The sequence below is a fragment of the Ovis aries genome, chromosome 8 (assembly GCF_016772045.2).
Source record: "Ovis aries strain OAR_USU_Benz2616 breed Rambouillet chromosome 8, ARS-UI_Ramb_v3.0, whole genome shotgun sequence".
NCBI lineage: Eukaryota > Metazoa > Chordata > Mammalia > Artiodactyla > Bovidae > Ovis > Ovis aries.
The window spans coordinates 80,467,767-80,539,855 of record NC_056061.1 but is presented as its reverse complement, the minus strand read 5'-3'; the positions used below and the strand labels follow the sequence as shown (position 1 = coordinate 80,539,855).

Here is a 72,089-nt window from a genome sequence, read left to right as displayed (position 1 = left end):
AGCTTTAGTAAACAAAATTGTCAGCTTATCATTCACTTTCCTAAAATGACTGCTGCTAAATTAATTTGCAGGCTTATCAAATTGCATTATGATTTTAAAATGTATAGTGATCCACATTGATTATGAATTTCCCTTTATATGGGATTTCTGACATGTGTACATTTAAGATAGTATGTCTAATTAAAGTTCAAGGCTTCCCTAATAGCTCAGTTGGTAGGAGTCCACCTGCAATGCAGGAGACCCTGGTTTGATTACTGGGGATAGGCTACCCACTCCAGTATTCTTGGGCTTCCCTTGTGGCTCAGCTGATAAAGAATCCGCCTGCAAGCAAGAGACTTGGGTTTGATCCCTAGGTTGGGAAGATCCCTTGGAGAAGGGAAAGGCTACCCACTCCAGTATTCTGGTCTGGAGAATTCCATGGACTGTATAGACCATGGGGTCACAAAGGGTCAGACCTGACTAAACAACTTTCACTTATGGTTTAAAAAATATATATCCTCAGGGATAGATGTTTTAAATCATGTCTACTTTATGTCAGTTATTTATTGTGATTGAATCCAAGAGTAGTCTGCTGAGGACTGACTGGCAAAATGGGATTTTATTTAAGCATTATACTTTATTTCAAATTAATTATGTTTTTCAAATTCTGCTATTTTTTACTGCAAGCATGGAGTTAGCCCCAAACTCAGAGTCAGTCTGGATACTCAATCTTACATTTATTTAATGCCAGTCTCCTTGTTGGCTTCTACCCACAGACTCAGAGTTGCCTTAGGTTTAGGAGACCTGGCCACTGCCAAATTAGACAAGAACATCAACCTCCATGTACTGAACTCAATATATAGTAGGTCTTGTTTCTGGTTCTCTTCTGATCCCAGAACCACACCACAGAACCAAGCAATCACACTTCCTTCTTATATATATATATATATATATATTCCTGTGTGTGCATATATATATATATATACACACACACACATTTATGTGTGTGTGTTTGTATATATTTAAATTTCCATCTTTTTCACGTTCTAGGCTTGTTTTGCAGTTCTAAAGTGGGTGGATAGTTCAATGTTTGTAATAGAAAAGGAAAAAGAATGCTAGTAAAACTAACTTTAACTCCAAAAGGAAGAATCATTTACTCTTAGACCAGATACCTTTTTGTCTAAGTGAAATATCTTGGTTGAACACATGCTGCCACATTCGAATGCTCAAGCGACTGAACTGGGAAGAAACAGTGACCCTGAGAGATAGCAGAGCTCCTTTGCCTGAAAAATGAACTTGACTTTGTGCAGGTGGGTGAGGCAGAAAAGAGGAGATGGGAAGGAGAAAGGGGGAGAGTGGGAGGGGCCGTCCGGAAATCTGAGGGGATGCTTGGTGAGAAATTTCTCTTAATGGTGGTGACCAGAGAAATGAAAAGGACAAGGAAGGCCTAACATTGAATTTGAACTTATTACTTCAGCGTGTTCCTGTTTCCATCTCTCTGTGTCTTTGGGGAACCCAGAGAAAGAGCCCGTGTTCCCTATCGGGTCTGACATGAGCACAGTGAGTGGAGACTAGGCAGGAAAGATATTCTACTTCTTGAGAAATAATGACCTTGCTTTTATGGACCCATCATCCCCTCCCTTGAACTCTCTTTATTACAGAGTTTTTGCATTAGCTAAGAAGGCCTCTATTTGAGTCAACACTCTTCGCAGATAGTTTTGTCTGGTCCCAGATGTTTCACCTGAGTGTAGCAAGGCTTGACCTCAGCTTGTCCAGCACACGAGCCAGGTCCAGGAGGCTGTAGGACCCCGAGCATCACGCAGCTGACATTCAGGTCTACACTGATTGCAGTCTGCCACACTGGGCTGTGGAATCCTCCAGGGCCTGTGATTCCAGTATCTGCCTGCTTACTCCTGAGCTGTTCCTGGCCACATGGAACCTGCTGGTCATCAAGCTCCCGGCTTAGACAGACTGGTCCTTGGACTCTGTTTTCTCACTTCTCTGTTATTTCTACTATATGCTTTGTCTGGTTTAAACTCTATTTAAAAAAAAAAAATCTACCTCCATATTTGTAAAATAACAGATGCCCACTCATGTTCCTTGGTGAATCGCTTGCCTTTGCCCACAGTTGAAGGATATCACCTGAATTTTCAGTCTTGGCCTTCCATGAAGGACTTTTAGAGGCATCTCCCTAATTATTACACAAAGTGGGACTCAAACCAGATAGGGACTCAAGCCTGTGTCTAGGGACTTCCCTAGACACAGCCCTCCTGACTAAGCTACAACTCAGCACTGGTCCAACTGGCTTCATCACCTCACTTTCCCCTAGTGCCTTGCAAATAAAATGCACTCAAAGTACATTTCTGAATAAATGGATGAATGTTTTATTCTGATGGGAAAACAAAGGGAAGAAGAGAAATGGCAAAGGCATTATAGTTGAAAAGGAATGCTATTAAGGCTAAATGTATTCATTTGTCTTTTTACCTAATAGGCAATAAAAGATTGCCCCGTTCGAAGAGAAACTCAAGGCTGGATGAGATGCCAAAGGGACTTTTGTACAAAGTTTCCTGATATCTGTAAGCTTGTCATAGTTTCCCCTGGAGCATCTTTTTTAAAGTTCAAAGGCATCAGTTATAGATTCAGGAGGAAAAACACAAAAAAGGGAAACAAAAACATAGAGTTATATTCAGCAGAAATTAAGTATGAATAGAAATTCATTAGTGAGCTACCTGCCTTTACAACAGGTTTGTATTTTTATAGATCACACTCTAAATTATCCATTAGGTATTTGAGAGAGAGGACTGAGATGTGGAAACAAGCAAACAAAGAACCATGATTTAGGCTTTGGCCAATTATCTATAAATTATTTGATCTTAAACACTCACCAGCCCCTTGAAGTTTTCAGTTGCCGCATCTGAGTATTGGAAATAAAAATCATTGCTCTACTTGCTTCCAGAAATAATTTTCATTATCAAGATGAAGGTAATAGTAACAGGTTCAGTTCAGTGGCTCAGTCATGTCCAACTCTTTGTGACCCCATGGACTGTAGCATGCCAGGCCTCCATGTCCATCACCAACTCCTGGAGCTTACTCAAACTCATGTCCATTGAGTTGGTTATGCTATCCAACCATCTCATCCTCTGTTGTTCCCTTTTCCTCCTGCTTTCAATCTTTCCCAGCATCAGGGTCTTTTCCAATAATTCAGTTCTTCACATAAGGTAGCCAAACTATGGGAGCTTCAGCTTCAGCATCAGTCCTTCCAATGAATATTCAGGACTGATCTCCTTTAGGATTGACTAGTTTGATCTCCTTGCAGTCCAAGAGACTCTCAAGAGTCTTCTCCAACACAATTCAAAAGCATCAATTCTTTGGCACTCAGCTTTCTTTATGGTCCAACTCTCACATCTATACGTGACTAATGGAAAAACCATAGATTTGACTAGAGGGACCTATGCAAGCAAAGTAATCTCTGCTTTTTAATATGCTGCTATGTTGGTCATAGCTTTTCTTTCAAGGAGCAAGCATCTTTTAATTTCATGACTACAGTCAGTCACCACCTGCAGTGATTTTGGAGCACAAGAAAATAAAGTATGTCACTGTTTCCATTGTTTCCCCATTTATTTGCCATGAAGTGATGGGGCCAGATGCCATGACCTTAGATTTTAGAATGTTGAGTTTTAAGCTAGCTTTTCACTCTCCTCTTTCACTTTCATCAAGAGGCTCTTCAGTTCTTCTTTGCTTTCTGCCATAAAGGTGGTATCATTTGCATATCTGAAATTATCGATATTTCTTCAAGCAATCTTGATTCCAGCTTATGCTTCATTCACTTTTCACTTCCATGCATTGGAGAAGGAAATGGCAACCCACTCCAGTGTTCTTGCCTGGAGAATCCCAGGGATGGGGGAGCCTGGTGGGCTGCTGCCTGTGGGGTCACACAGAGTTGGACACGACTGAAGTGACTTAGCAGCAGCAGTCTGGCATTTCATATGATATACTCTGCATAGAAGTTAAATAAGCAAGGTGACAATATATAGCCTTTATCTCAATTTGGAACCAGTCCGTTGTTCCATGCTGCTGCTGCTGCTAAGTTAATTCAGTCGTGTCCGACTCTGTGTGACCTCATAGATGGCAGCCCACCAGGCTCCCCCATCCCTGGGATTCTCCAGGCAAGAACCCTGGAGTGGGTTGCCATTTCCTTTCTCCATTGTTTCATGTCTGGTTCTAACTGTTGCTTCTTGACCTGCATACAGATTTCTCAGGAGGCAGGTCAGGTGGTCTGGTGTTCCCATCTCTTGAAGAATTTTCCACAGTTTGTTGTGATCCAAACACTCAAAAGGTTTGGTGTCGTCAATAAAGCAAAAATAAGTGTTTTTTTTGGAACTCTCTTGCTTTTTTGATGATCTATCAGATATTGGCAATTTGATCTCTGGTTCCTCTGCTGTTTCTAAATCCAGCTTGAACATCTGGAAGTTCATGGTTCACATACTGTTGAACCTTGGTTTGGAGAATTTTGAGCATTACTTTACTAGTGTGTGAGATGAGTACAATTGTGTGGTAGTTTGAGCATTCTTTGACATTGCCTTTCTTTGGGATTGGAATGACAGCTGACCTTTTCCAGTCCTGTGGCCACTGCTGAGTTTTCCAAATTTACTGGAATATTGAATGAAGCACTTTACTAGCATCGTCTTTTAGGATTTGAAATAGTTCAACTGGAATTCCATCACCTCCACTAGCTTTGTTTGTAGTGATACTTCCTAAGACCCAATTGACTTTGTATTCCAGGATGTCTGGCTCTAGGTGAGTGATCACACCATCATGGTTATCTGGATCAAGATCTTTTTTGTGTAGTTCTTCTATATTTTCTTGCCACTTCTTCTTAATATCTTCTGCTTCTGTTAGGTCCATACCATTTCTGTCCTTTATTGAGCCCATCTTTGCGTGAAATGTTCCTTTGGTATCTCTAACTTTCTTGAAGAGATCTCTAGTCTTTCCCATTCTATTGTTTCCCTCTATTTCTTTGCATTGATCATGGAGGAAGGCTTTCTTATACCTCCTTGCTATTCTTTGGAATCTGCCTTCAGATGGGTTTATTGTTACTTTTCTGCTTTGCCTTTTGTGTCTCTCCTTTTCTCAGCTGTTTGTAAGGCCTCCTCAGACAACCATTTTGCCTTTTTGCATTTCTTTTTCTTGGGGATGGTCTTGATCACTGCCTCCTGTACAATGTCATGAACCTCTGTCCATAGTTCTTCAGACACTCTATCAAATCTAATCCCTTGAATCTATTTGTCACTTCCACTATATAATTATATGGGTTTTTATTTAGGTCAAATGGCAGAAAGTGAAGAGGAACTAAAAAGCCTCTTGATGAAAGTGAAAGAGGAGAGTGAAAAAAGTTGGCTTAAAGCTCAACATTCAGAAAGCTAAAATCATGGCATCTGATCCCATCACTTCACAGGAAATAGATGGAGAAACAGTGGAATCAGTGTCAGACTTTATTTTTCTAGGCTCCAAAATCACTGCAGATGGTGATTGCAGCCATGAAATTAAAAGACACTTACTCCTTGGAAGGAAAGTTATGACCAACCTAGATAGCATATTCAAAAGCAGAGACATTACTTTGCCAACAAAGGTCCGTCTAAGTCAAGGCTATGGTTTTCCAGTAGTCATGTATGGATGTGAGAGTTGGACTGTGAAGAAAGCTGAGCACTGAAGAATTGATGCTTTTGAACTGTGGTGTTGGAGAAGACTCTTGAGAATCCCTTGGACTACAAGAAGATCCAATGAGTCCATTCTAAAGGAGATCAGTCCTGGGTGTTCTTTGGAAGGAATGATGCTAAAGGTGAAACTCCAGTACTTTGGCCACCTCATGTGAAGAGTTGACTCATTGGAAAAGACCCTGATGCTGGGAGGGATTGGGGGCAGGAGGAGAAGGGGACAGAGGATGAGATGCCTGGATGGAATTACCGACTTTATGGACGTGAGTCTGAGTGAACTCCGGGAGTTGGTGATGGACAGGGAGGCCTGGCGTGCTGCAATTCATGGGGTCCCAAAGAGTTGGACACGACTGAGCGACTGAATTGAACTGAACAGAATGGTCTAGTGGTTTTCCCTACATTCTTCAATTTCAGTCTGAATTTGGCAATAAGGAGTTCATGATCTGAGCCACAGTCATCTCCTGGTCTTGTTTTTGCTGACTGTATAGAGCTTCTCCATTTTGGCTGCAAAGAATATAATCAATCTGGTTTTGTTACTAACCATCTGGTGATGTTCATGTGTAGAGCAGTCTCTTGTTTTGTTGGAAGAAGGTGTTTGCTATGATCAGTAAGTTCTCTTGGCAAAACTCTGTTAGCCTTTGCCTTGCTTCATTTTGTACTCCAAGGCCAAATCAGCCTGTTACTCCAGGTATCTCTTGACTTTCTACTTTTGAACTACAGTACCCTCTGATGAAAAGGACATCTTTTATTTGGTGTTAATTCTAAGAGGTCTTGGAGGTCTTCATAGAACTGTTCAACTTCAGCTTCTTTGGCATTAGTGGTTGGGGCATAGACTTGGATTACTGTGATATTGAATGCTTTGCCTTGGAAATGAACAGAGATCATTCTGTCATTTTTGAGGTTGCACCGAAGTACTACATTTCAGACTCTTGTTGACTATGATGGCTACTCCTTTTCTCTAAGGGATTCCTGCCCACATTAGTAGATATAGTGGTCTTCTGAATTAAATTTTCCCATTCCTGTCCACTTTTGTTCACTGATTCCTAAAATGTCAATGTTCACTTTTGCCATCTCCTGTTTGACCACTTCCAATTTACCTTGATTCCTCGATCTAACATTCCAGATTCCTATGCAATATTGTTCTCACAGCATCGCACTTCACCTCCATAACCAGTCACACATCCACATCCACTACTATTAATAACAGATTAGTAATAGTAAATCAGTTCAGTTCAGGTCAGTCACTCAGTCATGTCCAACTCTTTGTGACCCCATGAATTGCAGCACGCCAGGCCTCCCTGTCCATCACCAACTCCTGGAGTTCACTCAGACTCACGTCCATTGAGTCCGTGATGCCATCCAGCCATCTCATCCTGGGTTGTCCCCTTCTCCTCCTGCCCCCAATCTCTCCCAGCATCAAAGTCCTTTCCAATGAGTCAACTCTTTGCATGAGGTGGCCAAAGTACTGGAGTTTCAGCTTTAGAATCATTCCTTCCAAAGAAATCCCAGGGTTGATCTCTATTAATAGTAATATGTTATTAATAATTATGCTCCTTTAATATAGTTGTTTTGGGTTAAAATTGAGTGAAGTGTGGTCCCTCCACAAACTTGGGTTAGGGATTTGAGATTTCTACTAGGAAGAGAAGTTGTAGGATTAGAATGTAAGGTCTTGGGCAGAAAATAGGATTTAAAAACCATAGTCTCATGTTTATGAAAATCTTTGTTGTTTCTACTTGATTAAGACAATAAAGACAGCACTTGGGCTTCCCTGATGGCTCAGTGGTAAAATAAATCTGCCTGCCAATAAAAGAGACAGGGGTTTGATCCCTGATCCAGGAAGATCCCACATGCTGCATAGCTATTAAGCCCATGCTCTAGAGCCCAGGAGCCACAACTTCTGAGACCTTGCAGTGCAGCCACGGAAGCCTGAGGGCCCTAGCACCCAGGCTCTGGAACAAGAGGAGCCATCACAATGAGAAGCCCGCACACCACAACTGGGGAGTGGCCCCCACTCCCCACCACTAGGGAAAAGCCTATGCAGCAGCAAAGACCCAGCACAACCAAAAAAAAATAAATAAAATTGTATAAAAAAGACAACCCACTAAGCAAAGACAATCTAAACGTCATTTTACATATATAGGCGATGGATGACTCTGGGTCCTAAACTTTCTAAACCTCAGTGTCCTCATAAATATAAAATGACAAAAATAGTGACTCATACATTTGTACCTTTCCTTTTTGCCATTTCTTTTCTGCTAGACGCTTTCCAGGATTTTTCAAGGGGATTATTTTAACTTTGTTTTGCTTTATGTTTTCTTTCAAAGATGTATATATTAAGATGTGCTTGTTTTTTTCTATCCAATCTTTTTACAAGAGACTCAGTGTCTTGGGATATTCTTGGGATATTTTCCCAGTCCTGCCTCCTGGCTCCCCCAACCTCTAAAACTCCCCACCCCCCCAGAATGCAAGGTAACTGAATGCTTTAGCTCGGAAAGTCTTTAGTTATGTACCCATCTTAAGTTGTTTTTTTTTTTTTTCTCCTCATGGATATCACTAGAGTGTGCTTCTAAGCATGAGTTGACTTTTCCTATTCTTCTTTTCTGCCACATCCATTTCCCCACCTCCTCGCAGCTCAGCCACTCCACAACTGAAGGCTGAGATGCAATCTTTTTCAGTTGGAACGAAATGTTGAAATGTTGAAGATGCCTCAGAGCCATGTTGAAATAAATTGGATTACACTAGAACTCCGTGTAAGAGAATCTCTCATTTTTTAGAAGGTTTGCTATATTGGCTTAACTGCAGGTGCTTCCTTTCTTGGGGTAAGGAAACTTGGTCCAGACTGGGAGTCTAGTGGCCTGAGGGGCAAACTACAAGTCTGGTCATCGGGAGAAAGTCATAGCATCTGAGGACTGCCAGCTACACCAAACTCAACACCCCATGGGAAAAAGAAGCTGCCTCCTCTCCTCCTCCTAGCCCTCCATATTCCTGTTCTTCTCCTCTCTTCTAAACCTATGTGAAAAGAAACCAGATCCACTTTCTTAAAGGAATTATCTCTCTTCCGAGTTCACTTTAAACCTATATATATAATCTTTCAGACTATTTTCACCATGACAATTTGATATGGACTTGGCAAAATTAGTGACAAAGATTATTTCACACTTTAGATTCCAAGGTAGTAGTCAACGTTCAGTGTCAAGACAGTTTCACCGTATTTTGAAGGTTAGGAGTAAACACTCACTCAAGTGGAATGTCTCTGCAGCACTGTGATTTCTTTCTTTCGTTCTTTCTTTTTTTTAATACTCAACTACTCTTAAAGTTCACACCTGAAGGCCAGGTGAGGGTAAGTAGGGTTTCTGATTTCAGTTCTATCGAATGTTGAGCAGTAATCAGATGATCAGATCTCTAGATTTATAGCACAAATGCACATGTATGTATAAATAATTACCAAAAACATTTTTGTTTTCAAAGTGATCAAATTTTAAGTTAAAAAAAGAAATCAACATCTAACAAGTAATTAAATTATTAAATCAGAGTTGATTATTCACATTAAAAAAAATTTTTTTTTTTTGGCTTTAGAGAAGTGCTCAAATCAGGAAGCTTTCAAGCTTCTACCATGCAGTAGAAGTTAGTCATGTATAATACAATGATCTAATATTAGACAGCAATGGATCTTATATAAGAACTGAAACAAAGTAAGAATTGAAATGATTTCATGTGAATGTGAGGGGGTTGGAAATATTTTTAAAAGAATGTTTCTCATTGTTGCATGGATAGTGAGAATAACTGCCAAAATATGGGCAAAATGAGAGAATTATACAATGGGAGGGAAGAAATCAAAACGTGTAACATAATTTTGAATCTATTGTTATCAGACATTTTAAAAAAATTAATAATAAAATTGAGCAGGTGGAATGAGTCAGTTGATGACTCCGGAAGGCCCATAGGAAACTTCAAACCGTTTAGCAAAACACTCTTCCTTAGCATAAATTTCAGTTTCTTTAAATGGCCTTCCAACAGAAAACCTTATCTGTAAGGAGATCTGTCCACTGGGGTTAGCATCAAGCCACCTGTGCCCTGAAATGGTTTTCTAACTTGTCTCATGCTCGATTCTCTCTCCTGTATTCCCACCACCCTGCAACAAGAATTTTCTTTCTAGACTGTGATGGTGATCATGATGAAAACTACCAGTAGCCAGTCCATGGTCCCCCCCAGGCTCTGGCGACACGGAGCTCTTTCCAGCTGCTTTCAGGCTCTGTCCAACCTCGTGCTCTGGGGACACACTGTTGCCCCATCAGAGATACCTTCGCTTCATGTGTCATTTCTTCTTCGTCCTTTCAAGCGTTGCCTGCAGGTCTTCTCTGATCTCGTAACTGACGTGCTGTCCATTGCGCCTTTCTCTCCGTTATCACAGTGTTTTCTATTTACCTTGTTTAGCACTTTATGAGGTTCTACAATCTTTCACATGGTTCCTCCCCTTCTGGATTGTGCGTTCCTGGCCCCTATGGACCAATCTTTCTGTTTTGGTGATCTTAACATTCCCTGGGCCTCTGCTAGGTTTCAGATGAAGCCATGAGAAGGGTTTAATGTAGATTCTGCTGGCTGAAGAAGGACCTCAGCTTTCCTGATGGAGTCTCTTCTTGACGTTCTTGGCCTCTGGAAATGCCTCCTGTGGGTGGATGTCACCCACCATGCCTTGCACTTTTGTGGAATCTGTGCAGCTGTGTAGGAGCCCTAGCCGGGTTCCCACTCCTCAAGGCCTCACATGTCTGCTCATGCCACCCCCACAGGCCCCAGAAGATCCCGTGCTCTGTGTAGCAATGCGGGCAATGTTTTCTTCATCTCAGGGGTCAACCTTGGTCCGTGGAGCCAGGGCCAGGCTCAGAACCACACACTTGATTCTCTTTATTGTTTTTTTCTGTGAATCAAAACTCCTGTGCAGTCGCTCAGGAGGAGCCATTTACCAACTGGTTTATCAAATTCACCCAAGATGTGCATCCAATTTCCATCTCAGTGGGGACACCCCAGTGCATCTATATTTCCCTCATCACCTTGACAATGGCTGGTATTTAGGGGCTTTCCTAGGCATTTCTGGGACTCTCTTAAGGAGGCTTTTATGTTCCTCAAAACCTCCCTATTGACACTTACCAGTTGGCCTGGGATTCAGTACCCAATGCTGCCATTTTTCTTTGTGTGGATCATAATCCACACCCTTGGAGCTGAATTCTCAGACTAAGCTTTACTTCCAGGTCCCTTAGCTAAAGGCTGGGAGTAACCTATAGACAATAATACAAAGCAAGAAATAAAACTCTTAAAATCAGATGCTAGTAATAGCTGCCTTTGTGAGGGCCTCTCAGACAGGCTTTGATGAACTCTCTGAGATCCTCAGAAAATAAAATACTTATTCTAAATAAAAACCACATACATCAACTGTGCCTTTTTTGACATTATTAAAATTTAGATCTTCATTGACATCTCAGCTTCTTATTCTAGGAAAAGATATTTACTTCGTTTTGACGTAATTGAAGGGGATCCCTAAAATAATCGCACAGGAACACAGGGATAATTTGCTTCCATATCCCAATCTCCTTGCAGAAGATATGCTTTCAGTCTTCAAGTTGTTAAAACCTCCTGGGGGACCCCTCCTCACAGTACAGGTGGCACAGTCCATGACTAATCAGTCAGGGTGCCCCTCTGTTATGAAAAGGATGTGTCTAGGATGGAATGCTACATTTTAGAAATGCTGGTCTGGAAAAGTGTTAGAGACCTCACATATATTCAGTTCAGTTCAGTTCAGTTCAGTCACTCAGTCATGTCCAACTCTTTGTGACCCCATGAACCGCAACACGCCAGGCCTCCCTGTCCAACACCAACTCTTGGAGTTTACCCAAACTCATGTCCATTTAGTCAGTGATGCCATCCAACCATCTCATCCTCTGTTGTCGCATCTCCTCCTGCCCTCAATCTTTCCCAGCATCAGGGTCTTTTCAAATGAGTCAGCTCTTTGCATCAGGTGGCCATAGGATTGGAATTTCATCTTCAACATCAGTCCTTCCAATGAAGACCTAAGACTGATCTCCTTTAGGATATACTGTATTACCACCATCATACTTTGAAGGTGGGGTGGAAAGGCTTGTGTGCTGCTTCCTACGTGATGCTAGTGGTAAAAAACCTGCTGGCCAATGAAGGAGACATAATGAGATGTGGGTTCAATCCTTGGGTCGGGGAAGATCCCCTGGAGGAAGGCATGACAACCGACTCCAGTATTCTTGCCTGGAGAATCTCATGGACAGAGGAGTCTGACAGACTTCAGTCCATGTAGCTGCAAAGAGTCAGACACGACTGGAGTGACTTAGAACACTTAGAACAGTAAAATAATAGATTATGCTAGTATGATATTATTTTTATTTACCACTAGACTTTTAAGTGGAAATTTGTCAGTATTTGTCCGCAATCATTTTTCTGAAAAACGTTCATGCCAGATGTGTTTCAGAGTCCAGAATTATTCAAATTTTATAATTTCTGTAACATTTCCAGTGGGATAAGCAGTGCCCCTAGTTAGACACCACCATTGCAGATCAGGGATATTGTGGCCAATGGCTTAAAAGCAGAAGTATCCAAGGCAGGTTTTGGAAAACATTCTGAAGAGATGGCTGGCACTCACCCTTGCTCTCTACATCTTCATCCTTGTCTCTTATTTGCCTTGTCTAGAAAATGGATGCTGCCATCTTGGGTTCTGAGGATGAGGAATGAGGAACATGAGCTGAAAGGACCATCAAGCTTCATTTGTATAAGGAAGAAAACAATTTTTATCTCTTTTAAGCCACAATTATGTATGTATGCATTTTCTGTCACATACAACTAAAGTGAAAATGAAAGTTGCTCAGTCATGTCCAACTCTTTGTGACTCCATGGACTATATAGTCCATTAAATTCTCCAGGCCAGAATACTGGAGTGGGTAGCATTTCCCTTCTTCAGGGGATCTTCCCAATGCAGGGATCAAACCCAAGTCTCCCACGTTGCAGGCAGATTCTTTACCAGGGGAGCCACAAAGGAAGCCAAAGAATATTGGAGTGGGTGGCCTATCCCTGCTTCAGTACATCTTTCCTACCCAGGAATCAAACCGGTGTCTCCTGCATTGCAGGCAGATTCTTTACCAACTGAGCTATCAGGGAAGCCCACATACAACCAAACCTAACCCTAAATAATTCAGATCTAATGGAGAACATAAGTTCTAGATTTGTAATTCCTTACTGGACTGACACAGTCAATCTAAACCTCAATTTGTGTATAGAGAAAGCCACATATCAGTGCATTACATTTCAGTTCAGTTGCTCAGTCGTGTTTGACTCTTTGTGACCCCATGAATCGCAGCATGCCAGGCCTCCCTGTCCATCACCATCTCCCGGAGTTCACTCAGACTCACATCCATTGAGTCTGTGATGCCATCCAGCCATCCTCTGTTGTCCCCTTCTCCTCCTGCCCCCAATCCCTCCCAGCATCACAGTTTTTTCCAATGAGTCAACTCTTCGCATGAGGTGGCCAAAGTACTGGACCTTCAGCTTTAGCATCATTCCTTCCAAAGAAATCCCAGGCCTGATCTCCTTCAGAATGAACTGGTTGGATCTCCTTGCAGACCAAGGGACTCTCAAGAGTCTTTTCCAACACCACAGTTCAAAAGCATCAATTCTTCGGCACTCAGCCTTCTTCATAGTCCAACTCTCACATCCATACATGACCACAGGAAAAACCATAGCCTTGACTAGATGGACCTTAGCAAAGTAATGTCTCTGCTTTTGAATATACTATCTGGGTTGGTCATAACTTTCCTTCCAAGGAGTAAGCGTCTTTTAATTTCATGGCTGCAGTCACCATCTGCAGCGATTCTGAAGCCCCCCAAAATAAAGTCTGACACTGTTTCCACTGTTTCCCCATCTATCTCCCATGAAGTGATGGGACTGGATGCCATGATCTTCATTTTCTGAATGTTGAGCTTTAAGCCAACTTTTTTGCTCTCCTCTTTCACTTTCATCAAGAGGCTTTTTAGCTCCTCTTCACTTTCTGCCATAAGGGTGATGTCATCTGCATATCTGAGGTTATTGGTATTTCTCCCAGCAATCTTGATTCCAGCTTGTGTTTCTTCCAGTCCAGCGTTTCTCATGAGGTACTCTGCAGAGAAGTTAAATAAGCAGGGTGAGAATATACAGCCTTGACGCACTCCTTTTCCTATTTGGAACCAATCTGTTTTCCCATGTCCAGTTCTAACTGCTGCTTCCTGACCTGCATACAGATTTCTCAAGAGGCAGGTCAGGTGGTCTGGTATGCCCATCTCTTTCAGAATTTTCCACAGTTGATTGTGATCCACACAGTCAAAGGCTTTGGCATAGTCAATAAAGCAGAAATAGATGTTTTTCTGGAACTCTCTTGCTTTTTGGTGATCCAGCAGATGTTGGCAATTTGATCTCTGGTTCCTCTGCCTCTTCTAAAACCAGCTTGAACATCAGGGAGTTCACAGTTCACATATTGCTGAAGCCTGGCTTGGAGAATTTTGAGCATTACTTTACTAGCGTGTGAGATGAGTGCAATTGTGTGGTAGTTTGAGCATTCTTTGGCATTGCCTTTCTTTGGAATTGGAATGAAAACTGACCTTTTCCAATCCTGTGGCCACTGCTGAGTTTTCCAAATCTACTGGCATACTGAGTGCAGCACTTTATATTTAGCACTATATATTTAGTATGCACTAAATATAGTGCAGATAATTAGATTTTATCCATGAAAATATGAAGACACCACAATAGAATCCAGAGTAGAGTAGGTCCTTTACAGGTTTGATGTGGGCTCTCTGTATTTTCCTCATTTATTTTTGGAATGACATTCTTTTTTAAACAAAACAAACCCAAACATGTTATACAAAATTAAGTCATCATAGTAGAGGAAACCATTTCCTCATCTAAGGATAAGTTTGATAAGTAGTTTATTTTATCTCAGCTTTTCTAATTCTCACTGCATTGGTGATTAAACAGGGACCAAAAGATACATTCAGCTCGGAGTGGTCAAGGAGAGGTACCTATTTGACCATATCTACTATGGAGAAGATAAAGGGCAATCCTGGAACAAAATTCCTTTTCCTCATTCATTTAGGGCTTGATTCTTCCTGTGCATGGAAGTCACAACTATTATGTGTATCTAAAATCTGATTGGCCATAGTGGAAGGGTTGACCACTCTCAACAGCTCATTCCAGGCTGGTTTGTGGGAACTCCTTTAGAACTTTTTCTGAGAGATCATGCTTGGCAGAGTCTAGAACAGTAGGGCTCCAAACAGCTGTGAGTCAGGAGCCGCTAGTATTGGCACTTAACCATTTTTATTGATGGGCTTTATTGCTACTGGTATTTTTAACAAAATATTTTCTCTCCTGAAAAGGCCCAACTTATCCTTCAGTTTTATCTTTATAATTAACGCATATGCTTTTCCAAGATAGTTTCTTTGACTAAGGACTCAGATGGTTAGCGTGCAGCACTCATGAGAGGTATACTGTCTGTGCATAATGAAGCTTTTCCCTTGTTACCACGACCTCTCTTGTGCACTCATTGGTTTGTTTTGCCTGAATGCCTGGGGCAGAGGTCTGCAAACTCTGCCCTCAGAACTGGTAGGATTCCATAGAGATCTCTCATATGCTGTCAAGGAATATAAGATGGTTCCTGATCCCACTACCTACTCTTCTCATAACGGATCGAATTTTGTCTACTTTATGTACTTTACATATCAGACGACCATGTAGACTTCTGTTTGAATAAAAGGGCTCTGCTGCTGGAAGAGAAAATAAATTGGAAAGTACTGGCAGGGGGAAAATCCATCACTGCTATTGAAAAACAGCCTCCAATGTATATTCCATTAAGTGTGGATTAACATGACCAGTATTAAAGCATTTGAAGTACAACAGATTAATTTAATCAGTTTTGATATGTCATGGGTCGATCGAAGCAAAGAAAATAGGTTATTACTTTCTGTTCTTAGCAGGAAAGCCATTTTCCAATACTTTCCTTGTGAATTTGGGATGCTGGGAAGTCTAAGGGGTTTCAGGACAGAGAGACTTAGGAGACACTGATGTCCTGAGATGCTGCAGTGACCTAAAGAAGACTGAATCTATTTCCACAATGCTTACCGCACAGGGTAAGACATAGACACAGAGGGTGAATTGGGTGCCTCAAACTCTAAATTAGGTAAGCGTGAGTAGAATCATTCTTCCCTTTCTGAAGGATATGACATGGCTGAACCTCAGCGTGGCTGTCTTGACCACATCCATTAATCTGGATTTTATCAAGGCCGTTGGAGAAGCCCCTCAAGCACAAGCAGGTTCCCCTTCTCAACACAGTCTGACCGCGTTTTCTCCTTCCTCACTTAGCATTCTCCACCTGTCTCCTTGGTGCCTCCCAGCCCTTTGCTCTCTGCTGCTGCCCTTGTCTTGTATGTCTGAGATGAAGCCTCTAAGAGGGAACCCCCTCTGTTCTCATCTCCATCCAGCCGAGCACTCAGGGAGCCTGGCTGCCCTGGTTTGCCTGGAACAGAGTTTCTTACCGAGACCTGGAATTTTCAATGCTGAAATGAGGACGGTCCCAGCAAACCAGAGGGTTAGTTATCTCACCAGCTCCATACTCATCTTCTTCTTATCTTTGACAACTCACTACCTTGAAGACTCTGTCTTTGGGTCAAGAAAGCTCACCAAGAGCCTGCTTAAGAGGTTCTTTGTAGTAAATCCCTGAATTGTTGATCTCACCATTGAACTGTCCAGATTCTTCAGCTTATACCTGGTTCTACTCAAATGACGTCTCACTGCTGGCAGGTCCCATTTGTCTGCCTTGCTTCTGCTGAGACCTGCTAGATCTGAAGCTCCGGCCTTTAGATTCCTCTGACCCTGCATTCTTGTCAGTACTTCTGTGGCTGCAACTCCAGGTGATGATGCCTGGCTTGGCAAATCCTGGCTCCCCATGTCCATTTTGATGCCTGTGGGTATAGATGCTGTCTGTCAATGGCCAATGAATGGGTTTATGTGAGGAACAAATTGAAATTAAAAACAACCTTAATATTCAAATTCAGATAAATCTCTCTACTCTTAGCTGGAACTAAAGCCTACAAGATTCTGGAGCCCCAGCTAAATCATCAAAAGGGGATGTGATCTTCAGAAAAGTTTAGGCTGTTTTGGTTAACCTTAGTAACCTAAAAGTGGGCTTCCCAGGTGGCATTGGTGGTAAAGAACCCTGCCAATGAAGGAGACTCGAGACATGAGTTTGATCCCTGGGGAGGGAAGAGCCCTGGAGGAGGAAACGGCAACCTACTCCAGTATGCTTGCCTGGAGAATCCCATGGACAGAGGAGCCTGGCGGTTACAGCCTATGGGGCTGCAAAGACTCAGATACGACTGAGCACACAGCACACACACAATCTAAAAGCTATCTTCTGATCAGGTCATGGGAATGGTGGTAGTTTTCCAAAGATAAGTTCTCTGAGCTTTGCATAATGAGTCAAGTCTCAGTTTTGGTTGAAGTGGCACTGGGAACTGAGGAGCCCTCCAGGTGTTTAGTGACAAGGTTCTTACTTAGAGAGGACACAGATGAGGAATACTGCACTCTCACTGTCTCTCAGAAATAATTGCTGCAGCAGGTCATCCTTCATTCATTCATCCACTCAAGAATTATTTTTGAGCCAATGCAGGCACTGTTCTGGGCCCTGGAGGTATGGTGGTAACCGAAATAGACAAATTTCTTTGTCCTCATGTAGCTTATCAGTGAGGGAAAGAGGCAGACAATTAACAAACAAAGAAAGAAAATGCTCTTTTTTTGTGATCCAGTCGCTCAGTCATGTCCAACTCTGCAACCCCATGGACTGCAGCATACCAGGCCTCCCTGTCCTTCACTGCCTCTGGAGTTGGCTCTAACTCATGTCCATTGAGTGGGTAAAATGCTGTAGAGAAAAGTAAAGCTGGTAATGGAAAAGCATGAGGCTGGGGGAGGGCCTGCAGTTATAAAAGGGCAAAGGGCATTCTCAATGAGAAGGTGACATTGACGCGAAGACATGAAGGATGTGAAAGAGCTGATTGCATGGACATGGGTTGGTGGAGGGAGGATGTTTCCAGCAAAGGAGGGGTATCGAGGCCAGTGTGCTGGTCAGAGGGAGGAAGGGGGACTGAAGACAGCACTGCCTTGCTCTGACGCCCACCTGGCTGCAGACTGGCCCAACAAGCCCCCAGCCCATCTGGGTTGGGTGGTATGAGCAATACCCCTTTTCCTGGGCACTTCTCTTTGACCATTGTGGGCCATGGAGCACAGACTAGGCAATGGGCAACCTGGGTTTGAATCTCAGCCTTGTATCTAACTCACAAAACCCACGTGACCTCTCCAGGCCCAGATTTCCTCATCACAGGACAGAAGGCTGGGCCAGTAGATTTCCAGCTCCTCCCCTTCCCAGCACTGAAGTTCCCTGTTCTTTTAGAAGTACACCTTAAAATGACAGCATTTTATTTCATATGCTAATATGCCCTTTTCTAAACAATTTATTGTGGACATCCTTAATACCTACAACATACAAGTGAACAACAAAAGCAAGAGCTTTTGAGCTACAATGAACTATTTTGGATTTTGTTAGTAGTATTGGTATTATCGTTGGCACATTTATAGGAGAAGCTTGGTTAGATGAGGAAGAAGCAAAATTTAAGGAAATTCAATGAGACTATCATTTCCCTGTACAACCATTACGTTCTGTCACATTGATTAGTTTTGTTTTGTTTTTTTAAACCTCAAAACATGTGAGATAAAGTAGAGGAAAAAACAACACCAATGACTTTGACAGCTGAGGAAACTGACAGTGAGTAAATTTTAGGACAACATTCAACCAGTTAATGGCAGAAGCAATATTAGAACTGATGTCTCTTGGGTCTAAGTCTTATGATTTTTCTACCAAGTTGCAGTGAGAAGCACAGAGGCATTTAATGAGAATGTCGGCAGACATTGTCACTAAAATAACACCCTGTGACGAAGCTGATCCAGTCGACTGGCTTATGGCTCCTTGATTCTAGGCTGTGTGACTCCTTACTGAAATGTACTTTCTCCCGTCTTGGGTGACCTTCATTCCTCCCACCTGCAAACATGGATGGAACACCCAAATTTAGCACAGTCTGGAGGGGAAGACAGGATAAAATATCTGAAGTGCCAAGAGTGAGATGGGGGTTGTGTGCAGGGAAAACTTCTGGGGGAACCCGTAACAACTGCAGACTGAGAGATGGAGAAGGTTTCAGAGAAGATGACATTTCTGCTGGCTTGGCGGAGATGAGCAGGAGTCTGCCAGGCACAGGGAAGAGCAGACGGCACAGAGGCAGCATCACAGACAAATTATGTTTCTGGGGAAGTGCAGGGCACGTGGCACTCAGTGGGGATCCATCCTGGTAAGGCCCAGAGTAGGTTGTGTGTGGAAGGGGAGTGAGGCTTGAGAAAGCAACCGGAGAGAAGTGTCCTGAGATAAATGTCGAGTATTCTGTGTTTTAACATCTGGGAGGGGCCTCAAAATTCTCATGTCGCTTATGGGTGGGCAGTCTGGGTGTCCTGGTGTTTTCTCCTTCTCCCTGGGGTGTGAAGTGACCCTGAGGCATCTCTTCATTCCCTGCCCTCCTTTGCTCTCACATCATTTTCTTCCTCTGATCCTTAGGCTCCAAGTAGGTACATGCTTTTCTCTTCTCTGCCTTTCTCAAGAACGTTCCAATCCTTCTGAGAATGCTGGGATATCACAGATACATGCTTATTTCTAACTCAGTTTCTCTGAGTGCCAAAACCCGGGAGGGAGCATTGAGCCTGATGGGAGGCCTTCCTCATGTGGGCTTGATGTTCTGGAGGGACCCTTACCAAGGGCAGAGTGCCAAACGTGCCAGTCCTCCACCCGCTGTGCTCCATCAGGAGCTCCAGAGCCATTTTTTCTACAGAGAAGACTCTAAATCTCTGAACCTAGAAGAAACTACCTGCCCCTGGGCCGATAATATACTTTTCCAAGTGGGAAAGAAAAAAAAAACAAAAAACAATCATTCTTTTTAAATGGGGTAACATCTCTGGAATATATCATTCCCAAAATAAGATCCTCCAATTTGGAAAAATCTAGCTGAAATAAATGAAAATAACAGATGGAAGAGAAATAACAGAAGCTTTCCAAAGAACAGCAAGAGATATGACGGGGGGAATCATCTGTCTAGAAAATGGTACTCAGTTGTACTTTTGAAATTAAAGGTACATTGACTTCTGAAGAGATTGCGATGTTTCTCTTGACAGTTCCCGTTTACACATTACGTCCTTTCTGGGCCAAGGTTAGCGCGGGAGAGGTATGGTTTGCTTTGCTATTCCTGTGTCTCCCATTTGTGCACTCTCCATCTGTTCAAAGGTGTTAAGATCAACCGTTCTGGTCTCCTGGATAAAGGCTTGGGCTTTTGGCAGAGCACTGGATAAATACAGACTCATGCTGTTAGCATCGGGATGTTTAATAACAGATTTTTATGTCCTCTGAGGCTTGCCTGAGTGCAACCACGGGCAATCCGGGCCTCCTCGGCAGCCTGCTTGGGCCCACGACAGCAGGGCTGGGCCTCCCATCCCAGCTCAGCCGCGGGCGCCCAGCGCATGGCAACAGCACGCGCATCCTCCGCCAGCTCCTCCCACGGTCCTCCTCTGGAAGAATACAGCTCGGCTCCCCCACAGACAGAGGAGCCTACAGGTTACATAATTCATGACCCCATTCCTGCTCTTCCCTTAACTGTGAGCCCTGGCACACTGCCGACTTCCTGGGTTGCCTGCATACCCCTCGCCCGCACCCCCTTAAACTCCCTCCTGATGACCCAGGAAAGCCTTTGAGGGGTCCATGCACCCTCGGGCACTAGGTGGGGCTTTGCCCTTGGCTCGTCGGGCACCCTGTCCAGCTGCTGGCCCTTCCCTTGGGTTGCTGAGAGAGGCTGATACCTGGGAAGAAGGGAGAGAGTTGGTCAGACCATTGAGGTCTCCAGTCCCTATCCTATTGTGTCCCATCTAGAGAAGGCCACCTCTCACTTTAAGTTTAGGAAGAATAAGTCATGAGCCACTAGTCTTTTTCTCCTCCCCCCGCTGACTCTGTTGCCCGCTTTTCTTCCTCCAGCTCTCTGCACCCCTCCACAGACAAAGGCACTCCTGGCTGGAAATCTCTTCATTTGGTACGTATACACAATGGAGTATTACTCAGCCATTAAAAAGAATTCATTTGAATCAGTTCTGATGAGATGGATGAAACTGGAGCCAATTATACAGAGTGAAGTAAGCCAGAAAGAAAAACACCAATACAGTATACTAACACATATATATGGAATTTAGGAAGATGGCAATGATGACCCTGTATGCAAGACAGGAAAAAAGACACAGATGTGTATAACGGACTTTTGGACTCAGAGGGAGAGGGAGAGGGTGGGATGATTTGGGAGAATGGGAATTCTAACATGTATACTATCATGTAAGAATTGAATCGCCAGTCTATGTCTGATGCAGGGTGCAGCATGCTTGGGGCTGGTGCATGGGGATGACCCAGAGAGATGTTGTGGGGAGGGAGGTGGGAGGGGGGTTCATGTTTGGGAATGCATGTAAGAATTAAAGATTTTAAAATTTAAAAAATAAAAAACTAAAAAATAAATAAATAAATAAAATGCCCCTGTAGAAGGAGGAGAGAAAAGAGAAAGAGGGAGAATGGTGTCAGGACCATTTCAGCAGTCCAGTGTTTCCCGTGAGAACTTGCCCCTTACCGATTCCTAGATTTAGAAGATCCTACAGAGACAACCGCTTTTCAGTCCCAGAGGAGGTGTATTTGCACCTGAGCCCCCTGGTGTCCTGGAGAGAGCTTCTGAGAAGACTGGGGTGAGAGTCACTAGGGTGACATGGCCATCACCATTTATTTACTTCCCACTTCTTACAAAATAGGCATCAAGCAACTTCAGGGCAATTTTAAAATGGGGCAACTGGAGCATCTCCCTGAAATTTCCCTGTAATCTCTTCCAGAGTGAAAGCTGAAGGGCGGGTCCCAGAAACAAGGTGCTGTAGAACTTCTAGCTTTCCCCTGACTTCTTTTACAACTTTATAAGGTCTTAGAGCAACAAGTGATGTAGGTACATCCTCACTCCCCAGTGTCAGCTTCAGGTCCTGAGGTCCTTGTTCCCTAGTTACCATCTGAGGCAGGAAGTTACCCATCACTCAGCTCCCTGAAACGCCTTGGCTCTTTCTGCCCCATTCCTCACTGTCATAAAGGGGCGGGTGGTGGCTGGGAGAGAAGAAGGGCGAGGAGGAGGTGCTGAGAGATAGAAAGAACTGTGGCGTGGAGCAGAGTGGAGAAGAAGGAGACAGCTAATTGCCCCCTGGAAATTCCCAAGCAGACAAGCTGTTGGAGCAATAGTTTGGCATCGAGTCTGAGCGTTAGGCTGAAGCGGTACATCTGCTTGCCATCAAAGCTTCCCAGATCATTGCTTTTCTTTTTGTTCCCTCCAGCTGCTAGGAAAGAGCATGTTCTTTCCTTATAGTCTGCATCTTTGGAATTTGCCATCACTATTCTGCCTTCTGCAGCAACATTAACTCAACAAAGACAGCGGGCCAGGGTAACCAATCTTTTTCTGCAAGGAGATGAGAGAGACTTTGAAGAAGAGCAAACTCATGTCACTCTGTATGAGGAAGACTTTTTCCGCCTGACTCCATTTCTTGTTTTTCACATTGTTTTTTATCTTAATCATCAAAAACATCTGACAACATTGGACAGTTGCCTCCCTCGAGTTGTTGGTGGCCAGTTGTGTTTTCCTAATGAGGTCTATCCATCAGAGGTCAAATTCCTGTCTGGTTGATCCATGGAACCCAGGTCCTCGCTACTAAACTTCAAAAAGGATGTATCACCCATCCTCTGTGCCCCTTTACTCCCAGTCACAGCCCCTCGCTTCTACTTCTTAATGCATGGCTTCTCCCTTTGCCATTCTATTGAAACTGCTCCTTTAAAGATCACCCTTGGTCTCTGAATTGTAAACTGTTTTAATATCTGCTCTCTTTAACTCTCTGCAACACTGTCACTCCTTCCTAAAAATGTCCTTTCCCCCTTTTCAGAGCCTTTCTCTCTTCTCTACTTCCTGCCCTAGAAAGAGGGTTATCTCCTACAGCTTTATCTTCTTCCTTTCTTCTCTTCCCCTTGGTAATTCCATCCACACTATGATCTCCCCATTTACCTCTCTGTCTCCAGAGTTGAATCATGCCTCTTATGAAGCCAAGCATGCATGTGTGCGTGCATGCGAAGTCGCTTCAGTCGTGTCTGACTCATCGTGACCCTGTGGACTGTAGCCCAGCAGGCTCCTCTGTCCATGGGATTCTCCAAGTAAGAATACTGGAGTGGGTTGCCATTTCTTCTTCCAGGGGATCATCTGGACCCAGGGATCAAACCCACATCTGCTGTGGTTCCTGCATTGCAGGAAGATTCTTTACCACTGAGCCACTGGGGAATCTCCCTCCTCTGCTCATAAACATTTCTAAAATACTGTCTACCAAGCAACTCAAACTCATATTTCTAAATGAACTTGCCTACGTTTCTCCAGCTTCTCTATGTTCCCTATTTCCAAGGCATTCGGGACTATCACTGCAACCTTTAATCTACCTTTTTTTCCATTCCATTCCCACTTTCATTACCCAACTTAAGCACTTTATATCTGTTGTCCACATCATTGCAGTGATGAAGCTGATGTCCTTTCCTCCATGCTTTTCTCGACTCAGGCATCACCATAGTTTGCACACTACACGTAGGTCTTCCAAAATATGGCTCTGGTTATGCTTCTCTTCCTGTTCAGCAACCTTCGGTGATGGCTCTTCATTAACTCTCAAGTTAAATTTTGCCTTAGCTTTTAATACCCTTGATAAACTTGTCCCAGTCTACTGTTCCACTTTTATTTCCTACCACTCAACTATAGAGAGATTTTTCCTCTCTATAGTTTATATCTCAGGAGTGTTTGCATTTACCTTAAGATGCATGGCCATTAATGCTGTTTTAAATTATTTATTTGATTATTCTAGCATGTGAGTCTTCTCAAGTTTGGGACTATTGATTGTCAATTCTCATGATAACTGATCAAATTTTCTTGAGAATTTCAGTCTTTCTCCTGAGTAGAGTACCATCACTCTATTCAATCTATTCTTTCTGCATTTCCCCCAATAATTAAAATTCAGAATCTCACTTTTCCTTGAAGGATTCCATCTTTTCATGAAGTCTATGTTGATTATCCTATTCTACGTTCCATTGCAGAATACTCATTATGGTTAATACTGATAACTTGGTGTTATCACACTTCAACTTATTTTAAAACTATCGTGTATAAGTTACTTGTCCTGCCAAACTCCTAGAAATAGGGAAACCTGCCTTACACATTTTTTGAAATTCCTCCAGCATGTATTACACAGCCTTCCTTGCCTAGTACGTGTTTTGTTTGTTAGAGAAATGGAATTCATCTTGATTTTTCTTACCATACTTGGTTAACAATCAAAACTACCTTTATCCCCTTCTCTCTCACTCCTCCTCCGCCCCCTACCCCATTTATATATAAAACACAGACTGCTACCATATGGTGCCTTTCTAATCACATGCTCGTAGGAGAGGAAGAGACATGTTCTTATAGACTACCAATCCTTCAGCTGTATGAAACAATTCTAACTTAAGAGCAGATAGTTGATTTAAAGTTTTGTAGTTTCAGTCTTATTCTGAAAAGTGGGCTCTTGAACCTTCTTTACCAGGAGGTTGAGTGATGGACATGTATCATAAAGACTGTGTTAATGTAACTTTACAAAGATTTTAATATATAATGTCATTTAACAAACTGGAAAATCAAAAGCCCATGGTGGGTGAAAAGTGAAAGTGTTAGTCACTCAGTCGTGTCCAACTCTTGGTGACTCCATGGACTGCAGCCCACCAAACTACTCTGTCCATGGAATCCTCTAGGCAAGAATACTGGAGTAGATATCCACTCTCTTCTCCATGGGATCTTGCTGACCCAGGGACAAAACTTGAGTCTCCAGCATTGCAGGCAGATTCTTTACCATCTGAATCATGAGGGAAACCCTCATGGTGGGTGCAGGCTAAGTTGCTTCAGTCATGTCCGACTCTTTGCAACCCTGTGGACTGTAGCTCACCAGGCTCCTCTGTCCTTGGATTTCCCATGCAAGAATACTGGAGTGAGTTGCCATTTCCTTCTCCAGGATATCTTCCTGACTCAGGGATTGAACCTGAATCTCTTATATCTCCTGCATTGGCAGGCAGGTTCTTTACCACAAGTGCAACTGGGAACCATAGGTATAATTCTTGAAGGAACATTACTTTCTCTTAACTTTATTAAAGTAAATGATGTTACAAAAAAAAAAAAAGTTAGCTAGGTGATGAGTAAGAAATAACAGTGGGAGAAGCCAATAGGCAAAGTGTTCTATATAGTGAACCTATGATGTACTTCTGGTATCAAACAAGTGGAGTGGGCCTTCTGACACCTACAACTTCTCCTTTGTCCCACTTATGAAAACACAGACCTCTGGACAGAATACAAAAGGCAATTATTTGAAGACTCAGAAAAGTAACAGCAGTCAGGCAGGGGAGGGGAGTCAAAACTTTGAAAAACAGCCAGTACTGGTTGTTACTGGAAAGACCAGGGGTATAAAAATCATAGAGAAAATGAAAGAAACTTTAAAAGAAAAGAGTAGTGATAAACTTCTGGCTAGGCTGACAAAGGAAATATGAAAGACACTACAAATGATAGCAATCAGGAATAAAAGGGAAGCATTTAAAATATAATAAGTTCATAATACAGTTTATAATAAAGAAATCTTTGTGACATGGGGTTAGACAATGAGTTATTTATTGTTGTTGTTCAGTAGCTATGCTGTGTGAACTATTTCCAACCCCATGGATGGCAGCATGCCAGGCTTCCCTGTCCTTCACCATCTCCTGGAGTTTGCTCAATTCATGTCCAGTGAGTCAATGATGCTATCTGTCTCATTCTCTGTTGCCTCCTTCTCCTGTTGCCTTCAATCTTTCCCAGAATCAGGGTCTTTTTCAATAAGTCGGCTCTTCACATCAGGTGGCCAAATTATTGCAGCTTCAGCTTCAGCATCAGTCCTTCCAATGAATATTCAGGGTTGTTGTTGTTGTTGTGTTTTTTTTTTGTTTTGTTTTGTTTTTTTTTTAGAATTGACTGGTTTGATCTTGTAGTCCAAGGGTCTTGGACAACGGTCTTCTCCAGCACCACAGTTTGAAAGCATCAATTCTTTGACACTCAGCCATCTTTATGGTCCAACTCACATCTGTACATGACTACTGGAAAAACCATTGCTTTGACTATATGGACCTTTGTCAGAAAAGTGATGTCTCTTTTAAATATGCTGTTTAGGTTTGTCATAGCTTTTCTTTCAAGAGGCAAGTGTCTTTTAATCTCATGGATGCAGTCACCATCCACAGTGATTCTGAAACCCAAGAAAATAAAATCTGCCACTGTTTCCATTTTTTTCCCCATCTGTTTGCCATGAAGTGATGGGACCAGATGCCATGATCTTAGGTTTTTTTTTTTTTTTAAACTTTATTTTACTTTACAATACTGTATTGGTTTTGGCATACATCAACATGAATCCACCACGGGTGTACATGAGTTCCCAATCCTGAACACCCCTCCCACCTCCCTCCCCATACCATCTCTCTGGGTCATCCCAGTGCACCAGCCCCAAGCATCCTGTATCCTGTATTGAATCTAGACTGATGGTTCAATTCTTACTTGTTTCTTACATGTTTAAATGCCATTCTCCAAAATCATCCCACCCTCTCCCTCTCCCACAGAGTCCAAAATTCTGTTCTATACATCTGTGTCTCCTTGCTGTCTCGCATAGAGGGTTATCATTACCATCTTTCTAAATTCCATATATATGTGTTAGTATACTGTATTGGTGTTTTTCTTTCTGGCTTACTTCACTCTGTATAATAGGCTCCAGTTTCATCCACCTCATTAGAACTGATTGAAATGTATTCTTTTCAATGGCTGAGTAATATTCCATTGTGTATATGTACCACAGCTTTCTTATCCATTCATTTGCTGATGGACATCTAGGTTTCTTCCATGTTCTAGGTATTATAAACAGTGCTGCGATGAACATTGGGGTACACGTATCTCTTTCAATTCTTGTTTCCTCGGTGTGTATGCCCAGCAGTGGGATTGCTGGGTCCTAAGGCAGTTCTATTTCCAGTTTTTAAAGGAATCTCCACCACACTGTTCTCCATAGTGGCTGTACTAGTTTGCATTCCCACCAACAGTGTAAGAGGGTTCCCTTTTCTCCACACCCTCTCCAGCATTTATTGCTTGTAGACTTTTGGATCACAGCCATTCTGACTGGTGTGAAATGGTACCTCATTGTAGTCTTGATTTGCATTTCTCTGATAATGAGTGATGTTGAGCATCTTTTCATGTGTTTGTTAGCCATCTGTATGTCTTCTTTGGAGAAATGTCTATTTAGTTCTTTGGCCCATTTTTTGATTGGTTCATTTATTTTTCTGGAATTGACCTGCAGGAGTTGCTTATATATTTTTGAGATTAGTTGTTTGTCAGTTGCTTCATTTGCTATTATTTTCTCCCATTCCGAAGGCTGTCTTTTCACCTTGCTTATAGTTTCCTTTGTTGTGCAGAAGCTTTTAATTTTAATTAGATCCCCCCCCCCTTTTTTTTTTTACTTTTGCTTTTATTTCCAGTATTCTGGGAGGTGGGTCATAGAGGATCCTGCTGTGATGTATGTCAGAGAGTGTTTTGCCTTTGTTCTCCTCTAGGAGTTTTATAGTTTCTGGTCTTATGTTTAGATCTTTAATCCATTTTGAGTTTATTTTTGTGTATGGTGTTAGAAAGTGTTCTAGTTTCATTCTTTTACAAGTGGTTGACCAGTTTTCCCAGCACCACTTGTTAAAGAGATAGTCTTTACTCCATTGTATATTCTTGCCTCCTTTGTCAAAGATAAGGTGTCCATAGGTGTCTGGATTTATCTCTGGGCTTTCTATTTTGTTCCACTGATCTATATTTCTGTCTTTGTGCCAGTACCATACTGTCTTGATGACTGTGGCTTTGTAGTAGAGCCTGAAGTCAGGCAGGTTGATTCCTCCAGTTCCATTCTTCTTTCTCAAGATTGCTTTGGCTATTTGAGGTTTTTGTATTTCCATACAAATTGTGAAATTATTTGTTCTAGCTCTGTGAAAAATACCGCTGGTAGCTTGATAGGGATTGCATTGAATCTGTAGATTGCTTTAGGTCGTATATTCATTTTCACTATATTGATTCTTCTGATCCATGAACATGGTATATTTCTCCATCTATTAGTGTCCTCTTTGATTTCTTTCACTAGTGTTTTATAGTTTTCTATATATAGGTCTTTAGTTTCTTTAGGTAGATACATTCCTAAGTATTTTATTCTTTTCATTGCAATAGTGAATGGAATTGTTTCCTTAATTTCTTTTTCTACTTTCTCATTATTAGTGTATAGGAATGCAAGGGATTTCTCTGTGGTGATTTTATATCCTGAAACTTTACTATATTCCTTGATTAGCTCTAGTAATTTTCTGATGGAGTCTTTAGGGTTTTCTATGTAGAGGATCATGTCATCTGCAAACAGTGAGAGTTTTACTTCTTTTCCAATTTGGATTCCTTTTATTTCTTTTTCTGCTCTGATTGCTGTGGCCAAAACTTCCAGAACTATGTTGAATAGTAGTGGTGAAAGTGGGCACCCTTGTCTTGTTTCTGACTTTAGGGGAAATGCTTTCAATTTTTCACCATTGAGGATAATGTCTGCTGTGGGTTTGTCATATATAGCTTTTATTATGTTGAGGTATGTTCCTTCTATTCCTGCTTTCTGGAGAGTTTTTATCATACATGGATGTTGAGTTTTGTCAAAGGCCTTCTCTGCATCTATTGAGATAATCATATGGTTTTTATTTTTCAATTTGTTACTGTGGTGAATTACATTGATTGATTTGCGGATATTGAAGAATCCTTGCATCCCTGGGATAAAGCCCACTTGGTCATGGCGTATGATCTTTTTAATGTGTTGTTAGATTCTGATTGCTAGAATTTTGTTAAGGATTTTTGCGTCTATGTTCATCAGTGATATTGGCCTGTAGTTTTCTTTTTCTGTGGCATCTTTGTCAGGTTTTGGTATTAGGGTGATGGTGGACTCATAGAATGAGTTTGGAAGTTTACCTTCCTCTGCAATTTTCTGGAAGAGTTTGAGTAGGATAGGTATTAGCTCTTCTTGAAATTTTTGGTAGAATTCAGCTGTGAAGCCGTCTGGACCTGGGCTTTTGTTTGCTGGAAGATTTCTGATTACAGTTTCAATATCTGTGCTTGTGATGGGTCTGTTAAGATTTTCTATTTCTTCTTGGTTCAGTTTTGGAAAGTTGTACTTTTCTAAGAATTTGTCCATTTCTTCCATCCACGTTGTCCATTTTATTGGCATATGATTGGATCATAGTCTCTTACGATCCTTTGTATTTCTGAGTTGTCTGTTGTGATCTCTCCATTTTCATTTCTAATTTTATTGATTTGATTTTTCTCCCTTTGTTTCTTGATGAGTCTGGCTAATGGTTTGTCAATTTTATTTATCCTTTCAAAGAACCAGCTTTTGGCTTTGTTGAGTTTTGCTATGGTCTTTTTGTTTCTTTTGCATTTATTTCTGCCCTAATTTTTAAGATTTCTTTCCTTCTCCTAACCCTGGGGTTATCCATTTCTTCCTTTTCTAGTTGCTTTAGGTGTAGAGTTAGGTTATTTATTTGACTTTTTCTTGTTTCTTGAGGTACGCCTGTATTGCTATGAACTTTCCTCTTAGCACTGCTTTTATAGTGTCCCACAGGTTTTGGGTTGTTGTGTTTTTATTTTCATTCGCTTCTATGCATATTTCTATTTCTTTTTTGATTTCTTCTGTGATTTGTTGGTTATTTAGAAACGTGTGGTTCAGCCTCCATATGTGGGAATTTTTAATAGTTTTTCTCCTGTAATTGAGATGTAATTTTACTGAATTATGGTCAGAAAAGATGCTTGGAATGATTTCAATTTTTTGAATTTATCAAGGCTAGATTTATGGCCCAGGATGTGATCTATCCTGGAGAAGCTTCCATGAGCACTTGAGAAAAAGGTGAAATACATTGTTTTGGGGTGAAATGTCCTATAGATATCAATTAGGTCTAACTGGTCTATTGTATCATTTAAAGTTTGTGTTTCTTTGTTAATTTTCTGTTTAGTTGATCTATCCATAGGTGTGAGTGGGGTATTAAAGTCTCCCACTATTATTGTGTTATTGTTGATTTCCCCTTTCATACTTGTTAGTGTTTGTCTTACATATTGCGGTGCTCCTATGTTGGGTGCATATATATTTATAATTGTTATATCTTCTTCTTGGATTGATCCTTTGATCATTATGTAGTGTCCTTCTTTGTCTCTTTTCACAGCCTTTGTCTTAAAGTCTATTTTATCTGATATGAGTATTGCTACTCCTGCTTTCTTTTGGTCTCTATTTGCGTGGAATATGTTTTTCCAGCCCTTCACTTTCAGTCTGTATGTGTCCCCGGTTTTGAGGTGGGTCTCTTGTAGACAACATATATAGGGGTCTTGTTTTTGTATCCATTCAGCCAGTCTTTGTCTTTTGGTTGGGGCATTCAGCCCATTTACGTTTAAGGTAATTATTGATAAGTATGATCCCATTGCCATTTACTTTATTGTTTTGGATTCAGGTTTATATACCCTTTTTGTGTTTCCTGTCTAGAGAATATCCTTTAGCATTTGTTGGAGACCTTGTTTGGTGGTGCTGAATTCTCTCAGCTTTTGCTTGTCTGTAAAGCTTTTGATTTCTCCTTCATATTTGAATGAGATCCTTGCTGGGTACAGTAATCTGGGCTGTAGGTTATTTTCTTTTATCACTTTAAGTATGTCTTGCCATTCCCTCCTGGCCTGAAGAGTTTCTATTGAAAGACCAGCTGTTATCCTTATGGGAATCCCCTTGTGTGTTATTTGTTGTTTTTCCCTTGCTACTTTTAATATTTGTTCTTTGTGTTTGATCTTTGTTAACTTGATTAATATGTGTCTTGGGGTGTTTCGCCTCGGGTTTATCCTGTTTGGGATTCTCTGGATTTCTTGGACTTGGGTGATTATTTCCTTCCCCATTTTAGGGAAGTTTTCAACTATTATCTCCTCAAGGATTTTCTCATGATCTTTCTTTTTGTCTTCTTCTTCTGGGACTTCTATAATTCGAATGTTGGAGCATTTCATATTGTCCTGGAGGTCTCTGAGATTGTCCTCATTTCTTTTAATTTGTTTTTCTTTTTTCCTCTCTGATTCATTTATTTCTACCATTCTATCTTCTATTTCACTAATCCTATCTTCTGCCTCCATTATTCTACTATTTGTTGCCTCCAGAGTGTTTTTGATCTCATTTATTGCATTATTCATTATATATTGACTCTTTTTTATTTCTTCTAGGTCCTTGTTAAACCTTTCTTACATCTTCTCAATCCTTGTCTCCAGGCTATTTATCTGTGATTCCATTTTGATTTCAAGATCTTGGATCATTTTCACTATCATTATTTGGAATTCTTTATCAGGTAGATTCCCTATCTTTTCCTATTTTGTTTGGTTTGGTGGGCATTTATCCTGTTCCTTTATCTGCTGGATATTCCTCTGTCTCTTCATCTTGTTTATATTGCTGCGTTTGGGGTGGGCTTTCTGTATTCTAGCAGTTTGTGGAGTTCTCTTTATTATGGAATTTCCTCGCTGTGGGTGGGGTTGTAGGGGTCGCTTGTCAAGGTTTCTTGGTTAGGGAAGCTTGTGTTGGTGTTCTGGTGGGCGGAGCTGGATTTCTTCTCTCTGGAATGCAGTGAAGTGCCCAGTAATGAGGTATGAGATGTCAGTGGTTTTGGAGTAACTTTGAGCTGCCTGTATATTGAAGCTCAGGGTTGTGTTCCTGTGTTGCTGGAGAATTTGCGTGGTATGTCTTGCTCTGGAACTGTTGGCCCTTGGGTGGTGCTTGGTTTCAGTGTAGGTATGGAGGCGTTTGATGAGCTCCTGTCAATTAATGTTCCCTGGAGTCAGGAGTTCTCTGGTGTTCTCAGGATTTGGACTTAAGCCTCCTGCTTCTGGTTTTCAGTTTTATTTTTACAGTAGTCTCAAGACTTCTCCTTCTATTCAGCACCATTTATAAAACATCTAGGTTAAAGATGAAAAGTTTCTCCACAAGGAGGGACACCCAGAGAGGTTCACAGAGTTACATGGAGAAGAGAAGAGGGAGTGGGGAATTTAGAGGTGACCCAAATGAGATGAGGTGGAATCAAAAGAGGAGAGAGCAAGCTAGCCAGTAATCACTTCCTTATGTGCACTCCACAGTCTGGACCGCTCAGAGATGTTCACGGATTTATACAGAGAAGAGGAGAGGGAGGAAGGAGACAGAGTTAGCCAGGAGGATAAAAGAGGGGAATGAAAAGGAGAGAGACAGATCCCGCCAGTAATGAGTTCCCTAAGTGTTCTCCACCATGTGGAACACACAGAAATTCACAGATTTGGGTACAGAAGAGAAGGGGAAGGGAGGAGACAGAGGCGACCTGGTGGAGAAAAAGGAGAGTCCAAAGGGGAGAGAGCAGTCAAGCCAGTAATCTCACTCTCAAGTAAAAATGGGTACTGAAGATTGGGTTTTTGAAGGTACAAATTTGATAACAAATACCAAAAAGCAAAGATCAAAAATCTAGAGTAGAAGTTGGAGTTTCAAAAATACAATATTAAAGAAAAGAAGAAGAAGAAGAAGAAAAAACAAAGTCACAAGAATTATTATAAAATATATATATATATACAAAGTTTGCTTTAAAAATAGGGTCTTTTTTGAAAAGTAATAGTAGGTTATAAAAATGAAAATTAAAGGAGAAATAGAGGACTTAAAAATTAAAAAAATGTTTTAAAAAAAGAAAAAGAAAAGAAGAAAAAACAAACAAACAAAAAGAATGATCATAAAAATAGTGAAGATATATCTAGAACTTTCTCTAGTGTCGTTGTGGGCAGTGTGGGGTCAGTTTATTTTCAGATAGTTCCTTGGTCCGGCTTATATTTCTCAGGATCTATAGGTCCCTTCCTATGTAGTCGGAACTAACGACAGGGTTTTAATCTATCGCACCTGTCACTTCCAAGGCGGTTCCCTCTGTTTTAGCTTCTTCTGTTTGCTGGTCTCTTCAGTGTCTGATTTCTGCCCTGACACATGGGGGCTGGTGATGGACACATTTTTTAGGCTCACTTGTTCAGTCGTGCTGTGGGGAGGGAGGGATGCTGCAAACAAATAACACTGGCGTGTGCTCGCGGTGTCTCAGCCATGCTGGGCCTGCCCCCGCCCATGGCGCACACAGCTCAGGCTCTAGGTTGCTCCGCCGGGAACCTTCTGAGGCCGGCCCTGGGCTGCATGCACCTCCCAGGTCTAAGCTGCTCAGGCTCAGGCACTCAGGTAGTCCTCAGGGGAGCAGACTTGGTTGGGCCTGCGTTTTGTGCCCTTCCCAGGGCCGAGTAGCTCAGGTGTTTGGCGAGCGCAGTTGATGCAACTTATCGCCTCTCCCATTCCTGCTGCTCAGTTTTCTGGGTGTACAACTGGTACACCTTCTCAGGCAGATGATGACTGACCAGAACCCCAAGAAGTCTTAGTTAGCAAAGAAGCCTGCTTGCAGTTTGGCTGTTAATGTCTCTCTGGGGCTGCTATTGTCCCCTTCCAGCCCTTCCGGCTCTGGCTGCCTGTCACTGGAGGGGGATGGTCTGCAGCTGGCTAATTCTCAGTCCTTTGTTCTGTGCGCAGTCTTCACGGTGTCTTATGTTAGAGCTTTTTGCGCAGTAGCTATCCCACGGTCTGGTATGCTAGCCCAAGTTAATTCGCTCTGGTTACACTCTGGGCATTTGGGCCTGATCCTTAAAAAGCACTGCAGCGCGCACCTCCCTGCCCGGCCCCCACTTGCTAGTGGTGGATGCAGGCATCTGCACTGCTTCTCCGCTGGGGGAGTTACTGTTGGGCTCATAATCTGTGGGTTTTAATTATTTATTTTTCCTCCCTGTTATGTTGCCCTCTGTGCTTTCAAGGCTCGCCACAGACTCGGCAATGAGAGTGTTTCCTGGTGTTTGGAAACTTCTCTCTTTTTAAGACCCCCTTCCCTACCTCTTTTATCTCTTTTTTTTTGTCTTTTATATTTTTTCCTACCTGTTTTCAAAGACAATGAGCTGCTTTTCTGGGTGCCTGATGGCCTCTGCCTGCAATCAGAAATTGTTTTGTGGAATTTACTCAGGGTTGAAATGTTCTTTTGATGAATTTGTAGGGGAGAAAGTGGTCTCCCCATCCTATTCCTCCGCCATCTTAGGACCGCCTCCCCATCTTAGTTTTTTGAATGTTGATTTTTAAGTATGCTTTTTCTCTCTCCCCTTTCACCTTCATCTTTCTTTCTCTCTCCTCTTTCACCTTCATCTTTGTTTTCTTTGTTCTTTAGTTCCTCATTGTTTTTTGCCATTAGAGTCGTTCAGTTCAGTTCAGCCACTCAGTCGTGTCCAACTCTTTGTGACCTCATGGACTGTAGCACTCCAGGCCTCCCTGTCCATCACCAACTCCTGGAGTTTACCCATACTCATGTCCATTGAGTCAGTGATGCCATCCAGCCATCTCATCCTCTGTCATCCCCTTCTCCTCCCACCTTCAATCCTTCCCATCATCAGGGTCTTTTCCAGTGAGTCAGTTCTTCACATCAGGTGGCCAAAGTATTGGAGTTTCAGCTTCAGCATCAGTCCTTCCAATGGACACTCAGGACTGATTTCCTTTAGGATGAACTGGTTGGATCTCCTTGCAGTCCAAGGGACTCTCAAGAGTCTTCTCCAACACCACAGTTCAAAAGCATAAATTCTTCAGTGCTCAGCTTTCTTCACAGTCCAACTCTCACATCCATACATGACTACTGGAAAAACCATAGCCTTGACTTAGACGGACCTTTGTTGGCAAGGTAATGTCTCTGCTTTTTAATATGCTGTCTAGGTTGGTCATAACTTTCCTTCCAAGGAGTAAGCGTTTTTTAATTTCATGGCTACAACCACCATCTGCAGTGATTTTGGAGCCCCCCAAAATTAAGTCAGCCACTGTTTCCACCATTTCCCCATCTATTTGCTATGAAGTGATGAGATTAGATGCCATGATCTTCGTTTTCTGAATGTTGAGCTTTAAGGCAACTTTTTCACTCTCCTCTTTCACTTTCATCAAGAGTCTCTTTAGTTTTTCTTCACTTTCTGCCATAAGGGTGGTGTCATCTGCATATCTGAGGTTACTGATATTTCTCCCAGCAATCTTGATTCCAGCTGATCTATGGAGTACATACATACATGATGTACTCTGTATAGAAGTGACATAAGCAGGGTGACAATATACTGCCTTGATGTACTCCTTTTCCAGTTTTGAGCCAGTTCATTGTTCCTTATTTGATTCTAATTGTTGATTCCTGGCCTGCATACAGATTTCTCAGGAGACAGATAAGATGGTCTGGTATTCCTATCTCTAAGAATTTTCCAGTTTGTTGTGATCCACACTGTCAAAGGTCTTAGTGTAGTCAATGAAGCAGAAGAAGATGTTTTCTGGAATTCTCTTGCTTTTTCTATGTTCCAGTGGATGTTGGCAATTTGATCTCTGGTTCCTCTGCCTTTTATAAATCCAGCTTGTACATCTGGAAGTTCTTAGTTCATGTACTGCTGAAGACTAGCTTGAAGAATTTTGAGCATTACCTTGTTAGAATAGAAAATGAACACATTTGTCTGATAGTTTGAACATTCTTTGGCATTGCCTTTCTTTGGGACTGGAATGAAAACTGACCTTTCCCAGTTCTGTGACCACTGCTGCTTTCCAAATTTGCTGACGTATTAAGTGCAACCCTTTAACAGCATCAGTTTTTAGGATTTGAAATAGCTCAGCTGGAATTCTGTCACCTCCACTAGCTTTGTTCATAGTGATGCTTCCTAAGTCTCTCTTGACTTCACACTCCAGGATGTCTGACTCTAGGTGAGTGACCACACCATTGTTGTTATCATGAAGACCTTTTTATTTAACAATAAAATTGATAAATTTGATTTCTTTGAAATTAAAAGCTTTGGTTTTTCAAAGGACACTAGTAAAGAAATGAAAATACTAGCCATATGTTAAGGGAAAATATTTTCAGAGTATATATCTGTTGAAGTGCATGTAAGCCAAATATATAACCAATTCTCAAAACTCGACAATAAAAAGTGAATATGTTAATAAGAAATGGGAAAAGGAGTTGAAAATATATTTTTAACACAGAAGATATATGGGTGGCATTTAAGGACCTGAAAAGATCATTCAATCTTGTTAGTTATTAAGATAAGTCAATTTAAACCATGATGAGAGACCACCATACAATTACTGAAATAAGAAAGAAAAACAAACAAAAACTAACCTGATAAAGCCAAATGCTGGTGAGGCTGAAGAGCAATTTGAGTTCTCATACATTGATTGTAGAAATACAAAATGGTAGGGCTTCTTTGATAAACATTATGATGTTTTTATGAACTAAACATACACTTAGCATATGACAGTAATCTCACTCCTAATTTACTAAAGATAAATAAAAATATTTCACACAAAAACTTAGAGATGAGTTTTTATTACAGCTTCATTCATAACTTAGTCTCCAAACTGTGGACAGCCCAAGTATCCTCCAAGTGGTTTTATTAGTTTTATTTTATTTATTAGTTTATCCCAGTCCTGTTATAACAAAGTACTATAAACTGGATGACTTAAAACAACAGAAATTTCTTTTCTGACAGTTCTGGAAGCTAGAAGACAAAAACCAAGGGGTTGGCAGGGTCATATCCCCTTTGAAGGCTCTAGGGAATAGTCCTTAGGAGAAGGTGATGGCACCCCACTCCAGTACTCTTGCCTGGAAAATCCCATGGACAGAGGAGCCTGGAAGACTGCAGTCCATGGGGTCGCTAAGAGTCGGACACGACTGAGCTACTTCACTTTCACTTTTCACTTTCATGCATTGGAGAAGGAAATGGCAACCCACTCCAGTGTTCTTGCTTGGAGAATCCCAGGGATGGGGGAGCCTGGTGGGCTGCTGTCATTGGGGTCGCACAGAGTTGGACACGACTGAAGGGACTTTGCAGCAGCAGCAGCAACATCAGGGAAAAGTCCTTACTTGTCTCTTCTCAGCCTCTGGTGGCACTCAGCAATAATCCTTGATGTTCCTTGGCTTGTAGATGCTTCTCCCATAGGTCATCTCCATTTTCACATAGCCTTCCTCCCCATGTCTCTCCCATGTCTCTGTATTCAAACCTCTCTTTCCCTTTTCTTATAGAGATGACAGTTATTGAATTTAGGTTCTACTCTAAAGTGTGTAGTCTCATTTTAACTTGACTCATCTGCCCAGCCCCTAGTTTCAAATAAGATCACACTCACGGGTAATGGGACATTTTTGGAGACATAAGTCCACATGTTAAACTGAGGATGGGATAAATACACTGTAGTGTAATATCCAATTCTGGAATATTACTCAGAAATAAAAATGAGTGAGCTATTTATACATGCAGCAACATGAATGAATCAGAAATGCATTGTAGTAATGAAAAAAGCTACATATCGCATGATTGCATTTATATGATATTTTGGAAAATGTAAAGTGACAGAGAGGGAGAACAGACCAGTAGTTGCCATAGGTTAGAGAAAAGAGGGAGGGTTCGATCACAAAGGGGCAGCATGAGGAAACATTTACAGGGAAGTTTTTGGTTTCCTGGTTGGGTTGAACGTTACATGACTCTGTGTGTTTGTTAAAATCCATAAACCACCTACCAAAAAGAATAAATTAAAAATACATTAAAAATAAAAAGCATACCTGGCTGTTAATTGGACTTATTTTGATGACTTTTTGCAATATATGCAAATATCAAATCTTCTGTTGTATATCTGATACTAACAATGTTATATGGCATGTATCTCAATTAAAGGAAATAGAAAGCATAAGGACAGAGTTTGGAGAGTACAGAAAGCCAGATGCTCAAGGAGGATCACAGATGCAGTGAGACAGAGACTGCTATAAAGGATGGAACTGTAAGGAAAGAGAGTAGTGTAAGAAATACCTTTTTATAAATCTTGTTGATGCTGTGAAATATGTTTTCTGCCTCTCTATTAAAAGAAAAGTTCAGTTGGGATGTATGCTATTCATCAGTGCCTTTGGAATTACATTTTTGTTTGATTGTTTTTGGAATTAAACAATTTTGAGTCTGGCCTTAAGAGCAAGTTTATTATTGGTTATAAAGTAATCAGGGGCCTAAATGAGTTGAGGCACTTTTTCATGTCAGTTATTTTCAAATGTGACGCACAGCTTCACCCCTGGAATGTTGAGCTAGGATGAGCTTCCTACATACAAGAGCACAAGATATACCATCTATATATACACATTTTCAAAAATTACTTCCACGTGTATTTAGACCATCAAGAAAAGAACCAAAATCCAACATATAAGCCAGGCAATTTCTTGGCTTAAAAGAATCTGCAGAGTGAACCTCAATAATTATAAATGTAAGGATTTATAATGTTTGAAAGTGTCTAACACTTTAGTGCGATTTTAAAACCTTTGAAAGAAAAGTTACATAATGTAAAATTATAATTTAGTAGAACAAAATTTTTAAATTTTATGTTTAAATTCATGAATACCAAGAATTAAAATGTGGTCGTGTAGGAGAGGGGCTGTGGGAGAAGAGAAGCAGCAGCAGGCAAACACTTTCACTCTTGACTTGGGCAACCTTAGAAATAATGGGTAGGCAATTTCTGTTCTGCTAAAATATATTCTCCCTTCTTCCTTACTAAGGAAAACCCAGTTTTGTTCAGACTGACAAAGTACCCAGATAAAAATCCTCTTTCCTAGCCTCCTTGCAGAGAGAAGTAGCATGTGACAGAGTTCTAGGCAGTGAAACAGAAGGGGGAGTTGACTGAGGTTCTGGGCGAGTTTCACTACACAGATCTAGACAATGCCTCTTTCTTCCTGTGTGCTCCTTCTCTGTTTTCTCTTCCTCCTCCTTCTTTCCTTGCTCCTTCCCCCATTTTTCTTTCCATTTGGAATGTGGTTGGGAGGTCAAAGATATAACCATCCTTTGGGACACTGATAGCTTTGTGGGATGAAAGTTTATGCTTAGGATGACGAAACAGAGAGAGAGGAGGAGCCTGAAATAGGGGGACCCTGGGGAGCAGCTGCACAAGTTCTCAGCGTTCTGACTTTCTGTTTCATGAGAACAGTGAGTCCCAGTCTGGATGATTTTGTATTTCAGTAACTAACTCAATCCCTAATGAACAATGTTTTTGAATGCATAAATCTAACCAATATGAGAGTCTTAAGTAAAATATATATTTACCCACTACCAAAGAAGATAAAGGCAGAAAAATGTTTTCTGAATAGCAAAAAAACAGAAATCATCTTCAGAGAACCTAAAAATAAAAGTGATAAAATGATAAAAAATAAGTCCACATAGATCATGTATGACAACAGAGAACAAAGATTAAAGTAAAATAAAACTCACTATAATCTGTTTATAAGAGTTGTTTCTCAGTTAAGAATGAACAGAAAAGTTAAAATCTTTTTCAAATATCAGGGACACAACAGCAAAGCATATGTGGCAGAATTAACACCAGACAGACAGAAATTGAGGCACAAACATTAAGACAGAGTTCCTTAGTTTTGATAAAATACACATTAATTATGAAAATGTTCTTTTAAGAGACATTTATCTAAACTAAACACATTAATTAAAATTTATTAGAAGGAAAAAGATGAATTGATTGAAAAGTCTTGTGAAGGTCTTTAACATAATCTTCAAAGATCTTGGAGATAAAAAACAAATAATGGCATAGAAAATTTCAATATATACTTGAGATTGAAATAATGATTTATATTATGCTAAGAATGTATGTTCTTTTTGAGGGTTGAGTGCATTTTCAAAACTCAAAAATTTTAAGATCTTAGGTTATATATTATATATTTATATATATATACATATATATGTATATATCTTAGGTTACCACTGACTTTTATACAGTGGGAAAGCACAAAACTTGAGTTGTGTGGCACTGCAAACCATATTTTGATGATCTGGGAAATGTTCCTAATATTATGGAAACACAATGGTGTGAAAAATGTACAGTTCAAAATTATGTATCTTATGCAAATTTTTTTAATGTGAAGAAGAAATAGTACAATTTTCACAGTGGCTACCTTTTGTGAAATTCGAGGAAATATAACTTCTGTACTTCTGAGCTTTATGAATTTTCTACCAGTGAGTAGGTACTATATTTAGAATACATGAAAAACAGTCATCCGTCATAACAACAGAAAACCAAACTGAATGTACAGCAAGAACTAATCTCTTCAGCATGTGTCTGTGTATAAATTTATGGACACGAAAGTTTGAAAGAAATATGCTGAAGTATTAGCAGTGGTTATCTCAGAGCTATGGGATTTATATGTTTCAACACTTTCCAAATTTTCTGCAATGAATATCCATTATTCCTCTAATTGGGGGAAAAAATAAAAATTAAGCAGTCATTGGAAGCCCCCTTCTCAGAATGGCATAGAGGTTCATGCTTCAGAGCACACTGTCTTTCCAAATATATGGCAATTTAAGCTTAAACATTCTTTAAAGGAGCATAGAAAAAAATAGCTGGGGTTAAAAAACAATAGCGATTTAATGTGCTGAGTGGAGTTGACCTATAGCTCTGTAAGCCAGAAGAGGGGATCCATGGCTGAGAGTTTAACTTTGGTGGGAACTAACATCTAAATGTGTTCCCTATGAGACTAGCCCGAACAACAACAATGATAAGGCAAGCCATGTAAACCACATTCATTGATTAGAGCCTATGGCACCACCCACTCCCCAGGCCCCGAGAGAGGCATCTGGACACATGGATCCTGATCAGCCTAGGATCTATGAGGACCTACTGCCTAGACCTGTAGTAATGGGAGCAAGGATGGACGAGGACAAAATGACTACCACATGTCCAAGGAATAAGCTGGGTGGTCAGCTGGACTGGAGGTTGGATCTGGGATAGCCCTGGTATCACCATGGATTAGGAGCCCAGAAATGTCGTCTTTAGAACTAGCTCAATGGTGACCGGTGTGCTGAGAAGGAGGCAGGGAGAATCAAAAGTTCCAGACAGAAGTGGAAGGGTGGTCAATAAGTGAGGAGGAGAAAGAAAGAGATATAGGGAGAAAAAAGAAAGATTGAGAGAGAAGGGGGAGAGAGAATAACAGATAACTTCTCACTCAAAATTCCTAAATACATGCTGCTGCTGCTGCTGCTGCTGCTAAGTTGCTTCAGTCGTGTCCGACTCTGTGCGACCCCAGAGATGGCAGCCCACTAGGCTCCCCTGTCCCTGGGATTCTCCAGGCAAAAACACTGGAGTGGGTTGCCATTTCCTTCTCCAATGCATGAAAATGAAAGTGAAGTCGCTCGGTCATGTCCGACCCTCAGCGACCCCATGGACTGCAGCCTTCCAGGCTCCTTTGGCCATGGGATTTTCCAGGCAAGAGTACTGGAGTGGGGTGCCATTGCCTTCTAGAAAGACCCAATAAACTCATCAGTCAAGGCATGAGTTCATTCCATATGAATTGTTGCAGTGGATGTCGAGGGAAGTCCAGTAAGCAGCTCAGCATTAGTCCTGTTCATCATTCACTAGAACTCCTCTAGGGAGTGGTCAGTGCCTGTTAAAGGGCTTCCCAGGTGACACTTCCCAGGTGGGTAAACATCCCACCTGCCAATTCAGGAGACGCAGGAGACCCAATTTCCATCCAAGGGTTGGGAAGATCCCCTGGAGGAGGGAATAGCTCCTCACTTCAGTATTCTTGCCTGGACAATTCCATGGACAGAGGAGTGTGGTGGGCTCCATGGGGTCACAAAGAGTTGATGGACCCAACGTAGTTATTCTAGTTTTCTAACGGCTGTTCTTGTGAAGTGCTTGTTACAAAAAAGGTTAATTTAACATGGTTCTATATCAGTTCAGTCCAGTCACTCAGTCGTGTCCGACTCTGTGAACCCATGAACTACAGCATGCCAGGCCTCCCTGTCCATCACCAACTCCTAGAGTTTACCCATCTCATGTTCACTGAGTCAGTGATGCCCTCTAAACATCTCATCCTCTGTCGTCCCCTTCTCCTCCTGCCTCAATCTTTCCCAACATCAGGGTCTTTTCAAATGAGTCAGCTCTTCGCATCAGGTGGCCAAAGTATTGGAGTTTCAGCTTCAACATCAGTCCTTCCAATGAACACCCAGGACTGATCTCCTTAAGGATGGACTGGTTGGATCTCCTTTCAGACCAAGGGACTCTCAAGAGTCTTCTCCAACACCACAGTTCAAAAGCATCAACTCTTCTGTGCTCAGCTTTCTTTATAGTCAAACTCTCACATCCATAAACGATTACTGGAAAAACCATAGCCTTGACTAGATGGACCTTTGTTGGGAAATTAATGTCTCTGCTTTTTAATATGCTCTGCAGGATGGTCATAGTTTTTCTTCCAAGGAGAAAGTGTCTTTTTATTTCATGGCTGCAGTCACCATCTGCAGTGATTTTGGAGCCCCCCAAAATAAAGTCTGCCACTGTTTCCACTGTTTCTCCATCTATTTGCCGTGAAGTGATGGGACTGGATGCCATAATCTTCGTTTTCTGAATGTTGAGCTTTAAGCCAACTTTTTCACTCTCCTCTTTCACTTTCATTATGAAGCTCTTTAGTTCTTCTTCAATTTCCTCCTTTGGGTGGTGTCATCTGCATATCTGAGGTTATTGATATTTCTCCCAGCAATCTTGATTCTAGCTTGTGCTTCATCAAGCACAGCATTTCTCATGATGTACTCTACATATAAGTTAAATAAGCAGGGTGACAATATACAGCCTTGATGTACATCTTTTCCTATTTGGAACCAGTCTGTTATTCCATGTCCAGTTCTAACTGTTGCTTCCTGACCTGCATACAGATTTCTCAAGAGGCAGGTCATGTGGTCTGGTATTCCCATCTCTCTCTTTTTTTAAAATTTTTATTTTTACTTTATTTTGCTTTACAATACTGTGTTGGTTTTGCCATACATTGACATGGATCTGCCACAGGTGTACATGAGATCCAAATCCTGAGCCCCCCTCCCACCTCCCACCCCACATCATCTCTCTGGATCTTCCCCGTGCACCAGCCCCAAGCATCCTGTATCCTGTATCAAACATAGACTGGCAACTCGTTTCTACATGTTTCTTACATGTTTCAATGCCATTCTCCCAAGTCATCACACCTTCTCCCTCTCCCACAGAGTCCAAAAGTCCGTTCTATATATCTGTGTCTCTTTTGCTGTCTCGCATACAGGGTTATCATTACCATCTTTCTAAATTCCATATATATGTGTCAGTATACTGTATTGGTGTTTTTCTTTCTGGCTTACTTCACTCTGTATAATCGGCTCCAGTTTCATCCATCTCATCAGAACTGATTCAAATGAATTCTTTTTAATGGCTGAGTAATACTCCATTGTGTATATGTACCACAGCTTTCTTATCCATTCATCTGCTGATGGACATCTAGGTTGTTTCCATGTCCTGGCTATTATAAACAGTGCTGCGATGAACATTGGGGTACACGTGTCTCTTTCAATTCTGGTTTCCTCAGTGTGTATGCCCAGCAGTGGGATTGCTGGGTCCTAAGGCAGTTCTATTTCCAGTTTTTAAAGGAATCTCCACACTGTCCTCCAAAGTGACTGTACTAGTTTGCATTCCCACCAACAGTGTAAGAGGGTTCCCTTTTCTCCACACCCTCTCCAGCATTTATTTCTTGTAGACTTTTGGATCACAGCCATTCTGACTGGTGTGAAATGGTACCTCATTGTGGTTTTGATTTTCATTTCTCTGATAACGAGTGATGTTGAGCATCTTTTCATGTGTTTGTTAGCCATCTGTATGTCTTCTTTGAAGAAATGTCTATTTAGTTCTTCATCTTCTTTAGTTCTATTCCCATCTCTTGAAGAGTTTTCTACAGTTTCTTGTGTTCCACACAGTCAAAGATTTTGGCATTGTCAATAAAGCGGAAATAGATATTTTTCTGGAACTCTCTTGCTTTTTTGATGATCCAGCAGATGTTGGCAATTTGATCTCTGGTTCCTCTGCCTTTTCTAAAACCAGCTTGAACATCTGGAAGTTCACGGTTCACATATTGCTGAAGCCTGGCTTGGAGAATTTTGAGCATTACTTTGCTAGCGTGTGAGATGAGTGCAATTGTGCAATTTGAGCATTCTTTGGCATTGCCTTTCTTTGGGATTGGGATGAAAACTGGCATTTTCCAGGCCTGTGGCCACTGCTGAGATTTCCAGATTTGCTGGCATATTGAGTGCAGCACTTTCACATCATCATCTTTTAAGATTTGAAACAGCTCAACTGGAATTCCATCACCTCCACTAGCTTTGCGTAGTGATGATTTCTAAGGCCCACTTGACTTCACATTCCAGGATGTCTGGCTCTAGGTGAGTGATCACACCATCGTGATTATCTGAGTCATGAAGCTCTTTTTTGTACAGTTTTTCTGTGTATTCTTGCCACCTCTTCTGAATATCTTCTGCTTCTGTTAGATCCATACCATTTTTTGTCCTTTATTGAGCCCATCTTTGCAGGAAATGTTCCCTTGGTATCTCTAATTTTCTTGAAGAGATCTCTAGTCTTTTCCATTCTATTATTTTCCTCTAGAACATAATTCCACCAAGTCATGCCCTTGTGGGATGGTCTGTGCACTTCCTTCCAGCTGCTCCTCCCTTCCAGAGGCTCACTTGACTTCCTCTTCACCTCCATCTGCCTGCAGCCCAGGTTTGGTGATCACCAATTCTGTTTGCTGTCTCCCAGATCTTGCCACTTGTGCCCTTGAACTCACCCTTTCAGTTAGACTCCCTTCTTTCAGGAGCACATACCCCAGGGACTGTTTGGGAAGAGCATTAGGGATAACCTCTGAGCTGTCTTCCAAAGCCTTGTCCATAACAGTGGTCCCTTGACTTTCTCATATGTGGAGATGGCTCCCACCTCCCCAGAGACCCTTCTCAGCAGTTTATCAGGATGGCTTTTGACTCTCTTTTAAAAGAGCCTTAATTTAGGCATAAGAGAGCCTGACTGTAAGCTGCAGGGTATCCCCCCAACAAAGGTAGGAAATAGAATAGAATCCCCAGGAAAATAAGTTACTCCTCTCTCACTGCCTGACTCCATTTTCCAGGGTTCAGATGGTCGCTGTCTGGACCACTAATGAATCACACAGGAGAGGGTGTGTAGCCATTTCCCTCTTCAGTAAAAACAGAGCAAGAAAGAAAGGTTCTGACCTGCAGCAAAGAGAATTTAAGGTAGACTGTCAGTAACAATTTTCTACTGCCAAAGATTGCTAATCATTAGAATGCCTGTGAGAGATACGTTTCTAAGTGAATAGATCCACCAACAACTGATTCTCCTGTGCCCATCCTCTAGGGGCTGGGGATTCAGAGACATCTAAGAAACAATCTCTGTGGGCTTATTACGGTTGGATGATGGTTCTTCTACAGGAAGGTTTCTCAGCCTCCTCACCATTAACATGTGGGACCAGATACATTTTTGTGCCAGGAGGTTGTTTTGATATTTTGAGATATGAAGCAGCATCCTTGGTCTGTACCTACTAGAAGCCAGTAAAAACCCCTCCCCCAAGTAGTGACCACCCAAAATGTCTCCAGACATTGCTAAATGTCCTCTGTAGAGTGGGCATGGGATTGAGGACACAGTTGCCCATATTTGAGAATTGCTAGTCGAAGAATATATTAAAAGCCACCAATCCTGATTTTTCTTTCATGGGACATGTATTTTGGGGAAAGAGAATTCTCTTCATAAATGCTTGTATCTTGAACTGACCAACTAAATGGGTAAACGGAGAAAGAGGGGAGGCAGTAACCTGTTGGAACCCCAGAGTTATAACCCTGGCAGGCAGACTTTAGTCTGCCCCTAAAATAAGATAATGGAACAAGGGCTACAATCACTCATGGAGGATAGGGAAGGCGCCTGTAGTGATCAATCACATCCAATGTAGCATTAAGGACCAAGAAGGCAAGCCGTGAAAACAAGTCCTCACTGGCATCAAATAAAAGGTTTTAAACCACATGGAGCAAATCATTCTCTGCACTGTGCCAGGAAGGAATCTGGAAGGGACACAATTATGGAGATTATGACTAGAGAGATGATTAGAGACTTGGGGAATTCTTTTTTCAAGGACTTGCTAAGGAAATGGGACTGTAATTAGAAAGGGAAGCAGAATGAAGGCTTTCTCCCCCCTCTCTCTTTTAGGTGAACTAAAAAGCTTCTGTAAATACATAACAAGAACCTATGAAACTTCCAAATCAGTGGGAAAATGTTCTGACTTCAAAAGTCACTGATGAATACATCCTCAAGCGAAGTATACTGCATGTGAAAATCAGTCTCTTGGTTACCTGTCATGTCCGAGCCTTCAGGAGTTTTAGGTGTTTCCTGAAATGGCAGCTGACAAGTGATTGAAATAAAAATTCTGAATAAAATTAGGGCAGCCCATTAGCCCAAACAGGGGGAAACATGGTAAAAGATTTAACGGATTTGTGAGTTGTGATAGTTTGTCACTGATATTCTTACTTTGAAAAAAATGTAGAAAGTAATTTGTGCCCTTTTTGGGGGGGGGCGGGGGGAGTGGGGTGGCTGGTGGATAAGAACCCAAGCTAAGATATGAGGTTTTTCTCTTTTGGCAAATTTCAAAGATATGAAAGCAGAATTTTTGGCACTCAAGAATTGAGAGGCAAATGACATCATATGGCTTAAGGGAAATAGAGAGCTAAAAAAGTACATTTGGAGACTTTCAGAAGCTGGCTGCCACTGAAATAATTTTGAATTTTTTTCCAGTAAATTTAGTTGTCACAAAAGCTGCTAGATTGACAGCCCCGCATAGGAAATCATGCAAGTCTGGGGGATGCGATGTCAGCTCCTGGCTGAGAGCACGATGGCCAGGATCTCTGCATGTCCCTCATCAGAGCTGGCCTTCCAGGGGCAACTCCCCGCCTTGGTGACACACTGTGGGGAGCTAAATGATACACCTGCAGTCCCGCTGTCTTGTGGAGAGGAAGTAAAGCAAGTTCTCACCAGCCAGACTCAGTTTCTGGAGCCTTGTGGCATCCTGGAGTGTTACTGGGGTGAATTGGAGTATAGTCACCTGGGGATCAGGGTGGGTCCTCTCTGGAAGCTTCTATGTTAGCATTGCATTCCCTAGAGAGTTCATGGAAATGGTATCATCTTCAAACCATGGCAGATGAATTCAAACACGGAACACAAAGATGGTGAGAAAGGATGAGTGGGCATAGTATTGCCCCATAAAAACACTATGGACTCCTTTCCCCATCCCTCAGTGCAAGAGGGAAAAGCGATGGTAAATGGAGATCATCCATGGTCAAAAGCTGAAGTGGCACAAGGATGGAGAGCTGAGCCAAGAGGAATTTTTCTGTCCTCCCTTTTCTCCACAAGTCTGTTAATTCTCAACAACCGACTGAGAGCGTGTGGCTTTGCAGAGAGATGGCAAATGAAAAGTCATGTAAAAAACATCCTTAAATGAGAAAAAAAGGATGACAATGGGATAAAAATAACGGGGAAGGGATAGAAAGTGCACTCTTAGAAATGGGAAAACTCTGAAGGCACCACACAAAAAATCAGGATGAGTAACATATAGTGATTTTCTGTAACATCCGGCCTGCGTTCTGTTGTTGTATTCAGTCCTCCAAGTTGAGCTCTGGACTGCTTGAAAAATTCACCTTGGTGTTGATCCTTAAGTTGGAAATACAGAACTGGGCCATGGGCTATGCTCATCTATGTGTATGTGTGTGTTAGTCGCTCAGATGTGTCTGACTCTTTGTGACCCCATAGATTGTAGCCTCCCAGTCTCCTCTGTCCATGGAGTTTTCCAGGCAAGAGTACTGGAGTAGGTTGCCATTCCCTTCTCCAGAGAGTCTTCCTCACCCAGGGATAGAACCCAGATCTCTTGCACTGCAGGCAGATTCTTTACCATCTGAGTCACTAAGGAAGCCCAGCTCAGCTATATATTAATACATAATCAATGTCCTACTTGTTTTCAAGTCTTGACTCAAAATATTTGATTTCCTTCCCTTATTGTCTGCCATGGTGCTGGATTGTCCACAGCCATGACCAGATAGGACCTGTGTCAAGCTTTCCCCTCTGTAACCAGTTTAGGGATGTTGCCTTCTGATTGCAGGCCCCTCCTTGTACTTCCTCTCCAGGTTCCACCTCCCACCCTGCTTGTTCCAGGATCTCACCAAAGTGAAGAAGAGAAAAGTTCTGAGCAGTGGAAACTGAGTACTCCCTCCCTGCTTCTCTTCCTTGCTGCCCTGAAACCATGGGGATGAATGCTGTCTACTACTTGCCCTCTGATTTACCAGCCTGGGTTTTGTTTTGTTTTTTCTCTTCCTTCCTTTCCCTTTTGTTGCAGGCTAACCGAGAGGAGCTACCCCATGTCCGAGGTCAGGGGCGGTGGCCAAGGGTGTCAGGCTGCAACGGCGCAGGAGTGGCCAAGAGGAGGTATCCCACATCCGAGGCCAGGGGCAGCAGCTGGGAGGAGCTACGCCACGCCCGAGGCCAGGGGCGGCGGCTGAGAGGAGCAACCCCGCGTCCAAGGAGCAATGGCTGTGCGGAAGGAGGAGGGCGGAGAAGAGCTACTCCACGTTCAAGGTCAGGAGGGGCGGCTGTGAGGAGATACCCCTCGTCCAAGTTAAGGAGCAGCAGCTGCGCTTTGCTGGAGCAGACGTGAAGAGCTACCACACATCCAAGATAAGAGAAACCCAAGTAAGACGGTAGGTGTTGCCAGAGGGCATCAGAGGGCAGACACACTGAAACCGTAATCACAGAAAACTCGTCAATCTAATCACTCTAGGACCACAGCCTTGTCTAACTCAATGAAACTAAGCCATACCACGTGCGGCCACCCAGGACTGGTGGGTCATGGTGGAGAGGTCTGACAGAATGTGGTCCACTGGAGGAATGGCAAGCCACTTCAGTATTCTTGCCTTGAGAACCCCATGAACAGTATGGAAAGGCAAAATGATAGGATACTGAAAGAGGGACTCCCCAGGTGGGTAGGTACCCCATATGCTACTGGAGATCAGTGGAGAAATAACTCCAGAAAGAATGAAGAGGTGCAGCCAAAGCAAAAACAATACCCAGCTGTGGATGTGACTGGTGAAAGAATCGAGGTCTGATGCTGTAAAGAGCAATATTGCATAGGAACCTGGAATGTTAGGTCCATAAATCAAGGCAAATTGGAAGTGCTCAAACAGGAGATGGCAAGAGTAAAGGTCAACATTCTAGGAATCAGTGAACTAAAATGGACTGGAATGGGTGAATTTAACTCAGATGACTATTATATCTACTACTACTGCGGGCAGGAATCCCTTAGGAGAAATGGAGTAGCCATCATGGTCAACAGAAGAGTGCAAAATGCAGTACTGGGATGCAGTCTCAAAGATGACAGAATGATCTCTGTTTATTTCCAAGGCAAACCATTCAATATCACAGTAATCCAAACCTATGCCCCAACAAGTAATGCTGAAGAAGCTGAAGTTGAACTGTTCTATGAAGACCTACAAGACCTTTTAGAACCAACACCTGAAAAAGATGTTCTTTTCATTATAGGGGACTGGAATGCAAAAGTAGGAAGTCAAGAAACACCTGGAGTAACAGGCAAATTTGGCCTTGGAGTACGGAATGAAGCAGGGCAAAGGCTAATAGTGTTTTGCCAAGAGAACACACTAGTCATAGCAAACACCCTCTTGCAACAACACAAGAAAAGACTCTACACATGGACTTCACCAGATGGTCAAAACCAAAATCAGATTGATTATATTCTTTGCAGCCAAAGATGGAGAAGCTCTATACAGTCAACAAAAACAAGACCGGGAGCTGACTGTGGCTCAGATCATGAACTCCTTATTGCCAAATTCAGGCTGAAATTGGAGAAAGTAGGGAAAACCAATGTACCATTCAGGTACGACCTAAATCAAATCCCTATGATTATACAATGGAAGTGAGAAATAGATTTAAGGGACTAGATCTGATAGACAGAATATCTGATGAACTATGGATGGAGGTTCCTGCCATTGTACAGGAGACAGGGATCAAGACCATCCTTGTGGAAAAGAAATGCAAAAAAGCCAAATGGCTGTCTGGGGAGGCCTTACAAAGAGCTGTGAAAAGAAGAGAAGCAAAAAGCAAAGGAGAAAAGGAAAGATATAAACATCTGAATGCAGAGTTCCAAAGAATAGCAAGAAGAGATCAGAAAGCCTTCTTCAGCGATCAATGCAAAGAAATAGAGGAAAACAACAGAATGGGAAAGACTAGAGATCTCTTCAAGAAAATTAGAGATACCAAGGGAACATTTCATGCAAAGATGGGCTCATTGTAGGACAGAAATGGTCTGGACCTAACAGAAGCAGAAGATATTCAGAAGAGGTGGCAAGAATGCACAGAAGAACTGTACAGAAAAGAATTTTATGGCCCAGATAATCACGATGGTGTGATCACTCACCTAGAGCCAGACACCCTGGAATGTGAAGTCAAGTGGGCCTTAGAAAGCATCCCTACGAACAAAGCTAACGGAGGTGATGGAATTTCAGTTGAGCTATTTCAAATCCTAAAAGATGATGCTGTGAAAGCGCTGCACTCAATATGACAGCAAAATTGGAAAACTCAGCAGTGGCCACAGGCCTGGAAATGGTCAGTTTTCATTCCAATCCCAAAGAAAGGCAATGCCAAAGAATGCTCAAACTTCCGCAAATTGCACTCATCTCACATACTAGTAAAGTAATGTTCAAAATTCTCCAAGCCAGGCTTCAGCAATACATGACCGTGAACTTCCAGATGTTCAAGCTGGTTTTAGAAGAGGCAGAAGAACCAGAGATCAAATTGCCAACATCTGCTGGATCATGGAAAAAGCAAGAGAGTTCCAGAAAAACATCTATTTCTGCTTTCTTGACTATGCCAAAGCCTTTGACTGTGTGGATCACAAAAGCTGTGGAAAATTCTGAAAGAGATGGGCATACCAGACCACCTGACCTGCCTCTTGAGAAATCTGTATGCAGATCAGGAAGCAACAGTTAGAACTGGACATGGAACAATGGACTGGTTCCAAATAGGAAAAGAGTGCATCAAGGCTGTATATTGTCACCCTGCTTATTTAACTTCTCTGAAGAGTACATCATGAGAAACGCTGGACTCAAAGAAGGCACAAGCTAGAGTCAAGATTGCTGGGAGAAATATCAATAACCTCAGATATGCAGATGACACCACCCTTATGGCAGAAAGTGAAGAGGAACTAAAATGCCTCTTGATGAAAGTGAAAGAGGAGAGTGGAAAAGTTGGCTTAAAGCTCAACATTCAGAAAACGAAGATCATGGCATCTGGCCCCATCACTTCATGGGAAATAGATGGGGAAACAGTGGAGGCATTGTCAGACTTTATTTTTGGGGGCTCCAAAATCACTGCAGATGGTGATTACAGCTATGAAATTAAAATGCACTTACTCCTTGGAAGGAAAGTTATGAGCAACTTAGTTGGGATATTCACAGAGACATTACTTTGCCAACAAAGGTCCGTCTGTCTAGTCAAGGCTATGGTTTTTCCTGTGGTCATGTATGGATGTGAGAGTTGGACCGTGAAGAAAGCTGAGCACCAAAGAATTGATGCTTTTGAACTGTGGTGTTGGAAAAGACTTTTGAGATTCCCTTGGACTGCAAGGAGATCCAAAATATTCAGTCTGAAGGAGATCAGCCCTGGGTGTTCTTTGGAAGGAATGTTGCTAAAGCTGAACCTCCAGTACTTTGGCCACCTCATGGGAAGAGTTGACTTATTGGAAAAGACTCTGATGCTGGGAGTGATTGGGGACAAGAGGAGAAGGGGACGACCGAGGATGAGATGGGCTGGATGGCATCACCGACTCGATGGATGTGAGTTTGAGTGAACTCCGGGAGTTGGTGATGGACAGGGAGGCCTGACGTGCTGCAATTCATGGGGTCACAAAGATTCGGATACGACTGATCGACTGAACTGAACTGAACTGTGGCACTTGTGGACTTGATTTTATCTCCTTTTCTTTCCCCAAAGTCTGCTATATCAGTTATTCCCCATCTTCAATTACTCTTTCTCTACACTGGCTTCTTCTGCCTCGGGCCACAAATATACCTAGATATCCTTCATCTTCAGAGAAAACACATCCTATGAAAGCTTCTGTTTCTCCCTCAACTTTCGAAACTCCCTCTAAAAGGAATGCTTCTTTTTCTTAACGTACACTTGACACATCAACACAATTTGATTCTGCTGCCAGCCCTGCCCCCACCCCACCCCTTTCCATGGAAGCTTCTCTGGGAAAAGTCAACAGTGATCAGCTCCTAATAGTCAAATCCAGTCATCTGCTGCGGTCTTCCTTTTAACTAACCTCTCAGTAGCCTGACATCAATATTTATTTTTCCTCTTGGAACTCTTTTCTTCTGATGTTCCTCCCACAATGGATACTCATGCATGTAATCCCACTGGTGCCTTGTGAGTGTGTGAGTGTGTGTATGTAGGCACGTGTGCGCACATACATACGTGCATGCATGCACTGGTTGTGTCCTACTCTTAGTGACCACACGGACTGTAGCCTGCCAGGCTCCTCTGTCCATGGGATTGTCCAGGCAAGAATACTGGAGTAGGTTGCCATGTCCTCCTCCAAGGGATCTCCCCGACCCAGGGATCAAACCTATGTCTCTGCGTCTGCTGCATTGCTGGCATGTTCTTTACCACTGCACCACCCCCTGGCACCCTTCCTCCACCTAAACGTTGACCCTCCCCCTCACCTGCTTTGCTTCTCAATCTACAAGTTCTGTCTGGGCAGTTTTATTTACTCTTTTGTTTTCAATAGTGTCTTTCCTGTGTGTGTGTGCACAGTCGCTCAGTCATGTCTGACTCTTTGTGACCCCATGGACTGTAATGCCCCAGGCTCCTCAGACCATGGAATTTTTCAGGCAGGAATACTGGAATGGATTGCCATTTTCTTCTCCAGGGAATCTTCTCGATCCTGGGATTGAACCTGAGTCTTTTAGAGTCTCCTGCATTGCCAGGCGAATTCTTTACCACTGTACCACCTGGGAAGTCTTCCCTGTGGGTTGATGTTAAAATCATATCTCCAGCCCTGACCTCCTGCCTGAACTCCCCTCTCATATTTCCCATTGCCTTGTGATATTTCACATTCAAGCTGTCAAAAACTGAGCTCATTATCCCCAGAATCTAGAGTGCTGCTTGGCATGAGGCAATCTTGCTGACGCAAACGAGGAGAGCTTGCAGGTTGACCACATCTGCATTCTCCTTTCCCCTGGAGAGCTCAAAATCAGGCAGAAACAAACTGGCAATTCCCATCCTGACTTATCTTCAGATTCTCCACAAGTTTTGTAATTCCAGAAAACAATGAATTCAATCTCTTGTAGAAACAGATGTGTTGGCCTGCTTTGTTGTAGGACCAGAAGGCCTTGAGCAGCCTGACTTCTGGGCTGGTATAGAATTGCTAGAAGCTTCAGAATTATCTCTGTGTGTCTTAATCTATTCTTGTTACTTCCCTCCAAAGAGATAACAAGCACATCCTAGAAATTCTGGCTCTGGAATTCTGCAATGGATGTACTCTGCTGAGTCTCTGTTATGTGTCAAGGTTCAGCTCTGCTATTTTCCTAATACAACATTTATTAACCAAGTTATTTTAGTCTAGGTTCATTATCCTTTCTGGTAGAGACTGAAAAGTCAGTCTTCACCCGAGATTTTGAGAGGCAGAGAGGGGCACTCTGTCAGCATGTGGTACTCCTGATCTCGGATCCCATCAGATGAGTGGTGGTTCTCCTGAATGCCTGTCCCATGAGACCCAGAAAGCAGAGCAGTAAATGTGTTTAGGGTGAAGCTCTGGGGGCTCACCTCAGTCTCCTTTAAAATGCAAGATGTCTCCATCACAGTGGTCACATCTTTCAGTTCAGTTCAGTTCAGTCACTCAGTCGTGTCCGACTCTTTGCGACCCCATGAATTGCAGCATGCCAGGCCTCCCTGTCCATCACCAACTCCCAGAGTTCACTCAGACTCATGTCCATCGAGTCGGTGATGCCATCCAGCCCATCTCATCCTCTGTTGTCACCTTCTCCTCCTGCCCCCAATCCCTCCTAGCATCAGGGTCTTTTCCAATGGGTCAGCTCTTCGCATGAGGTGGCCACAGTATTGGAGTCACGTCTTCAGCTAGTGCCTATTTATAATAAAGCTTAGTGTTAGCGGTAGTTAGTTGGGGCCACTTGAAGCATTCCAGAGGCTCTTTGTGGGTTAGTGTGTGTGTGTCCTCAGTCACTCAGTCGTGTCCGATTTTTTGTGGCCCCATAGACTGTAGCCTGCCGGGCTCCTCTGTCCCTGGGATTACCCAGGCAAGCATACTGGAGTGGGTTGCCATTTCCTGCTCTAGGAGATCTTCCTGATCCGGGGATTGAACCTGTGTCTCCCACACTGTAGGCAGATTCTTTACCAACCGAGCCATAAGGGAAGCCCAAGAATACCGGAGTGGGTAGCCTATCCCTTCTCCAGTGGATCTCCCTGACCCAGGAATTGAACGTGAGTCTCAGTTCTGAATTCAATTCTGAATCTGAATTGCAGGCAGATTCTTTACCAACTGAGCTATCAGGGAAGCCAAAGGAGTCTTGAACCAGTATTTTAAAAAATCAAGATTAGGAGACACTCAGGACACTAGGACAAACACTACCGCACTATTTTTCCTTGGGGTCAGCAAAATCACCCCAAGATTTCTGGCAATGAACAGCTTAGAGAGCCTCAGGAGGACTCATTAGTTCCCTTGGGAACACTGTTCTGTGTTTGGATTTGTGCTGCATCGGATCTAATAATGATAAAGATACCCATGGATCAAGCACATCAGGCTGTCAAGGTTTTGCATTAATATTAGAAGTGAGTGTTACCAATGGAAGGTTTACCTATGGATGGAGATGAATGTTGGAGTCCTTCTAAGAATACAAAGACCTTCCTGGCTTGATGGGAGGGCAATGCAAACAAGGATAAAATACATAATGATTGATTCCATAATTCCTTTCTGTCTTTAGTATTTTTATCTGAACCCACATTTGAAGGTGTGGTTAAGAGATCTATCAAAGAAGATGTCAGATGCTGCTCAGGGGTCGCTGAGCAGAGAGGTGGGGAGGGGGAAGGCCAGCTGTCCGTGCAGGAGGATGGCATGGCTCTGCTAACTCTTGGAGAGCACTTTCTGGGCGGGGAGGGGGGGGGGCAGGTGGAACCTTGCTTAATCCTCTCATGGTGTTTCCCTCTCAGATCTTTTGAACTTGACGCTTTTATCTTACACTGACTCAGTCGATGCAGATGAGACGGTCCTGTGAGGCAGTCATGTCACCAAAGAGCCTTCTGTCCTCAGCTCTTATTGTCGTAATTGCGTCTGCCCCATCAGGCACTGGAATTGACACAGCCTGATCAATAATGACGACTCTTAAGTGAGGAACCTTTCTTGGAGACGCTGCTGCAGTATTGCAGATTTACAGATATTTTCTCATTCAATTAAGAAGATGGAGACCATTCAATCCCTGTTGGCCTGAGGTCTGGACTTCCTGTAACAGACTTCTATCTGGCTAAATTTGGCTGCAGACTTCCTTCAGAAGAGAAATTTGGGGCCTTGGCCCCTGACTCCACGCCCAGTGCTTTAAATACTCAAAGGAACTGTGTGTGACGTGTAACAGAATGTCCTTGCAGTCTACCGGGAAGACGGTCTCCTCTTCCAAGCTCTCCTTCTGACAACTTTGGGAAAACGGTGTCCATGGATGAAGTCTCTTAACAGCTTGTATCTTCTCTTTGTGACCAAGGAGAGGGGATCACCCAAACTGTATTGACCCATAGAGAAGCATAAAGGGTTCAATCTGAGTATGGGAAATAATTTGAATTTCTGAATTTGGTTATTTGATGTAAACTCTGTCAACCTCCCATGGACAGAGGGGTTTCCAACTGTAGAAGATGCCTGAGGTGGAGACTATGGCAGGTAAAAGCAGCAGGAGTAATTAAGATACCCAGGGTTCAAAGGTAGTATTCATTTAAGCAATTACTTCTATTAAGATATAATACATATACAGTAAAGTGCTCAAATATTACTTGTATAGTCTGATGAATGCCCCCAACCCTACATATAATACTGCCAGTATTCCAGACAATCCTATCTTATCTTCTCCTAGTAAATACCCTCTAAAGCATATCATTACTTTGCATCTTTTTTCTCCATACATTACTTTTGGCTGTTTTTGAATTCTTTTGCATTTTGCTTTTTATCTCAACATTGTGTTGGTGAGATTCACTGTAATGATGTTTGTAGCTTAAGTTTGTTTGTTCCTTTTTATTGCTACTTAGTATGCCACTGTGTGAATGTACTGAAGTATATTTACCTATTCTACTGTTGATAGACATTTGAATTGTTTCCAGTTCTTGGCTCATGGAAATAACTGCTGAGAATATTCTTATACCATTGTATACATGGCCAAAATTTTCCCCAAATGGTTATGATAACTTATATTTCTACCATCAGGGGAGGAAAAATTCAAATGTTCTCCATTTTCATCAGTACTTAGTATTTTTAGTCTTTTATATTTTAGCCATCTTGACAAGTGTGTAAGTGATATCTCATTGCGGTTTTTTAAAAAACCATTTTGATGTGAATCGCTTTTTAAAAAGTCTTTGTTGAATTTGTTACAGGATTGTTTCCATTTTATGTTTTGGTTTTGGGCCATGAGGCATGCGGAATCGTAGCTCCTCCACCAGGAATCGAACCTACGTCCTTGCATTGGAAGGTGAAGTTTTAACCACTGAACTGCCGAGGAAGTCTCATCATTGTGTTTTCAATATGCACTTTTCTAATGAATATACCACTTTGCATTGAGCATCACTTTATGTGCTTATTGGTCATAAAATGGATGCCCCATTTTTGAAGTATCTGTCCAAGTGTTTCTCTCATTTTGAAAAACTAGGTTGTGTGGTTTTTTCTGATGGGTTTATAGTAATTCTGTGGATAGTCTAAGAAAGAGTATTGTGTCAGGTATACGTATATGGCAAAACCTTCTCCTAGACTATTAGCTGCTTCAAAAGTGTTCTCTCTCCAGAACTTTCTCTCATTGATACTGATGGTTATGCATAATTCCAGCCTTCCAATACTGAAATCCAATGGAAACAAGGACTCCCCAGTGGGGGAGTGGACATTCTCACATTAGGGGTTATCCAGTGGGAAAGTGCACTTTCTGTGAAGCTGTCCCTAGCCCCCACACCTCATCTCCTTGCCTTGTGCCACGTCTGCTGGCACACACGTCACACTGTAGTGGGTGTCGTGTGAGTCTCTCGTTGGACCGTGAGCTCTGGGAGCCCCAGAATAGCTCTTTTTATCCATGCAGCCTCAACAACCTAGTCAAGGCCAGGCACAAAGTCTTCTTCGTTGTTACTCAAATGCCATGTTTGGAGCAAATAAATGAATGGGATGATTTTAAGCATGGAAGGGACATGACCAGATCTGCATTTTAAGTAGATAATTCTGGCAACAGTACAGAGAGAGAGGCTAGAGGTCTCAAATATTAAGTGGCAATTTAGATCACACTGGTTTAGACAGTAAAGTCAGAAAAAAATATGCTGAACAATAACAGAAAAGGTCTGCCTGTGTTTTTCTTCTACAGATGAGGGATGCACAATCAACCCCAAGGCAATGATGATGTCAAATTTTGTTAGAGAATTTACCAGCTCTGACTGTGATAGATGACAATACAAGACCAAAAAGAAAAAAAAAAAAACTTTGTCACCAAGCTCCGATGCTAAATGCCAGTTGAATGGTACAGACAGTCAAAGCCAAGAGCTCAGAGGAGCTGGCGATTATGAGCCATGATAAGCAGGGTTTTACAGTCAAGTTTTCCCTTAATAGGGCTTCCCTTGTGGCTCAGCTGGTAAAGAATCCGCCTGCAGTGCAGGAGACCTGGGTTGCATCTCTGGGTTGGGAAGATCCCCTGGAGAAGGGAAAGGCTACCCACTCCAGTATTCTGGCCTGAAGAACTCCTTGGACTGTACAGTCTATGGGGTCACAAAGAGTCAGACACGACTGAGCGACTTTCACTTTCACTTTTCGCTTTTCCCCTTAATACTATGATGTTAGCTGACATGTATTTATTATTATTATTATAATGATAGAAATCTGGGACTAGAGTGAGTTGAATGAGAAAATATAAAAGATGAAGCTTGCTGTTTCTCCGATCTCTCAGTCTAGGTATCAGCCCTGGGGAGGGAATGATGCAAGCTTGCAGAGCTGCAAGGATCAGTACCTTTGAGCTTGGAACAGCAAGCTGTTCACTGCAGACTGCAGGTTCTTGGGTGTGGATGACTCGCCCTCTCTGAGCAGTGGGCCCTTCCTCTGTGCTTCTGCTGGGATCAATGGTTCCAGCCACGAGGATGTGCTGTGGGCCCCTGACAACCCTGACCTAGGCTTTCTGGGGTTTGACACATGGGGGACTGCATGGCTTGGAAATTCTTAGGTTATATTTCTAATTCAGAATTGCTAACATTCAGAAGACCCCACCAACTTTAATTAACCTTAAAAAAAGAGGTACATTTCTTTTTATTATTGCAGTAAAAGATACGTAACACACAAGTTATCATTTTAACCATTTTAAAGTGTGGAGTTTTGTGGTTCAAGTACATTCACACCATTGGCCAGTATCACCACCATCCATATCCAAAGCTTTGTCATCTTCCCAAACTGAAACTCTGTCCCCATGCAACAACCCCTTCTCTTTAACTCCTCCCCCCAGTGCCTGGCAACCACCCTTCTACTTCCTGTCTCTATGACTTTGATTACTCTTGTTGCCTCATATGAGGGCAGTCATTCAGTACTTGTCCTTTTGTGGTGACTGGCTTATTTCACTTAATAATGTCTTCCAGATTCATCCATATTGTAGCATGTGTCAGAATCTCCTTCCTTCTCAAGACTGAGGAATATTCTGTTGTATACAGGTACCACTTTCTGTTTATTCCTTCATAAAGCTTAATTTTATTACTCCTGCTTCTCTGAAGTGAATGTGGATATTTTTATATCTTTTAATATAGTATCAGAAGAAGAAATAAAATAAGGAGGGAGGGGAATGAACATTTATTGAGAAACTATTATATGCTTGGCACCAAGCACTATTCTTTATAGTGCACGTTGGAACACAAAGCTCATTCATTTCCCACTACTTTGCTGTCCATAAGACAAAGCCCAGCAAAAGTCAGCACTGTCCAATTTTGAAATGCATAAAGTTTATATTTGGTTATTCCTTTCACTTTTAACATCTTTCCACTTTCAGTACCATCTCCCACATCTCCAGGCAATCTCTCATCTGAGTCAGTCCTGATTCTAGCATTATTAAAGAGGAATCATTTTCTTTTATTGAACAAGCACATGGCTGAATACAGAAAATCATATGATTACTTCAGTCAATGCTGAAAAGCATTTTAATTCTTCACATTAATTGTTTTAAAAATCCAACAGCTCTAACCCTTAGCAAACTGAAGGACAACAGCCAACTCCCTTGACCCCAGATTCTTCATCTATAAAATGGGAACTGGGTCTCTCCAAGTCTTAAACTTCCCTTCTCTCTTTTAATTCAATGCCATGCTTTTTTGTTTTGTGAATTACATTGCTCTTTGTTTCTGTTATGCTTGACAATCCTGGAAGGTCCTTCAGTGACGGGAACACTGAGTCATACAGAAGAAAGATTGAGTTTGGGGGCTGGGAGCTTGCACTGTAGACTAACTGTAGAAAGCATCAACCCAAGAACATGGGCCCCGTTTTTGACTGACTGAGCAGCTAAGCCATGGAGTGCTGCTGACTGATGGGTTCATTCAGTTTTGATGGAGGAGTCTTATGACTGACTCCAGGCCTCTCCTATAGCTTTGCCCTGTGCTACGTTTTTTGTTAATTACTTGCATGAGGGGTCTGCTAGCTAAATGATCAAATTTATAGGTGACATGAAGCTGGAAAGGATAACCAAATTAGGCTTCCAAAGTTTTTTATAAGCTGGAAACACGGCTTGCATCTAAAACTATTAAATAGATGTCAGAACCAACACTTAGATCCAAAAAGTCAACCAATTGTTCAAGCAGAGATAAGGTAGTAGTAACTTAGAACTCCTGGGGTCACAAGTGACAGAATCACAACTTTCCTGGACGTGAAAGTGGGAGTTTTTTGGCTCTTACAAGCAAACTATGAGGGCGTTAGACTTTGAGTGCGGCTGTAACTCGATTTGTCTCATTTATGATTCTCCTTTGTGTTTTTTAGTTTTCTCTACCAGGAGGGAGGAACTCTGGCCTCAAACTACATTCAGACTCACATGTTTCTGATTTAGTTAACAGAAATGAAATAAATCTGTTGCTACACTTAAAAATATCCCTGGGAAGGATTCGAATTGACTTGAGTCAAGTCTCACTCTAGGCCAAGGAGGGGAGTCTCTAAAGAGCAGTCGCTTGTCATGCGAACACACAGTTATACAGTTTTTCTAGAATGACAGGGCTTCCCAGGTGGCACGAGTGGTCAAGAATCTGCCTGCCAAAGCAGGGGATGCAAGATGCACGTTCAATCCCTGGGCCAGGAAGATCCCCTGGAGTAGGAAATGGCAACCCACTCCAGTATTCTTGCTGGAAAATCCTATGGACAGAGGAACCTGGTGGGCTACAGTCCACAGGGTCACATAAGAGTCAGACACGACTGAGCACTGAGCAGCAGCACAGAATCAGAGGAAGCATCAGACGGAAGGTCAGAAACAAGAGCCATGTGGTGAGTTAGTTGACTGTAAAGATGAAAGGAGTTGATGGTGATATGGGGTTGCCCAAGAAAGCTAGAAGTTTTCTAGGATGGATGCAGAGTAGCCAGAGCGAGGATAGGATGGGAGGCTGTTCTCTACTCTTCAAGCCATTTCCTGGTGAATTGGACCTAGTTTCGGTTGCCATGCTTGGAAAGAAACCTGGGCAAATGAGGATGTATTCATAGGAGTGTCCACAAAAAGGTGAAGAAACACAAACTTTATGATGTGCACAAAACGAATGAAGGATCGGGGATATTTAACTGGAGAAGAAGATGTCAGTGACACGATGATCATGTATTTAGAGGAGGTGTCCTATAGAAACAAGATTGTGTATGCCCTCTGCTGTGAGCGAGACGATTTGGTACCATTACCACTGGGGCCTGTAAGTCCTGCTATACAGTGGGAAGAGAAAGGAACTTGGAGCCACATAGACCAGCCATTCCCTGGTGGCTCAGATGATAAAGCATCTGCTTACAGTGCGGGAGACCTGGATTTGATCCCTGGGTCAGGAAGATCCTCTGGAGAAGGAAATGGCAACCCACTCCAGTACTCTTGCCTGGAAAATCCCGTGGGCGGAGGAGCGGGGTGGGCCACTGTCCATGGGGTCACAAAGAGTCGGACGCGACTGAGCGACTTCACTTCGCTTCACTTCATTTGGTGTCCCACGTGAAAATATGAGTATCTTATAAGGTTGTCTTAAAGATTCTATGATGTAATGAGTCTCCCACTGCTAAAAGATGCCTCACATCTGTGGTAGCTTCATTCCCGGTAGCATTAGTATTAACAGACTTTGCATAAACACAAGGAAGGCAATTTTCAGCACACAGTGTGATCCCACAGTAAATGAGAGCCTTTTCAGGTAGTGAGATTGCTGTCACTGGTGGCATTTAAGCAGAGGCTTGAAAACCATTTGGTATTGTGAATTCAAGCACCTTCTCCGGTATTGGACTAGATGGCTTTTGAGGTCCCATCTGATTCAGAGAATTAGTGATTCTAGATCCTTATCCATTTCTTAACTCCTTAAATAATTTTTTAAAATTCATATTCATAATTTATCTGTTTTCAAAAATTTAACAAGTAACAGTTTTAGCGATAATTATTGCATTTCTGTATTTATAGATAACTGGCACATATGGAGGTGGCATAGCACAATTTGATATTTTCTCATGTGCCAGATTCCTTTTAATAAATATAGAAAACCCTATAGTTATGAAAAACTATTTGTTAAAATTAAACATATATGCAACTGGGCATCTGTTCTGATATATCCAATCTCTTGAGAACCAGTTTTCCTGTTGCCATTGATTAGAATCCAGCATTAGCCCAGAGTTTAAGGGCCTTAAGGCTCAGAGTGCTCAAAAATGGAGAAAAATTTTAGTAATCCCTGCATGTAATGCATTCCTATTTATTCTGGTTAAAATTTAACTTTGAATCTATAAACATTAAAAAATTTCCCTCCTTACAAAAAGCTATTGTAGGATTTTTTTTCTTTCCATTTCTCAACAATAAGAATTTCATGTGGACTGCTTGGCAGAGTAGACGATTGGCTTTTAGAGTCAAGTAGATTTGGATATAAACTCTGGATCTCTTTCTACCCGTGTAATCCTGGGCAAGTTGTTTAACATTCTTGAATATTCTTTTCCCACCAGGATAATAGGTAGAGTAATACCTGTGCTTGCATGCTCAGTCACATCTCACTCTTTCTGAAACCCCACTGTAGCCCACCAGGCTCCTCTGTCCATTGGATTTTCCAGGTGACAACACTGGATCGGGTTGTCATTTCCTCTTGCAGGGGATCTTCCTGACCCAGGAATCTAAGCTGCCTGTGTTGGGTCTCCTGAATGGCAGACAGATTCTTTATCACTAACACCACCTAGGAAGCTCTCCTGCTGCTGCTGCTAAGTCGCTTCAGTTGTGTCCGACTCTGTACAACCCCATAAACAGCAGCCCACTAGGCTCCACTGTCCCTGGGATTCTCCAGGCAAAAATACTGGAATGGGTTGCCATGCCCCTCTCCTCGGATCTTCCCAACCCAGGGATCAAACCCAGGTCTCCCACACTGCAGGAGGATTCTTTACCACCTGAGCCACCAGGAAAGTCATGTCTACCAATTATCGAGTACTTTTGATGTGCTAGGCACTTAGATTTAACAGTTAAAATGTGTATGCATGTCCACTTTCTCAGTTGTGTCCTATTCTTTGCAACCCCATGGACTGTAGCTCACTAGGCTTCTCTGTTCTTGGAATTTTCCAGGCAAGAATACTGGAATGGATTGCCATTTCTCTAAAGAATCTTCCCAACCCAGGGATCAAACCTGTGTCTTTTGTGTCTCCCACATTGGCAGGTGGGTTCTTTGCCACTGAGCCACCCGGGGAAACCCAACATTTAAAATGTATGTCTTTTAAGCCTATCAGCAGTTCCATAGGCTATGACAGCAAGACCATTTTATCAGAGAAGAAGACTAATAAAAGAATTAACTTCTTTTTTTTTTATTGCCACAAAATTTCTGTGATTCTTTTTGTTTTGTTTTGTTTTTTTTTTGATTCTTATATGATAGTATACATGTTACAATGCCATTCTCCCAAATCATCCCACCCTCTCCCTCTCCCTCAGAGTCCAAAAGTCCGTTATACACATCTGTGTCTTTTTAGCTGTCTTGCATACAAGGTTGTCATTGCCATCTTTCTAAATTCCATATATATGTGTTAGTATACTGTATTGGTGTTTTTCTTTCTGGCTTACTTCACTCTGTATAATAGGCTCCAGTTTCATCCATCTCAACAGAACTGATTCAAATGTATTCTTTTTAACGACTGAGTAATACTCCATTGTGTATATGTACCACAGCTTTCTTATTCATTCATCTGCTGATGGACATCTAGGTTGTTTCCATGTCCTGGCTATTATAAACAGTGCTGCGGTGAACATTGGGGTACATGTGTCTCTTTCAATTCTGGTTTCCTTGGTGTGTATGTCCAGCAGTGGGATTGCTGGGTCATAAGGTAGTTCTATTTGCAATTTTTAAGGACTCTCCACACTGTCCTCCAAAGTGGCTGTACTAGTTTGCATTCCCACCAACAGTGTAGGAGGGTTCCCTTTCTCCACACCCTCTCCAGCATTTATTGCTTGCAGATTTTTGGATCACAGCCATTCTGACTGGTGTGAAGTGGTACCTCATTGTGGTTTTGATTTGCATTTCTCTAATAATGAGTGATGTTGAGCATCTTTTCATGTGTTTGTTAGCCATCCGTATGTCTTCTTTGGAGAAATGTCTATTTAGTTCTTTGGCCCATTTTTTGATTGGGTTGTTTATTTTTCTGGAATTGAGCTGCATAAGTTGCTTGTATATTTTTGAGATTAGTTGTTTGTCAGTTGCTTCATTTGCTATTATTTTCTCCCATTCTGAAGGGGAGAAAAAGAATTAACTTCTTGAAGGTCCTGAAAGTTTCAAGTGGCAGAATTGGATTTCAGACCCAGGACATGCTGATTTCAGAATCTGATTTTAAACTTAACTCTATAATGCTTAGCTAATATTCTAGAAGATTCTTTAAATGAACTGAAGTCATGGTGCTTTATATTGAGCATAGATGATGCTCTCCTTTTCATTTCATTCAGGTGACAGTTCTTCCTTTGCATGGTTAAATTTTCATGACCTGCCATCTTTTTTTGTAATCACAGTCTCCATAGATTTTGATAGGTAAGCACTGGACCTGGGATTCCTTGCTGTTGCCATGGTTTTCAGTCTCCCATTAGGCCTGTTTCTGCCACTTTTGTGTCTTACTTATGGTATAGAACCAAAAATATGTATTTACGTTCTCAGCTTCTTCATATGCAGTGTGAAATATTCCAGGCAATGTATCTAGACAAAATTAGGGATTAGTGAGTTTTATGTTTTGTCTCCCTTCACTTGGAGGATTTCACTTTGTCTGTTGTGCCCTCTCCCTTCATCAATAGTCAAACTCAGATGCATTCATTCCCTTCCGAGTGCCCATAGGGTGGGAGGCTCACCCGTGGTGGGCTCAGCAGAATGACTGGTGCTTGCTGCTTGGGGGCTCCCTGTGACCACAGACAGCTTCCAGAGGTGCTCAGAACACTTGTTCTTTTGGGCTAGAAGGACACAACTCTCAGTTTTCACTGAATGTCAATGTTTAATTTGTTAGCTTCCAATTTGGGCCTCTTCTTGAGAATTCAAATCTCCTTTCTGACAAATGAGGTTAAACTGCTCATGGTGAGGGAGCTTCTTGACCTTGAGTCATTTTCTTTTTCCTTCTTGAAGGAGAGTTGACAAAGGGGCTGACAGATGAGATTTAACACGCTCTGGAGAAACCAGAGAGAGCTTATGATCATAAATATACAGATCAGGGAGCAAGTAAATATGTCAGAGACTGGTGCCATCCTCTCCAAAACAAAAACAATCCACACCTTTTCAATGATTATGTCTAGGGCCAAATGAATTTCATGGTATGTATTTTAAGTGATTTTCTGTGTTTGACTTTTTTATATTTAACAGATTCTAAGCAAAATTATGGCTAGGTAATATAAAAAATATGAAGAGACTCAAGAATGGCAAGAGTCTAATATCTTATGTGAAATGTAATTGTACTTCTTTCATTTTTAGTTGGGTAAGCGTTTTCCCTACATCCATAACAAACACGCTGCTCTTAGGTTCAAGGAACTCGTGCCGCTAATGTCACACAGAAGGTCCCTAAAGAAAATCACATGGTGCTTCAATTTCAAACTGTCAACCACCTGGAAGAGATCAGGGAGATTCATTTCAAAGGGAATATATGATGGTCAGGAGGGCTTGTTAAAGAGGTGACTGCCCCCACCCCCCAATTAGATTTGGTGAGTTTGGAGTGGGGCCTGAGAGCTTGCATTTTTAGTAAGCTACCAGGTGATACTGACACATCCTACTTTTGAGAACCGCTGATCTAGAACAGTGCTGTCTAATAGATTTATAATATGAGCCACATACGGAATTTTAAATATTCCAGTAGCCTTCCAAAAGTCTCGTAAAAAAGTTAAAAGGAACAAGTGAAATTAATTATAGGCAATATATTTTATTTAACCTAAAATATCCAAACTATTATCATTTCAACATAGCATCAATATAAAAGTGATTAATGAGATATTTTGCATTCTTATTTCGGTATTAAATCCTGAAGGTCTGGTGTGTATTTTATGTTTACAGCTCACCAGATTTCAGACTAAACACATTTCAAGTATTCGCTAGTCACGTGTGGCCATTGGCTACTGTACTAGAGAGTGAAGAGTGACTCGTCTCATAAATTACATTGCAAATAAACAGCTTAGAGAGGTCAAGGCTGATTATTTTTAGCTCTGGCGGCACATCAGAATCACGCGGGGAACTTCTGAAATCTACTAATGCTTCAGGCCCACTCCCAGGAAAATCTCATGTAGTTGGTCTGTGGTAGGGATTAGGCACCAGTATTTTAAAAACCCTCCCCCCCAGGTGACTCTAATGTGCAGCCGGGTTGAGACTCACTGGGGCCAATGGAAACACAACTGAAGATGGGACCAACCTGCATACCTAGGATCTTCCTCCATGTGTTTTTGGTGATTTGGTCTAAATGATTCTGTCCCCCAGAAATTCATGTGTTGAAGCCCACAGAGGTGATGGTATTAGGAGCTGGTGCCTTCAGGTCACAAGGGCAGAGCCCCATGAATGAGATTTGTGTTCTCCTGAAAGATACAGCACAGAGGCCCCTAGCCCCTTCCTTCCGTCGCGGGAGGTCACAGAGAAATGGTCAGTCTGCAACCCAGAGGGCCTTCTCCAGAATGAGACCATGCTGGTGCCATAATCTTGGGCTTCCTGCCTCCAAAACTGGATGAAATAAATGTCTGCTGTTTATAAAGCCCCCTAGTTTATGTTTTTTTTTTTTTTTTTGGTCATAGCAGCCCAAATGGACTAAGACATTTGGCAAAGGGGAAAAGACAAAAGTACTACTATGAATAGGACATCTATCCAATACAGTTGAGAGGCAGACACTTTCAAGAAGAGTATTTAACCCTCATAACTCTGTGAGCAGATCTCATTGCTGCTCCTCAGAAGAGTCAGAAAGGAGGAAGGTCAACATGGTCTTCCAGCTTCAGTGGTACTGAATCAACTGCAGACACTAAGTTGCAGATGAAGCAACTAAGACCCCCTCTTTCTACAGTATTAATATTAATCTTATCTGAATTGTCTTACTTAACTCAAACTCAAATGTCCCTTCAATTAAAACTGTGGATTCAAGCTCCCTTACTCACTTGTGGGACCAAATGCAGTTTCCTCACTTTAAGGGAAGTGTTGTCAGTCGCTCAGTCATGCCTGACTCTTTGAGACCCCATGGACTGCAGCCCACCAGGGATTTTCCAGGCAAGGATACTGGATTGGGAAAAACAAGCACAAATTTCATCAGTAATAAGAAAATGTAGTCAGTGGCTCCTTTCCATGGAGAATCTAGATACTTTTCCAAATGTCTGGGGAGGTTGGTAAAAATAAGATGATTAAAACAAGCTGACTATTTCCACTAACTTCCTCTGGGTCATCTTTATATTAATATTTGATTCTCTGAGTTGAAAGACATGTTCATGGGATGTCTGAGACATTTTCTAACCTTGACTTACGTGTTTAAACTTCCCTTTCTTAGAACTTGCCAGAACTTTTCAGGAACATAGAACCATTGGTAGTGGGGTGAGCTATGGTTTCTGGCATTGTGGTTAGAGGAGACTCTGCAGGACATCATTCTGGGCATCGCTGTCACTCAGGGTCAAGGGCAAAGGGCTACTGACTCACTGGGAACTACTGTTTCACATTCTCACATATTTTTATTATGAGCTCTCCTGGATTAAAATGTTTGTCTAAAGGTCTTTTGTGATTTTCCCCTGTATGGAATTTAGGATATTTAATATGTGATTTGAATCTCCCTAAGTGACTTAAGCCCTTATTTATCTCAATGTATTCTCTTCTGCTTGCCCATTTTAAGTTTAGATTATGTCTATTTAATGCTAAGAATTATAATTACCTCCCAGTATTTCACTTATAGTGTTTTCCTGGCCCATTTTTTATGTACTTAAATCAAAATGATTTTAAAAAAACTAGGAATTTGGGTCTCTCATTGATTTTGATTGTCCTCAATTTCTCCTTTAATATTAATAGTGTAAGTAGACCTACCTAATGAACCCAATTATTTGTTATCCTTGCCATTTAGGCAATGAGTGTGACCTTGGAATCCCACTGCTAAGAACCTTAGCCCTGAAATACTTTCTTGAAAACTTCTATTTATTTTTGAATGCCTGGATCTAAAAAAGAAAAAGAAATCCAGTAATAACCCTGTTCAAATCCATGTCACACAGTTCTAAAATCTGGTAATTACTAGTTCAAATAAAGGCATTTAATCCATCATTTTAAAACTTATTAGCAGGTGGTCTTTACTATGAATTTTAGGACCTGACAGGGAGGTAGGGATTTTGAAAGGTACCAATATGGAGGTTTGGCCAAATTATACTAGATTCCAGTCAACAAAAAGAAAAAAAAGAGAGAGAGAGAGAGAAAAAATTTCAGTTTGTGAACAATCTTGTCCACAAACAGAAAATGAGGTTGAATGGTTAGGTCTGGTTGAATTAGGTAAACTCAGATAATTACTTTTCTTGCAAACTTTTGTTCCTGATAAGAAAAGGGCATTGCAAGTTATCTCATTGGGTGAATTATGGAAGCGAGTTGAAGTCACATGCCAAGGGCTCCTTGGTGGTCGTGTGGAAGGGGCCCTCAGCCTAACAGATGAAAATAGCATCTTGCTCTCTAAGTTCCCTAGGTCCCTTCTGGTCAGACTAGATTTCCTCCTTATGGGACAGGATGCTAAATGTGACTTCTCCTGAAATCTGTCTTTTCACTCAGCTCAGGCTTCCCTAGCTGAGGACCACATGAGACTTGTGAAGCATCCCCCTCTCTAAAGGACCACCTCCTGCACACCAGGAGGTCACGAGTCCAGCTGTCAGCATCAGCCATCCACCCATAGCCTTTCCAAAGAGGTGTGGTCCTGAGGACTGCTAAGGGACCGTGGTCAGGGTGTGATACATTCTCCACCACTCCCAGCAGACATGCATCTCCACCACTGAAGAGCTTCAAGAAAGGCCAGCAGCCAGTTTGCCGTGTCTTCTGGAGTTTGGGAAACACAGACACTCTGGGGAGGTATGCGCTGGTCAGAGATGGCAGGGACAGAGAAGCCATGCCACCTGGGGCAGGGGGAAGGGGGCAAAGGCCACTCGAGGGCCTGACAGATGGAGTCAAGCTGGAACTGACTTGAAGGGATTTTGCCCAGGAAGGCCACTGGGAGGATCAATCTGACTTCAAGGAGGGATGGACTTTCACTCAGGGTCAGGAAAGAGTAAGCCCGAGGTAGGTATTTGAAAGGAATGCAACAGAAACTACAAAGTTGATTTCTAAATTCAATGTTGTAGCATCCTACAGAGTGATGCTTCAATAAAATGTTTATAAAAATGCAATTTCAAGTCACCCCCATATAAAGATATAATAAAAGTAAAATTATGGCTCAGGGGCAAAGAATCCACCTGCAATGCAGGAGACACAGAAGACACAGGAAACATGGGTTCAGGCTCCGGGTTGGGGAAATACCCTGGAGGAGGAAATGGCAACCCACTCCAGGATTCGTGCCTGGGAAATCCCATGTCAGAGGAGCCTATGAGGCTACAGTGTGTGGGGTCGTAGAGTCCCAATAGCACACGGAGCACAAAGGCATGGGAGCTTCGCTGGTGGTCTGGTGGGTGAGAATCCATGCTTCCACTGCAGGGGGCTAAGGTCTGATCCCTGGTCAGGGAACTGATTCTATATGCCATGTGGCAAAAAAAAAAAAAAAGAAGAAGAAGAAGAAGAAAAGAAAATTTCTTGAACTGAATAAAAAATTAAAATACAACACATCAACTTCAAAAATTATTTTTTAGAAATGAAAGGTATGGTTAATATTATAGCTCCCCTTGCTTTCTCTAAATCAATGGTCCCTACGGACTTTTGGAGCTGTTCCACTAATTGTATTGTGCTAGAAAGATTTGTCTGCAGTGGTCAGGGGAGCTAGATGAGAGATTTGAATTCCTGCTTCTCTTGGTCTTTCCCTTCACTTCTCCCACCATCAGATGTCCTTATGTGGAGCTCCCATAGTAAGCATCTATGTATTCTACTGTTGCTCTTGTAAGAATTATTCTTAGTTAACTGATTGTGAATTATCTCCTGAACTAGACGCTCAGGACAAAAGTGATAGGAACTCATATTTCAATTCGTATTCACAGCACCTCGGACAGCTCCTGCCCCATGTTTGTGTTCTAGGAATGCCAGTTGTGAAGATGAATGAGTCTGCATTCTGCCTTTTAAGATTGGGGCCTTCTTTGAAAATTTATTTTACTGGGACCCCGGTATTCTCAGTTGAAGAAGGATTGGCCTCAGTTTCTAATTTTCTTTCAAAACACAAATCTTCAATGCAGTAAGTAAAGAAGGATCAAAAACACAGTCAAAGATGATGCCAGTGGTTGTCAACTTGAAAGAATATGGGAAGAAAGTGCTACCAATAGACCAAACTGATTTCAGAACCAAGTTTGGACCCTAGGAAGGTGCTTTTGGGAACATGTTTATCTGAGATAAAGGGACCATATCTAGTTAAAGACCAGTCTGTATATAAAGTTTAAGTTGGAAATTTGGGGAGCTATCCTAATATTTTGAGCACTGAAAAATGGATGCTTTTGAATTGTGGTGTTGGAGAAGACACTTAAGAATCCCTTAGACTCAGTTCAGTTCAGTCTCTCAGTCGTGTCTGACTCTTTGTGACCACATGAACTGCATGCAGCACCCCAGGCCTCCCTGTCCATCACCAACTCCCGGAGTTTACTCAGACTCATGTCCATCGAGTCGGTGATGCCATCTGACCATCTCATCCTCTGTCATCCCCTTCTCCTCCTGCCTTCAACCTTTCCCAGCATCAGCACCAAGGTCCCAGCCTTCTTTAAGCTCCAATTCTCATGTCCTACATGACTACTTGAAAAAACATAGCTTTGACTATATGGATCTTTGTTGGCAAAGTAATGTCTCTGTTTTTTAATGTGCTGTCTAGGTTTGCAGGAGACCTGGGTTGGGAAGATCCTTGAGTTGGGAAGATCCTTGGGTTGGGAAGATCCCCTGGAGAATGGAAAGGCTACCCAGACCAGTATTCTGGCCTAGAGAATTCCATGGACACTATAGTCCATGGGTTTGCAAAGAGTTGGACAAGACTGAGGTACTTTCACTTTTCAGGTTTGTCATAGCTTTTCTTCCAAGGAGCAAGCATCTTAATTTCATGGCTGCAGTCACTATCTGTAGCAATTCTGGAGCCCCCCAAAATAAAGTCTGTCACTGTTTCCATTGTTTCTCCATCTATTTGACATCAAGCAATGGGACCAAATGCCGTGATCTTCATTTTTTGAATGTTGAGTTTTAAGCTAGCATTTTCACTCTCCTCTTTCACCTTCATCAAGAGGCTCTTTAGTTCCTCTTTACTTTCTGCCATAAGGGTGGTGTCATCTGCATATCTGAGATTATTGATATTTCTCCCAGCAATCTTGACTCCGGCTTGTGCTTCATCCAGCCTGGCATTTCGCATTATGTACTCTGCATATATGTTAAATAAGCAGGGTGACAATATACAGCTTTGACGTACTCCTTAGAAGGTTGATAATCAAGCCAATTTAAAGTAGGCAGGATAGAGTTGAGGGTAGACTTAGGATTGGTAGTTAGAAAAGAGAAGAATTCTCCTAAAAGGAGAGGACCATTAAGGATGGAGATCAGGGAGGCACTGTCCCATAGGAACTTGAGGAGAAAAATAGCTCAAAGGATTTGTGTGTGTGTGTGCGCGCAAAAACTGAACATTTTTAGTGCTTACAGGTCAGGATGGGAAAATGAAGCTTGCTTTGAATGAATCTACAAACTCCTCACCAATCCTCAGTGATTAGTGTGACCTCTTTACCATTACTGTCCCTCCAAGCACTGTCAATCTGGTATTTTTACTGTAATGTTATGTACACACAGGACAGAAAGTTCCAAACTGAAACAGAAAAGAAATAAGGATATTTTCAAGTTTGCAATTACTAGGACAAAAAACATGCTAATCACTTCAGGTAGATTTTTCATGGATTATTCTTGGAGCAGAACAATGAGTGATAAAGGGGTTAATAAACTCTTATCCATATCCGAAGACACATCTGTTCTGCCCCCAAACATCTGTAGGATGTCATGGTGTCAGGCAGCTGGTACTAAGTCTAGTTCTTTGAAGAACAACAACAACAAAATCATTTCCCTCAGCAGTTATCATGTGGA

At 42.0% G+C, this 72,089-nt stretch overlaps 1 long non-coding RNA gene across 1 annotated transcript; it reads left to right on the top strand.

Annotated features, from left to right (window-relative positions):
- Positions 1-15,432: 15,432 nt before the first annotated feature.
- Positions 15,433-56,846, top strand: LOC121820207 (uncharacterized). The gene is made up of 4 exons (XR_006060665.2): positions 15,433-20,433; positions 20,848-20,902; positions 48,295-48,655; positions 56,613-56,846. It is a non-coding gene; the product is annotated as an uncharacterized LOC121820207 (long non-coding RNA).
- Positions 56,847-72,089: the final 15,243 nt, after the last annotated feature.